This window comes from Nerophis ophidion, linkage group LG04, assembly GCF_033978795.1.
Source record: "Nerophis ophidion isolate RoL-2023_Sa linkage group LG04, RoL_Noph_v1.0, whole genome shotgun sequence".
NCBI classification, from domain to species: domain Eukaryota; kingdom Metazoa; phylum Chordata; class Actinopteri; order Syngnathiformes; family Syngnathidae; genus Nerophis; species Nerophis ophidion.
Window position 1 is genome coordinate 2,964,779 of NC_084614.1, and position 72,089 is coordinate 3,036,867.

General features: G+C 44.7%; 2 protein-coding genes across 2 annotated transcripts; both read left to right on the top strand.

The window, feature by feature from the left end:
* The first annotated feature begins 21,944 nt into the window (after positions 1-21,944).
* LOC133550740 (mesocentin-like) lies at positions 21,945-32,033 on the top strand. The gene is made up of 3 exons (XM_061896744.1): positions 21,945-22,058; positions 23,017-23,090; positions 23,170-32,033. Exons 2-3 carry the CDS (start codon positions 23,027-23,029, stop codon positions 31,410-31,412), a joined length of 8,307 nt encoding a protein of 2,768 aa, XP_061752728.1. The 5' UTR covers positions 21,945-22,058; positions 23,017-23,026; the 3' UTR covers positions 31,413-32,033.
* Positions 32,034-59,102: 27,069 nt separating this feature from the next.
* On the top strand, positions 59,103-64,558 carry LOC133550741 (uncharacterized). The gene is made up of 3 exons (XM_061896745.1): positions 59,103-59,262; positions 62,630-62,709; positions 62,815-64,558. Exons 2-3 carry the CDS (start codon positions 62,673-62,675, stop codon positions 64,215-64,217), a joined length of 1,440 nt encoding a protein of 479 aa, XP_061752729.1. The 5' UTR covers positions 59,103-59,262; positions 62,630-62,672; the 3' UTR covers positions 64,218-64,558.
* Positions 64,559-72,089: the final 7,531 nt, after the last annotated feature.

A 72,089-nucleotide genomic window follows, 5' to 3' on the forward strand; every position in this document is an offset into this window, starting at 1 on the left:
CACCTTCCCTTTATTTCGAAAATCCTCGAAAAAATTGTTGCAGGGCAGCTAAATGAACACTTAGCGTCTAACAATCTATGTGAAACCTTTCAATCCGGTTTCAGGGCAAATCACTCCACGGAGACAGCCCTCGCAAAAATGACTAATGATCTATTGCTAACGATGGACTCTGATGCGTCATCTATGTTGCTGCTCCTCGATCTTAGCGCTGCTTTCGATACCGTCGATCATATTTTATTAGAGCGTATCAAAACACGAATTGGTATGTCAGACTTAGCCCTGTCTTGGTTTAACTCTTATCTTACTGATAGGATGCAGTGTGTCTCCCATAACAATGTGACCTCGGACTATGTTAAGGTAACGTGTGGAGTTCCCCAGGGTTCGTTCCTTGGCCCTGTACTCTTCAGCATCTACATGCTGCCGCTAGGTGACATCATACGCAAATACGGTATTAGCTTTCACTGTTATGCTGATGACACCCAACTCTACATGCCCCTAAAGCTGACCAACACGCCGGAGTGTAGTCAGTTGGAGGCGTGTCTTAATGAAATTAAACAATGGATGTCCGCTAACTTTTTGCAACTTAATGCCAAAAAAACGGAAATGCTGATTATCGGTCCTGCTAGACACCGACCTCTGTTTAATGATACAACTTTAACATTTGACAACCAAATAATAAAACAAGGTGACTCTGTGAAGAATCTGGGTATCATCCTCGACCCAACTCTCTCCTTTGAGGCACACATTAAAAGCGTTACTAAAACGGCCTTCTTTCATCTCCGTAATATCGCTAAAATTCGCTCCATTCTGTCCACTAAAGACGCTGAGATCATTATCCATGCGTTTGTTACGTCTCGTCTCGATTACTGTAACGTATTATTTTGGGGTCTCCCCATGTCTAGCATTAAATGATTACAGTTGGTACAAAATGCGGCTGCTAGACTTTTGACAAGAACAAGAAAGTTTGATCATATTACGCCTGTACTGTATATACCTTTATATACATATATACATACATATATACCTATACTGTATATACCTTTATATACATATATACATACATATATACCTATACTGTATATACCTTTATATACATATATACATACATATATACCTATACTGTATATACCTTTATATACATATATACATACATATATACCTATACTGTATTTACCTTTATATACATATATACATACATATATACCTATACTGGCTCACCTGCACTGGCTTCCTGTGCACTTAAGATGTGACTTTAAGGTTTTACTACTTACGTATAAAATACTACACGGTCTAGCTCCATCTTATCTTGCCGATTGTATTGTACCATATGTCCCGGCAAGAAATCTGCGTTCAAAAGACTCCGGCTTATTAGTGATTCCTAGAGCTCAAAAAAAGTCTGCGGGCTATAGAGCGTTTTCCGTTCGGGCTCCAGTACTCTGGAATGCCCTCCCGGTAACAGTTCGAGATGCTACCTCAGTAGAAGCATTTAAGTCTCATCTTAAAACTCATCTGTATACTCTAGCCTTTAAATAGACCTCCTTTTTAGACCAGTTGATCTGCCGCTTCTTTTCTTTCTCCTATGTCCCCCCCCTCCCTTGTGGAGGGGGTCCGGTCCGATGACCATGGATGAAGTACTGACTGTCCAGAGTCGAGACCCAGGATGGACCGCTCGTCGGGACCCAGGATGGACCGCTCGCCTGTATCGGTTGGGGACATCTCTACGCTGCTGATCCGCTTGAGATGGTTTCCTGTGGATGGGACTCTCACTGCTGTCTTGGAGCCACTATGGATTGAACTTTCACAGTATCATGTTAGACCCGCTCGACATCCATTGCTTTCGGTCCCCTAGAGGGGGGGGGGGGGGTTGCCCACATCTGAGGTCCTCTCCAAGGTTTCTCATAGTCAGCATTGTCACTGGCATCCCACTGGATGTGAATTCTCCCTGCCCACTGGGTGTGAGTTTTCCTTGCCGTTTTGTGGGTTCTTCCGAGGATGTTGTAGTCGTAATGATTTGTGCAGTCCTTTGAGACATTTGTGATTTGGGGCTATATAAATAAACATTCATTGATTGATTGATATATACATGATGTAAGTATATATGTAGTATCTAGTAACATTTATAATAACATGTAACATATACATGATGTAAGTATATAAATGTAGTATCTAGTAACATTCATAATAACATGTAACATATACATGATGTAAGTATATAAATGTAGTATCTAGTAACATTCTTAATAACATGTAATATATACATGATGTAAGTGTATATGTCATGTAGTAACATTCATAATAACATGTAATATATAGTTACTGACAATGGTTTTCTGAAGTGTTCCAGAGCCCATGTGGTGATATCCTTTACACGCATATGCGGCTTTCTCATGCAGGACCGCCTGAGTGATCCAAGGCCCGTAATATCCTTGCTTTACGTGCATGATATTCCTCATCCGTCTCAGTCTTTTTTGCCACTCGTGCCAGCTTTTGTTGCAGCACGTTGCAGGCCTCAAAGTCCAAATGAGCAAATATTTGCAAAAAGTGACAAAGTCTCCCAGTGTGAACATGGACTATCCTCAATACAGAGTCACTGGGGCAACATTCCCAACGGGTTCTTGTGGACTAAGTAAGTGTTCTGATGTTATCATCCATCCATCCATTTTCTACCGCTTATTCCCTTTTCGGGGTCGCGGGGGGCGCTGGCGCCTATCTCAGCTACAATCGGGCGGAAGGCAGGGTACACCCTGGACAAGTCGCCACCTCATCGCAGGGCCAACACAGATAGACAGACAACATTCACACTCACATTCACACACTAGGGCCAATTTAGTGTTGCCAATCAACCTATCCCCAGGTGCATGTCTTTGGAAGTGGGAGGAAGCCGGAGTACCCGGAGGGAACCCACGCATTCACGGGGAGAACATGCAAACTCCACACAGAAAGATCCCGAGCCTGGATTTGAACCCAGGACTGCAGGAACTTCGTATTGTGAGGCAGACGCACTAACCCCTCTGCCACCGTGAAGCCCCTGATGTTATCAATGCAATAAAAAACAATAATAAACCACTGCATAGGAGAAAGTTTGTTTTCAAACAGTCGCAACCTTTCAGTGGTTTGCAGTCCCTGTGTTGCTTTACTCACTTGACAACATTCCTTCTGTTGTTTCAAGTGTGAAAAGTATGTTTTTTTTCTGCCTGCAAGCAGTTGTCAGTCAGAGGCTCATTAAGTCATTAAGTCATTAACGAGCACACCTAAGACCTGCAAAAATGTCATGTTTTGTCTCACAGTTCTTTGGGTGCAGGGCGTGGTCGCATGGCCACATGCAGCCAGGGCTCATCATCAGCAGGTCTGATTGGATGTGGCAATTATCTACAAACCCCGTTTCCATATGAGTTGGGAAATGGTGTTAGATGTAAATATAAACAGAATACAATGATTTACAAATCATTTCTAACCCATATTCAGTTGAATATGCTACAAAGACAACATATTTCATGTTCAAACTCATTAACTTTGTTTTTTTTTTTTGCAAAAAATAATTAACTTGGAATTTCATGGCTGCAACATGTGCCAAAGTAGTTGGGAAAGGGCATGTTCACCACTGTGTTACATCACCTTTTCTTTTAACAACACTCAATAAACGTTTGGGAACTGAGGAAACTGATTGTTGAAGCTTTGAAAGTGGAATTCTTTCCCATTCTTGTTTTATGTAGAGCTTCAGTCCTTCAACAGTCCGGGGTCTCCGCTGTCCTATTTTACGCTTCACAACACATTTTCCATGGGAGACAGGTCTGGACTGCAGGCGGGCCAGGAAAGTACCCGCACTCTTTTACTACGAAGCCACGCTGTTGTAATATGTGGCTTGGCATTGTCTCGCTGAAATAAGCAGGGGCGTCCATGATAACGTTGCTTGGATGACAACATATGTTGTTCCAAAACCTGTATGTTCCTGTGGTGCCTTCACAGATGAAGTGAAGTGAATTTTATTTATATAGCGCTTTACTCTAGTGACTCAAAGCGCTTTACATAGTGAAACCCAATATCTAAGTTACATTTAAACCAGTGTGGGTGGCACTGGGAGCAGGTGGGTAAAGTGTATTGCCCAAGGACACAACGGCAGTGACTAGGATGGCGGAAGCGGGAATCGAACCTGCAACCCTCAAGTTGCTGGCACGGCCACTCTACCAACCGAGCTATGTAAGTTACCCATGCCTTGGGCACTAATGCACCCCCATACCATCACACATGCTGGCTTTTACACTTTGCGTCGATAACAGTCTGGATGGTTCGCTTCCCCTTCCACATGTCGAATATTTCCAAAAACAATTTGAAATGTGGACCCAACAGACCACAGAACACTTTTCCACTTTGCATCAGTCCATCTTAGATGATCTCGGGCCCAGAGAAGCCGACGGCGTTTCTGGATGTTGTTGATAAATGGCTTTCGCTTTGCATATTAGAGCTTTAACTTGCACTTACAGATGTAGCGACCAACTGTATTTAGTGACAGTTGTTTTCTGAAGTGTTCCTTGAGCCTATGTGGTGATATCCTTTAGAGATTGATGTCGGTTTAGGGATGGAAAGTCACGGTCATTCAATGTTGGTTTCCGGCCATGCCGCTTACGTGGAGTGATTTCTCCAGATTCTCTGAACCTTTTGATGATATTATGGAGCGTAGATGTTGAAATCCCTAAATTTCTTGCAATGTCACTTTGAGAAAGGTTGTTCTTAAACTGTTTGACTATTTGCTCACACAGTTGTGGACAAAGGGGTGTACCTCGCCCCATCCTTTCTTGTGAAAGACTGAGCATTTTTTGGGAAGCTGTTTTTATACCCAATCATGGCACGCACCTGTTCCCAATTAGCCTGCACACCTGTGGGATGTTCTAAATAAGTGTTTGATGAGCATTCCTCAACTTTATCAGTATTTATTGCCACTTTTCCCAACTTCTTTGTCACGTGTTGCTGGCATTAGTTTGAACATCAGATATGTTGTCTTTGTAGCATATTCAACTAAATATGGCTTGAAAAGGATTTGCAAATCATTGTATTCTGTTTATATTTACATCTAACACCATTTCCCAACTCATATGGAAACGGGGTTTGTAAGTTGAAAAGTGTTTGCAAAAAATTTACACAACCTGACAAGCTCACTGCTTTAGGCTTTTGTAGCTCCACAGGATAAATTAAGCGAGAAAGTGGATCATTTCTGCCATGTCACATAAATCAGGTGCGTCTGAGGAGTGTCACATCCGTAACAGAATACTATGACCAATCAAAACTCTGGAAATACAGGGATTTTCTTTTTTTTCTTCATTCTTCTTCGGCGCAGACTCAGGTCTCAGGACTCCAGGAATGAAGCAAGGCCAGCAGAAGACACCACGTTGTACTATACTGAAAAAAGGATCCGGCTTTGTATTTTTGCTTGTTTGGTATTGACTTGGTATCGAAGTAGAGACACTTTTGACGACTCTAGACACAACTATTTCGGGAACCTGACTATTTTTATTCACAACAATGAGAAAGTTCTGGTTTGGAAACTTTTGAATTCATCTCAGTGGTGGGAGAGACCGGGCTAGGAATGGGCAGTCAGGGTACAGCGGTGAGGCCGAGCCAAACAATATAAGGGTTTCATTAAAATGATGTCGGGCAGCATGGTGGAAGAGGGGTTAGTGCGTCTGCCTCACAATGCGAAGGTCCTGAGTAGTCTTGGGTTCAATCCAAGGCTCGGGATCTTTCTGTGTGGAGTTTGCATGTCCTCCCCGTGACTGCGTGGGTTCCCTCCGAGTACTATGACTACCTCCCACTTCCAAAGACATGCACCTGGGGATAGGCCCCTCCCACCTCCAAAGACAAGCACCTGGGAATAGGTTGATTGGCAACACTAAATGGTCCCTAGTGTGTGAATGGTGTCTGTCTATCTGTGTTGGCCCTGCGATGAGGTGGCGACTTGTCTAGGGTGTACACCGCCTACCGCCGGATTGTAGCTGAGATAGGCTCCAGCGCCCCCCGTGACTCCGAAGGGAATAAGCGATAGAAAATGGATGGATGGATGAACTGATGTCTAAACATTTTCTCAAGCCAAAATCACAAAATTGAACGTATTGTCAGGCTAAGTGTTGCTCGGGTGAAAAAGTATCCTAGGATGCGAAGGCAGTGGAGGGGAGACTCCCGACCAAAAAGGATCCTAAGATGCGAAGGCAGTAGAGGGGAGACTCTCCCGACCAAAAAGGATCTTAAGATGCAAAAACAGTAGAGGGGAGACTCTCCCGACTTAAAAGGATCCTAAAATGCAAAGGCAGTAGAGGGGAGACTCCTGACCAAAAAGGATCCTAAGATGTGAAGGCAGTAGAGGGGAGACTCCCGACCAAAAAGGATCCTAAGATGCGAATGCAGTAGAGGGGAGACTCTCCCGACCAAAAAGGATCTTAAGATGCAAAGGCAGTAGAGGGGAGACTCTCCCGACTTAAAAGGATCCTAAAATGCAAAGGCAGTAGAGGGGAGACTCCCGACCAAAAAGGATCCTAAGATGCGAATGCAGTAGAGGGGAGACTCTCCCGACCAAAAACGATCTTAAGATGCAAAGGCAGTAGAGGGGAGACTCTCCCGACCAAAAAGGATCTTAAGATGCAAAGGCAGTAGAGGGGAGACTCTCCCGACTTAAAAGGATCCTAAAATGCAAAGGCAGTAGAGGGGAGACTCCTGACAGAAAAGGATCCTAAGATTTGAAGGCAGTAGAGGGGAGACTCTCCCGACCAAAAAGGATCCTAAGATGCGAATGCAGTAGAGGGGAGACTCTCCCGACCAAAAAGGATCCTAAGATGCAAAGGCAGTAGAAGGGAGACTCTCCCGAACAAAAACGTTCTTAAGATGCGAAGGCAGTAGAGGGGAGACTCTCCCGACCAAAAAGGATCCTAAGATGCGAGGGCAGTAGAGGGGAGACTCCCGACCAAAAAGGATCTTAAGATGAAAAAACAGTAGAGGGGAGACTCCATCCATTTTCTACCGCTTATTCCCTTTCGGGGTCGCGGGGGGCGCTGGCGCCTATCTCAGCTACAATCGGGCAGAAGGCAGGGTACACCCTGGACAAGTCGCCACCTCATCGCAGGGCCAACACAGATAGACAGACAACATTCACACTCACATTCACACACTAGGGCCAATTTAGTGTTGCCAATCAACTTATCCCCAGGTGCATGTCTTTGGAGGTGGGAGGAAGCCGGAGTACCCGGAGGGAACCCACGCATTCACGGGGAGAACATGCAAACTCCACACGACTCCCGACCAAAAAGGATCCTAAGATGCGAAGGCAGTAGAGGGGAGACTCCCGACCAAAAAGGATCTTAAGATGAAAAAACAGTAGAGGGGAGACTCTCCCGACCAAAAAGGATCCTAAGATGCGAGGGCAGTAGAGGGGAGACTCTCCCGACCAAAAACGATCTTAAGATACAAAGGCAGTAGAGGTGAGACTCTCCCGACCAAAAAGGATACTAAGATGCGAAGACAGAAGAGGGGAGACTCTCCCGACCAAAAAGGAACCTAAGCTGCGAGGGCAGTAGGGGGAGACTCTCCCGACCAAAAAGGATCCTAAGATGCGAAGGCAGTAGAGGGGAGACTCTGCCGACCTACCTCGTCACATCTGACCTTGTCTTGTGTTTATCATTTTCTGTATTTGTTTCCTTTCCAACGCTCTTATTTCTCTTGCACTTCCTGCCTGGCTCCACCACCCCTCTGGCCTGAATGCTGAGTCCCCCACCCCTGTCCCTGGTTGCCAATGAGCCTTCTTTATGTGCCAGCCCTGCTCTTCAGATCAGGCTGCAGGGTTGTGTGTGTGAACTGTTATTTGTTTCATGCTTTATGTGCCAGCCCTGCTCTTCAGATCAGGCTGCAGGGTTGTGTGTGTGAACTGTTATTTGTTTCATGCTTTTCATGCTTCACTAATGCTTCCTGGTGACGCTAATTAAATACATTCTTACTTGCACGTCTACCACAAACAGTCCTGTTATCAGGGACGGATGCCAGGCTGGTACAAACAAAAGATACGATGCAACAAAAGGACATAGAACACGTCATAAAAACAGTCCAAACAAAAAAGGTAAGTCAACAGCACTGGAGGGAATGCAGTCTCTCTTTGTGCTCTTGCACGCCATATTCTCCCAGTCCACCAGATGGCGCCTGGATCTTTTGGGTTACAGGGAAACAGTCACTGGTACTCATACGAATAGGGGTCTTTTTGGATCTACCAGAACATGTGGATCTTATGGGCAGGGAAAAGACAGACTTGTTGGGACACTTGGTGTATTATAATGGTGAAATACTTGTTGGGGGTATATGTGGACCCTTTGGGGCATGTGATGGTGTCAGGGATCTTTGGGGAGTATCTAAGGCAGGTATGCCTGGTAAAAAGTATAAATGTTGTGTGGTTAAAAAAAAAATAAGTGGTTAACAAGTACTTGGGACGTCTTGGGGGCAATGAGGGACCTATTTGGACACGTGGTGCTCTATAAATGTCTATGGTGAGGTTAGGGTCCTTTAGGGATGCCGGGAACATTCGGGGGTACTGTGGCACTCGTACGGATATGGTTCATTACGGATCTACTAAAACATACGGATCTCATGGGTGGGTGAAAAAGGGGGCTTTTGGGACATGTGATGTATTATGATAGTGTAGGGTTCAGGTAAGGTTAGGGACCTTTTGATGTGCTTATGGACCCGTTGGGACATGTGGGGGTGGGGTTACAGGGCATTTGGGAAGTCTGGAATTTTTGGGACAAGGGACAAATTGGGACCTTTTAGGGACAACAATGTCTGGTTACACCTCCTTTTGGCACAGAATTCAGTAAACACATTCAATTCCCGTCTTAAAACCCATTTGTATATGCTAGTCTTTAAATTGACCCCGTTTTAGACCTGTTGATCTGCCTTCTCTCTTTGCTGCTCTGCCCCGCTCTCCTGCATGGAGAGGTTTTCAGGTGGCCGTGGATGACGAGCTAGCTGTTCCAAGTTGGGACCCGGGGTGACCACTCCTTTTGCATTAATCGTTGACGTCTCTGCTGACTTGTCTCCATTCAAGATGATCCCCCTGCTGGCCTCCCAATAGACTTTACTTTTACATTATAAAGGCAGTACTTGGGGTAGACCCCTTCTAATGAATCTGTTGGTAATGCCTTGTTGCCCCGAATTGAGGATCCCCTATTGGCCCCACTATGGACTGGACTCTCACATTATTAACCGTATCCATTCGACATCTATTGCAACAGTCACCCAATGGAGGGTTCATGTTGTACCCTTTGGGTTGAGTTTTTTCTTGCCCTGATGTGTGCAGCCCTTTGATCCATCCATCCATCCATCCATCCATCCATTCATCGCTTGTCCCTTTTGGGGTACTAGGGGGGTGCTGGAGCCTATCTCAGCTGCATTGGGGCGGAAGGCGGGGTGAACCCTGAACAAGTCGCCACCACATTGCAGGGCCAATACAGAAAGACAGACAAAATTCACACCCATTTAGTGTTGCCATCAACCTATCCCCAGGTGCATGTCTTTGGCGGTGGGAGGAAGCCGGAGTACCCGGAGAGAACCCACGCAATCACGGGGAGAACATGCAAACTCCACACAGAAAGACCCCGAGCCAGGCGATTGAACCCAGGACCTTAGCATTATGCCAGGATGTTATTGTGTTACCATTCATTCAGTGTAAACACAATCCACTGGAATGTGAGTCAGTGTCATAGACATAACTCGTCATTTCCACATTGATGGTGGAAAACTACCACTTGTGTCCGCTCGTCAGTTGCTAGAAAAGCTTTTTGGAAAAGTATACCTCTTCTTGTCATTTTCAACTGCTTGCTTGAAAGTTAAACAGGTGAGTCACATGTGCATGGAAGTTTTCAAGTTCTGTGGTTATTAGCCCTGCCACAAAACATATAAAATAAAAATAGAATACACAAACAGCTACTGCTAAGTTTGGATCCACACTACGACAGGTGAAGTAAAGACACAACAACTCCTCAAATCGGAATCAGAAGTCTCCAAAGTGCATCAAAATCCGATTATTTGCCCAAGGCATTCGTGTCAAACTCAATGCTCGGAGGCCATATTTGGCCAGCCATATCCTTTTAATAATGTATGTCAATACAGTACTTGGGCTTCACGGTGGCAGAGGGGTTAGTGCGTCTGCCTCACAATACGAAGTTCCTGCAGTCCTGGGTTCAAATCCAGGCTCAGAATCTTTCTGTGTGGAGTTTGCATGTTCTCCCCATGAATGCGTGGGTTCCCTCCGGGTACTCCGGCTTCCTCCCACCTCCAAAGACATGCACCTGGGGATAGGCCCCTCCCACCTCCAAAGACATGCACCTGGGGATAGGCCCCTCCCACCTCCAAAGACATGCACCTGGGGATAGGCCCCTCCCACCTCCAAAGACATGCACCTGGGGATAGGCCCCTCCCACCTCCAAAGACATGCACCTAGGGATAGGCCCCTCCCACCTCCAAAGACATGCACCTGGGGATAGGCCCCTCCCACTTCCTAAGACATGCACCTAGGGATAGGCCCCTCCCACCTCCAAAGACATGCACCTGGGGATAGGCCCCTCCCACCTCCAAAGACATGCACCTGGGGATAGGCCCCTCCCACCTCCAAAGACATGCACCTGGGGATAGGCCCCTCCCACCTCCAAAGACATGCACCTGGAGATAGGCCCCTCCCACTTCCAAAGACATGCACCTGGGGATAGGCCCCTCCCACCTCCAAAGACATGCACCTGGGGATAGGCCCCTCCCACCTCCAAAGACATGCACCTGGCGATAGGCCCCTCCCACCTCCAAAGACATGCACCTGGGGATAGGCCCCTCCCACTTCCAAAGACATGCACCTGGGGATAGGCCCCTCCCACCTCCAAAGACATGCACCTGGGGATAGGCCCCTCCCACCTCCAAAGACATGCACCTGGGGATAGGCCCCTCCCACCTCCAAAGACATGCACCTGGGGATAGGCCCCTCCCACCTCCAAAGACATGCACCTGGAGATAGGCCCCTCCCACCTCCAAAGACATGTTGATAGGTTGATTGGCAACACTAAATGGTCCCTAGTGTGTGAATGTTGTCTGTCTATCTGCGTTGGCCCTGCGATGAGGTGGCGACTTGTCCAGGGTGTACCCTGCCTTCCGCCCGATTGTAGCTGAGATAGGCGCCAGCGCCCCCCGCGACCCCGAAAGGGAATAAGCGGTAGGAAATGGATGGAATACAGTACTTCATTTGTTCTTGCTATATATATTCATTCTTTCAATAATCCTCCATTGTGGCACATAAACTACATTTCTAGGAATGGGGGACGAAGCTAAACATGTTATACACAGAAGAAGAGCAAGCGAGTAAATAACCTCGCCGCTAAACTAGCTGGAAAGAAGCCAAGAATTGCGTGCTTGGTAAACTTGACAAATTGTAGATTGAACCACCTCTCAGCAGAAATAAAGCAGATAAACAGGCAATTCACAAGTAGATTAACAAGAGTCTGGAGAAAGGATTAATTGATGGTTCAATCCATAAAATGGTAGTATCAGTGTGGTTGATATTTGTGTTTTTTCCCAAATCATTTTTGTTTTTGCTGTTGTGAAAAAAACTTAGGGAATAACTCCTTGAACACAGGAAAAAAACAATGACTTTAATGTGTAGATGATAATAGTTTTGTATTTTGTGTTGCTCAAACACATGTATGTAATACAAATTATAAGGGGCTTCTTTTGAATATTGTGTTGATACTCTTACATTGTTAATAGTACTCAGCACAAATAAATGTTAATACATGTAATCTCTATTGGTTGATTTCATTAAGGCAGTGGTTCTCAACCTTTTTTTTGTCATCCCCTACTTTGGACAGGGGGGAGTTTTCAAGTCCCACCTGCCCCCATCGCCCCAACAGAACGCTAATGCCAAGCGTAACATTTTCAAATTTATTGAGCATCAAGTAACATCAAGTTGTATCTATTCAAACTCAATAACATAAAATAACATCAAGTTCAATAATAAATAAAACAAGTGTTATAACTTGCACCATGTATCAAGTTCAATAGTAAATCAAATAAAGTGTTATAACTTGCATCAAGTTCAATAATAAATCAAATAAAAGTGTTATAACTTGCATCAAGTTCAATAATAAATCAAATAAAAGTGTTATAACTTGCATCAAGTTCAATAATAAATCAAATAAAAATGCAACTTTGCAATCTTTGCACAAACAAAAAAGGAGGAGCTATGCATTTGGCAAGACAGGGCAAGTGAACATGAGTTTTTTACAGTACTCCAGCATTACTGGCTGCAATGAGCCTGTTTTGCACTGCACAGCTTTTCAAATCGGGGTTGCATGCTTGACACTGCCACTCTTAAGTCATGCTCAATGTTCAGCTGAGACCTGTAATTCGTTTTGAGTGAAGCAACAGCTGAAAAGCCTATCTCACACAGATGCCAGATTTTTGTTTCTCTGCAGGCGCTGGCTCTGGCTCGACGACCTTTGAGGTGCGAGTCACAATTGTATCCATTTTGTGTAATTGTGGTCCACACATTAGCCTGCTACCCATCCGCACGGAAGTTTGTTCCGCTTAACCCCGCCTCCATTAGTTACTGTTGCTATGTCTGTCAAACTTTCGCTCCTACCTAGAAATTTAAAGCATACAGGAAAAATAAGTAATTTACATTTATTTCTATTGCAAATTTCACAGGCAGAGTCACAAAGTGATTTACAGTGTGTATAAAAAAATGAAAGCATAGTAAAAAAATAAATCTAAGAATATAATAAAAATAAAACAATTTAAGTGAAATTTCCTCCAGTTCCTCGCGCCCCACCTGTCATGTCTCTATTCTCCACCAATGGAGCGCGCCCCACACTTTGAAAAACGCTGCATTAAGGGATGATATTGGAATTGGCCGCATAAACCCCTGCTGGAAAACGTTTTTTTCAAAAGTATAGTGAATCTTTTGTGAAAATGTACTCCTGTTGAAAGAACCATTTACTCTAGAACAGGGGTGCCCACACTTTTTCTGCAGGCGAGCTACTTTTCAATGGACCAACTCGAGGGGATCTACCTCATTTATATATATCATTTATATTTATTTATTTATGAAAGAGACATTTTTGTAAACAAGTTAAATGTGTTTAATGATAATACAAGCATGTGTAACACATATAGATGTCTTTCTTTCACCAAGACAAGAATATAAGTTGGTGTATTACCTGATTCTGATGACTTGCATTGATTGGAATCAGACAGTAATGATGATAACGCCCACATTTTCAAATGGAGGAGAAAAAAAGTTGTCCTTTCTGTACAATACCACATGAAAGTGGTTGTTTTTTGGCATCTAATTCATCCAGCTTCCATACACTTTACAAGAAAAACATTGGCGGCAAATTCCGTAGCTTGCTTGATTGACATTCACGGCACCCGAGGGTCTTGTGAGATGACGCTGGCTGCTGCCAGTTCATTATTAGGAAAAAATGACAGAGAGGAAGGCGAGAAACACTTTTTATTTCAACAGACTTTCGCGCCGTCCCTTCCGTCAAAACTCTAAAGGGCGACTGCACATTTCCTATCTTCACAATAAAAGCCCTGCTTCATGCTGCCTGCGCTAACAAAATAAGAGTCTCAGAAAGCTGGCGTGCACAAGTGATGTGCACGCCAGCTTTCTGAGGGATCGCTTGTGCACGCCAGTTTTCCGAGACTCTGTATTTAGTTAGCGCAGGCAGCATGAAGCAGGGCTTTTATTGTGAAGATGTGAAATGTGCAGTCGGCCTTTAGAGTTTTGACGGAAGGTACGGCGCGAGAGTCTGTTGAAATAAAAAGTGTTTCTCGCCTTCCTCTCGGTCATATTTTCATAATAATGATCTTGCAGCAGCCAGCGTCATCTCACAAGACCCTCCGGTACCGTGAATGTCATTTAAGTGACGTCTTGGTGAAGATTGATTATCACTAATTTTTAGGTCTATTTTTTTTAAAAGCCTGGCTCGAGATGGACTGACACACCCCCCGCGGTCGACTGGTAGCTCGCGATCGACGTAATGGGCACCCCTGCTCTAGAACAATTAGATTCGAGTTCAAAAGATGTATTTTAATTTACTGTTTAAGAATATCCCTGTGAGAAATTCATAGTCATTTTTTGACCCTGCCTCTTAAAAAAGTCTGGTTTGAGAATCATTGGGAACCGGAAACGAAACGAGGAACCGTAATTGTCCAAACTGAACCCTGACAAATCTATCCTAAAGGGGTATAGGTGGAGAAGGAGGTCCACTTGTCTCCAAGCGAAGTGAGTGGACCGTCACTGATACATTTTGCAATATTCATAGAGTTAAAAGTGAAGTGCTGGACAGAGCTCTTAAGGTGGAAAAACCATCACAGTGTCCTCAGGAGACAGAGTGTGTAGTAGTTTAGTGCAAACACATAAAGTACATATGAACCTTCCTTCTATGTCCGTTTGTCTCACCCTTTGTTCATCCGACAGTCCTTCATCCTTCTGACAACTGTTCTGTTGTGCGGGTGGCTGTCCCCGCTTCGAGCTGTCCCCTCAATTAGCGCTATCATCGCATTTCATCCTGCCGAGTAATAACCTTACACGCCTATTGTGGCCTGATGCAATTCTGTGCTGATTAATTGAAGTCTCCTCAGAGAATCCCAAGAATGGTGTAAATCTTTGTCCTTCTCCCTCGCTGACAGGAGAGCCATTATTTTGTTTTATAGATGGCTGTCACTAGCTTTCCTCCAGTCCGCCAGAAGGCCCGGCGTTGTTCTGGAGGGTTTGATTGTCCTGCCGTTATTGGTGGGTGTTGCTGACAGGCAGAGCAAAGGCCACCCTGGGATCGGTGGAGATGGGAGCTGAGTGATGGCTGAACTGTATTCCAATGAAAGGACCTCAGGAAGATTGGCTTGTTAGACAAAGATTGACAGGCTCGCAACCAACCTGACTCGTTGTTCTACAAATCGGTGGGAAATACGGAAAACTTGATAGGATGCAAGGCTTGAAGAGTTGCACCCTTTGGACACCTCAACTTCACCTACTAGGCTAGCCTAGCATGTTGCTGCTAAAATGTTATGCTAACGTTGCTAAAGTTTCTGTCTTGTTATTAGGGATGATTACCATTTGAATCGATACGTACCAATTCATCTAGAGATCGATACTACTAACCAATGTTAACTATTTTTGCTACCTTTTTGTGTGTTCAAATGTGAAATAACAAAAAAAAAAGAACATTTTCTGAATTAAACATTTAACACTTGACTGTGCTGTCCAGTTGATATCTTGTTTTCCTACCCCTTGTGTGTATCATTTGCAAGTACTGTGTTGTACCGTATTACATGGTAGACTTTGTAATTACAGTTGTTTATATTCTATAGTGTTGAGTTAGCCATTAAGTTCAATGTGCCAGTTTATTCTTTTGTTGATCCCAACAACGTGTTTTAACATTTTGGAAAAACTATTGTATCTATTACACACTGGCTTTTTGATTGTAACGTGCATCTTAGTTGTAGTTTTGATGACCAAATTCGGACGTGTTGAAATTGCCATATAAACTTGCTAATGCTAATCTTTTGCATCTCTCTAGAAAATCTAAAGTAAATTAGCATCAAGCTAGAACATTTTAAAAACTGGAGCGTTACTGAACCATTGTGAGCCTTTTTCTTGCTGTGTTAGTCTGGAAAATTGGAAGATCATCGAGAGACAAAGTCCACTCTCAGTGCTTGTTTTGTTTCTGGTTGGGCTTCAGTCGCTGTAAAATTTTGCCTCCGGACGTGACGTCACGCCACGTACAACAAATGAATCAGAATATGGCACCATCTCATGCACTAACCCCCGTCGCACCATCCTTCATCCTTTTGAGACATTTGTGTTTGATTTTTTCCCATATTTACTCGGTAACCCTGGTACCCCCAAAAGACCATGGACACATATGGCCGCATTTAAAGTGAATCCTACCCATGAAGGTCCAATGGTACTCCTAAAAGGTCCAGAACTGACATGGCCGCAATTTGACCAGATGCTAGCCACAAAGGACTCCCAGTGCCCCAGTCCGACAACTGCCCCATTGTGGTCAAGGGATGGGCGGGACCTTCAACCATCAACCTATCCCCAGGTGGATGTCTTTGGCGGTGGGAGGAAGCCGGAGTACCCGGAGAGAACCCACGCAATCACGGGGAGAACATGCAAACCCCACACAGAAACACCCCGAGCGAGGCGATTGAACCCAGGAACTTAGCATTATGAGGCTCATGCACTAACCCCCGTCGCACCATCCTTCATCCTTTTGAGACATTTGTGTTTGATTTTTTCCCATATTTACTCGGTAACCCTGGTACCCCCAAAAGACCATGGACACATATGACCGCATTTAAAGTGAATCCTACCCATGAAGGTCCAATGGTACTCCTAAAAGGTCCAGAACTGACATGGCCGCAATTTGACCAGATGCTAGCCACAAAGGACTCCCAGTGCCCCAGTCCGACAACTGCCCCATTGTGGTCAAGGGATGGGCGGGACCTTCAACCATCAACCTATCCCCAGGTGCATGTCTTTGGCGGTGGGAGGAAGCCGGAGTACCCGGAGAGAACCCACGCAATCACGGGGAGAACATGCAAACCCCACACAGAAAGACCCCGAGCCAGGCGATTGAACCCAGGACCTTAGCATTATGAGGCTCATGCACTAACCTCTGCCGCACCATCCTTCATCCTTTTGAGACATTTGTGTTTGATTTTTTCCCATATAACCCTGGTACCCCCAAAAGACCATGGACACATATGGCCGCATTTAAAGTGAATCCTACCCATGAAGGTCCAATGGTACTCCTAAAAGGTCCAGAACTGACATGGCCGCAATTTGACCAGATGCTACCCACAAAGGACTCTCAGTGCCCCAGTCCGACAACTGCCCCATTGTGGTCAAGGGATGGGCGGGACCTTCAACCATCAACCTATCCCCAGGTGCATGTCTTTGGCGGTGGGAGGAAGCCGGAGTACCCGGAGAGAACCCACGCAATCACGGGGAGAACATGCAAACCCCACACAGAAACACCCCGAGCGAGGCGATTGAACCCAGGACCTTAGCATTATGAAGCTCATGCACTAACCCCCGTCGCACCATCCTTCATCCTTTTGAGACATTTGTGTTTGATTTTTTCCCATATAACCCTGGTACCCCCAAAAGACCATGGACACATATGGCCGCATTTAAAGTGAATCCTACCCATGAAGGTCCAATGGTACTCCTAAAAGGTCCAGAACTGACATGGCCGCAATTTGACCAGATGCTAGCCACAAAGGACTCCCAGTGCCCCAGTCCCACAACTGCCCCATTGTGGTCAAGGGATGGGCGGGACCTTCAACCATCAACCTATCCCCAGGTGCATGTCTTTGGCGGTGGGAGGAAGCCGGAGTACCCGGAGAGAACCCACGCAATCACGGGGAGAACATGCAAACTCCACACAGAAAGACCCCGAGCCAGGCGATTGAACCCAGGACCTTAGCATTATGAAGCTCATGCACTAACCCCCGTCGCACCATCCTTCATCCTTTTGAGACATTTGTGTTTGATTTTTTCCCATATAACCCTGGTAACCCCAAAAGACCATGGACACATATGGCCCCATTTAAAGTGAATCCTACCCATGAAGATCCAATGGTACTCCTAAAAGGTCCAGAACTGACATGGCCGCAATTTGACCAGATGCTAGCCACAAAGGACTCCCAGTGCCCCAGTCCGACAACTGCCCCATTGTGGTCAAGGGATGGGCGGGACCTTCAACCATCAACCTATCCCCAGGTGCATGTCTTTGGCGGTGGGAGGAAGCCGGAGTACCCGGAGAGAACCCACGCAATCACGGGGAGAACATGCAAACCCCACACAGAAACACCCCGAGCGAGGCGATTGAACCCAGGACCTTAGCATTATGAAGCTCATGCACTAACCCCCGTCGCACCATCCTTCATCCTTTTGAGACATTTGTGTTTGATTTTTTTCCCATATAACCCTGGTACCCCCAAAAGACCATGGACACATATGGCCGCATTTAAAGTGAATCCTACCCATGAAGGTCCAATGGTACTCCTAAAAGGTCCAGAACTGACATGGCCGCAATTTGACCAGATGCTAGCCACAAAGGACTCCCAGTGCTACAGTCCGACAACTGCCCCATTGTGGTCAAGGGATGGGCGGGACCTTCAACCATCAACCTATCCCCAGGTGCATGTCTTTGGCGGTGGGAGGAAGCCGGAGTACCCGGAGAGAACCCACGCAATCACGGGGAGAACATGCAAACCCCACACAGAAACACCCCGAGCCAGGCGATTGAACCCAGGACCTTAGCATTATGAAGCTCATGCACTAACCTCTGCCGCACCATCCTTCATCCTTTTGAGACATTTGTGTTTGATTTTTTCCCATATAACCCTGGTACCCCCAAAAGACCATGGACACATATGGCCGCATTTAAAGTGAATCCTACCCATGAAGGTCCAATGGTACTCCTAAAAGGTCCAGAACTGACATGGCCGCAATTTGACCAGATGCTAGCCACAAAGGACTCCCAGTGCCCCAGTCCGACAACTGCCCCATTGTGGTCAAGGGATGGGCGGGACCTTCAACCATCAACCTATCCCCAGGTGCATGTCTTTGGCGGTGGGAGGAAGCCGGAGTACCCGGAGAGAACCCACGCAATCACGGGGAGAACATGCAAAGTCCACACAGAAACACCCCGAGCCAGGCGATTGAACCCAGGACCTTAGCATTATGAGGCTCATGCACTAACCCCCGTCGCACCATCCTTCATCCTTTTGAGACATTTGTGTTTGATTTTTTCCCATATAACCCTGGTACCCCAAAAAGACCATGGACACATATGGCCGCATTTAAAGTGAATCCTACCCATGAAAGTCCAATGGTACTCCTAAAAGGTCCAGAACTGACATGGCCGCAATTTGACCAGATGCTAGCCACAAAGGACTCCCAGTGCCCCAGTCCGACAACTGCCCCATTGTGGTCAAGGGATGGGCGGGACCTTCAACCATCAACCTATCCCCAGGTGCATGTCTTTGGCGGTGGGAGGAAGCCGGAGTACCCGGAGAGAACCCACGCAATCACGGGGAGAACATGCAAAGTCCACACAGAAACACCCCGAGCCAGGCGATTGAACCCAGGACCTTAGCATTATGAGGCTCATGCACTAACCCCCGTCGCACCATCCTTCATCCTTTTGAGACATTTGTGTTTGATTTTTTCCCATATAACCCTGGTACCCCCAAAAGACCATGGACACATATGGCCGCATTTAAAGTGAATCCTACCCATGAAGGTCCAATGGTACTCCTAAAAGGTCCAGAACTGAAATGGCCGCAATTTGACCAGATGCTACCCACAAAGGACTCCCAGTGCCCCAGTCCCACAACTGCCCCATTGTGGTCAAGGGATGGGCGGGACCTTTTTGACTAAAAAAAGGGGTCAACAGGTGCCCAAAGGACTCCCAGTGCCCCAGTCCGACAACTGCCCTGTTGTGGTAAAGGGACGGGCGGGACCTTTTTGACTAAAAAAGGGGTCAACAGGTGCCCAAAGAGGTTGTGGTGTGGCCCATGTTGGAAGTTACCCCCAAAAAACGGGAATAGCCCCGTTCCCTGAGGCTGAACAGTCTTCCGTGAAGGACACAGACAATGACATTGTAACCAAAGACTTGGTACAGGACAACAAAAAGGGCAAAGTGGTGACAACTCCAACCGGTAGAATAACTCGATGCCAAGCAACTGGAGCCGAAGTGGTTAAACTCGTAACTCCGCCTCCCTCCAGGTGATAGGTAGGGAACACAAACAACAACAGACACAGTAAACATGACGAAAGGGAACAGAATGTACAAAGGAGGAACAACCAGGATCAAGACCGAATGTGTCACACAATGCCACACCGTCACACATTCAGGACCGATTAGCGCCAAACCCTGGTCGCCAAGTTCTTGTCCTGAGTGGACTGAATGAGTACACCGCAAATATTTGCTTTCATTTTTGAACGGGTGTTTTTACCCGCAGAACAATCATACCGAGAGGCGCTGTAGTACTCTTAGTCACCACAGTTGGATTTGGGGGCGCACCTGAGCTGCCGTGTGCTTGTTGCTACCATTTCATGGAAGTAAACAAAACAAAAACATTACAGCAAATGACTATTTCACATTAAAACCACTAATTACCACACCCAATTACGCACACACACACACGCACACACACACACACACACGTTTTTGAGGCGTTAATGGCAATGACTAATTAATGTGTTCATCTGACGCATTCGTTCACTGCACATTCAAACTAGGATGGTGCTCATATATATTTATTAATCATGATAATAATCAATGCTCCTAATGGTACTAAAGAGTACAATAGTATTATTAGAGTAAATACATTGAATAATAATACAAATAAAATAAAATAATAATAATAAATACATTGGTGTGGTAAAATACATTTGATCATGATAATAATAATTAAAACAGAACATTCATTATAAAGTACACATTGATAGTGGTAATATACATGTATTAATATAACAGTAATAATAAAGATAATAATAAACACCAATGGCGGTAAGATACATGTAATATTATTAATATAATTAATAATAATAACAATAATAATAGTAATAATAATAATATTAAACATGTTGATGGTGGTAAGATACATTTAATATAAATAATAACAACAGTAATGAGGGTCAAACCTATTGATGATGGGAAGAAAAAATTGATAACAGTATTTATAATAATAATAGAACAATAAATACATTGATGGTGACAATCTACATGTAACAATAATAATAATAATAATAAAATACATGTTGAAGATGGTATTATATATTTGTACACATAACTGTGTCCCCCCCACCACCAAAGTACATGTTTCTACTCACACATCCACCCTCACCCTGGTTACATCCCTGCTTTTACTGCTTAGAAGGGTACTGGACTGTACTCTGGACTGTACCCTGTACTGTACTCTGGACTGTACCCTGTACTGTACTCTGGACTGTGCTCTGGACTGTACTCTGCACTGTACTCTGGACTGTACTCTGGACTGTACTCTGTACTGTACTCTGGACTGTACTCTGGACTGTACTCTGGACTGTACCCTGGACTGTACTCTGGACTGGACTCTGGACTGTACTCTACTCTGTACTGTAATCTGGACTGTACTCTGGACTGTACTCTGGACTGTTCTCTGGACTGTACTCTGTACTGTACTCTGGACTGTACCCTGTACTCTACTCTGTACTGTAATCTGGACTGTACTCTGTACTCTACTCTGTACTGTAATCTGGACTGTTCTCTGGACTGTACCCTGTACTGTACTCTGTACTGTACTCTGATGTACATTCAGCTCACAGACACCCCCACCCGGCTCAGAAGACCACCACCTTATTGACTCCACGAGCACCTTTGGTTCCGCTTGGACACTTCCAGGAGGTCTGGTCTCTGTGTGGACTCAGTCCAGACACCTTTCCGTGACCCCGCCCTCACCGAGGGGGTCTGAAGGCGGCCGGAACCGCCTGGTGTGACCCGACCTCTGGCAGGCTTGTTGTGTGTTGGACTGTTGCCACGGCAACCTCTCCGAGACATAACCAGACTTGGCATCCCGCAGAAATAAAATGAGAAGTCCCCCAGAAAAGTCAAATAAAACTTCAGTCAAACATGGAAGTAAAACTAAATCTCAGGGGAATATTCATTTTCATCATAAAAACTGGATGAGTTTTTTAAGGTTCCTTGTGTTCCGGACTTCAAGGGCCTCGCCTAATTAGCAACAATAGCCAAGTCCTGAAGAAGGTGTCATCCACCCTGAACAAAGAGACAGAAAGTACGGTAATTAAGTTGGTTGCCAACGTCTCCTAATGAGGGCGGGACTTGTCTCGGTGTTCTGGAGGCAGGCGGCGTATAAATGTGAGACTGGCACAGAGACCAGCACATCAAGACTGGTACGGAGACCAGCACATCAAGAGTCAAGTACAGCTCCAGTCCAGAACCGAAGAACAGACTTCATTGAGCGGGGTGAGTCCTTTCTTCATCTTACCATGATCACTTGAACATATAGGGTGTCCTTGGGGGTGTTCTCGGACTCGGTCTCCTGGAGGTTTGTAGAAAGACCTTCAGGTGTTTTGGGACGTTTTGAACCACGGACATCTTTGACTTCGTTCTGCCTCAGTCTAACTGTACAGTCCCAATCTGTAATGGTTCTCTAGCTGTAGCTGAGTCATAGAGGACAAACTGGTGATCCACGGCTTTGGTGCGGAGATGTCCATGGTCTTGACACCATCTTCTGAATTGTTTCCAAAGAGACTTTTTGGACCATGGAAATCTTAGTTCTGCTTTAGTCTAGGTATACAGTCCCAATCCGTAATGGTTCTCTAGCTGTAGCTGAGTCCTATAGGACACACTAGGGATCCATGGTACGGAGATGTCCATGGTCTTGACACCATCTTCTGAATTGTTTCTAAAGAGACTTTTTGGACCATGGGAATCTTAGTTCTGCTTTAGTCTAGCTATGCAGTCCCAATCTGTAATGGTTCTCTAGCTGTAGCTGAGTCCTAGAGGACAAACTAGGGATCCATGGTACGGAGATGTCCATGGTCTTGACACCATCTTCTGAATTGTTTCTAAAGAGACTTTTTGGACCATGGAAATCTTAGTTCTGCTTTAGTCTAGCTATGCAGTCCCAATCTGTAATGGTTCTGTAGCAGTAGTTGAGTCCAAGGAACACACTAGGGATCCATGGTACGGAGATGTCCATGGTCTTGACACTATCTTCTGAATTGTTTCTAAAGAGACTTTTTGGACCATGGAAATTGTGGTTCTGCCTCAGTCTAACTGTACAGTCCCACTCTGTAATGGTTCTGTAGCAGTAGTTAAGTCCTAGAGGACAAACTAGTGATCCGTGGCTTTGGTCCGGCGATGTCCATGGTCTTGACACCGTCTTTGGAATTTCCATTCAATTGTCACTGCTTTACAGGAAAAACTTCATGTGGGACATCACAGGACACAAAACCATGATCAAGACCTTCATACTTCTGATTCTGTTAGCCGGTAAGTCCTCCAAGTCTTCAACAAGTCCACCTAGTCCACCAAGTACACGCTGACATGTGACCACGCCCCCTCCACACAGGAAGCAGCGGTCTGCCTTCAAAGAGACACTTTGACCACGGCGCGGAACATTCCGGAAGAACCGCGAAGGAACACGAAGGAAGCGAAAGTCTGGTTCAACGTCTGAGGGATTATTTACATTCTTACCTTCACACTTACTACAGCCATCACCATGGAGACCATGGTTACTATGGCGATGGAAGCCATGACGACGACAAAGTGGTTGGACAAGATACACCAGTAAATGATGACGATGCTTCTGGTGATATCACCGATGGACAAGATACACCAGTAAATGATGACGATGCTTCTGGTGATATCACTGATGGACAAGATACACCAGTAAATGATGATGATGCTTCTGGCGATATCACCAATGGACAAGATACACCAGTAAATGATGATGATACTTCTGGTGGTATCACCGATGAACCAGATACAACAGATAATGATATAGTTGTATCTGTTTCTGACGATATCTCCGATGGACAAGATACACCAGTAAATGATGGTGATGCTTCAGGCGATATCACTGACGGGCAAGATACATCAGTTAATGATGACGATGCTTCTGGTGATATCACCAATGGACAAGATACACCAGTAAATGATGATGATACTTCTGGTGGTATCACCGATGAACAAGATACAACAGATAATGATATATTTTTACCTGTTTCTGCTGATATCTACGATGGACAAGATACACCAGTAAATGATGATGATGCTTCAGGCGATATCACTGACGGGCAAGATACACCAGTAAATGATGATGATGCTTCTGGTGATATCACTGATGGACAAGATACACCAGTAAATGATGATGATACTTCTGGTGGTATCACCGATGAACCAGATACAACAGATAATGATATATTTTTACCTGTTTCTGCTGATATCTACGATGGACAAGATACACCAGTAAATGATGATGATGCTTCAGGCGATATCACTGACGGGCAAGATACACCAGTAAATGATGATGATGCTTCTGGTGATATCACTGATGGACAAGATACACCAGTAAATGATGATGATACTTCTGGTGGTATCACCGATGAACCAGATACAACAGATAATGATATAGTTGTACCTGTTTCTGCTGATATCTACGATGGACAAGATACACCAGTAAATGATGATGATGCTTCAGGCGATATCACTGACGGGCAAGATACACCAGTAAATGATGATGATGCTTCTGGTGATATCACTGATGGACAAGATACACCAGTAAATGATGATGATGCTTCTGGCGATATCACCGATGGACAAGATACACCAGTAAATGATGATGATACTTCTGGTGGTATCACCGATGAACCAGATACAACAGATAATGATATATTTGTACCTGTTTCTGCTGATATCTACGATGGACAAGATACACCAGTAAATGATGATGATGCTTCAGGCGATATCACTGACGGGCAAGATACACCAGTAAATGATGATGATGCTTCTGGTGATATCACTGATGGACAAGATACACCAGTAAATGATGATGATACTTCTGGTGGTATCACCGATGAACCAGATACAACAGATAATGATATAGTTGTATCTGTTTCTGACGATATCTCCGATGGACAAGATACACCAGTAAATGATGGTGATGCTTCAGGCGATATCACTGACGGGCAAGATACATCAGTTAATGATGACGATGCTTCTGGTGATATCACCAATGGACAAGATACACCAGTAAATGATGATGATACTTCTGGTGGTATCACCGATGAACCAGATACAACAGATAATGATATATTTTTACCTGTTTCTGCTGATATCTACGATGGACAAGATACACCAGTAAATGATGATGATGCTTCAGGCGATATCACTGACGGGCAAGATACACCAGTAAATGATGATGATGCTTCTGGTGATATCACTGATGGACAAGATACACCAGTAAATGATGATGATGCTTCTGGCGATATCACCGATGGACAAGATACACCAGTAAATGATGATGATACTTCTGGTGGTATCACCGATGAACCAGATACAACAGATAATGATATAGTTGTATCTGTTTCTGACGATATCTCCGATGGACAAGATACACCAGTAAATGATGGTGATGCTTCAGGCGATATCACTGACGGGCAAGATACACCAGTAAATGATGATGATGCTTCTGGTGATATCACTGATGGACAAGATACACCAGTAAATGATGATGATGCTTCTGGCGATATCACCGATGGACAAGATACACCAGTAAATGATGATGATACTTCTGGTGGTATCACCGATGAACCAGATACAACAGATAATGATATAGTTGTATCTGTTTCTGACGATATCTCCGATGGACAAGATACACCAGTAAATGATGGTGATGCTTCAGGCGATATCACTGACGGGCAAGATACATCAGTTAATGATGACGATGCTTCTGGTGATATCACCAATGGACAAGATACACCAGTAAATGATGATGATACTTCTGGTGGTATCACCGATGAACCAGATACAACAGATAATGATATATTTTTACCTGTTTCTGCTGATATCTACGATGGACAAGATACACCAGTAAATGATGATGATGCTTCAGGCGATATCACTGACGGGCAAGATACACCAGTAAATGATGATGATGCTTCTGGTGATATCACTGATGGACAAGATACACCAGTAAATGATGATGATACTTCTGGTAGTATCACCAATGAACCAGATACAACAGATAATGATATATTTTTACCTGTTTCTGCTGATATCTACGATGGACAAGATACACCAGTAAATGATGATGATGCTTCAGGCGATATCACTGACGGGCAAGATACATCAGTTAATGATGACGATGCTTCTGGTGATATCACAAATGGACAAGATACACCAGTAAATGATGATGATACTTCTGGTGGTATCACCGATGAACAAGATACAACAGATAATGATATATTTGTATCTGTTTCTGACGATATCACCGATGGACAAGATACACCAGTTAATGATGATGATGCTTCTGGTGATATCACCGATGAACAAGATACACCAGTTAACGATGATGATGTTTCTGACGATATCACCGATGAACAAGATACATCAGTTAATGATGATGATGCTTCTGGCGATATCACCGATGGACAAGATACACCAGTTAATGATGATGATGCTTCTGGTGATATCACCGATGAACAAGATACACCAGTTAACGATGATGATGTTTCTGACGATATTACCGATGAACAAGATACATCAGTTAATGATGATGATGTTTCTGACGATATCACCGATGAACAAAATACATCAGTTAATGATGACGATGCTTCTGACGATATCACCGATGGACAAGATACATCAGTTAATGATGACGATGCTTCTGACGATACCACAGATGAACAAGATACATCAGTTAATGATGATGATGTTTCTGACGATATCACCGATGGACAAGATACATCAGTTAATGATGATGATGCTTCTGGCGATACCACCGATGAACAAGATACACCAGTAAATGATGATGATGCTTCTGGTGATATCACCAATGAACAAGATACACCAGTTAATGATGACGATGCTTCTGACGATACCACAGATGAACAAGATACATCAGTTAATGATGACGATGCTTCTGGTGATACCACCGATGAACAAAATACATCAGTTAATGATGACGATGCTTCTGACGATACCACAGATGAACAAGATACACCAGTTAATGATGATGATGTTTCTGACGATATCACCGATGGACAAGATACATCAGTTAATGATGACGATGCTTCTGGTGATACCACCGATGAACAAGATACACCAGTTAACGATGAGGATGCTTCTGGTGATACCACCGATGGACAAGATACACCAGTTAACGATGATGATGTTTCTGACGATATCACCGATGAACAAGATACACCAGTTAATGATGATGATGTTTCTGACGATATCACCGATGGACAAGATACATCAGTTAATGATGACGATGCTTCTGGTGATACCACCGATGAACAAGATACACCAGTTAACGATAACGATGCTTCTGACGATATCACCGATGAACAAGATACACCAGTTAATGATGATGATGTTTCTGACGATATCACCGATGGACAAGATACATCAGTTAATGATGATGATGCTTCTGGCGATACCACCGATGAACAAGATACACCAGTTAATGATGATGATGTTTCTGACGATATCACCGATGGACAAGATACACCAGTTAATGATGATGATGTTTCTGACGATATCACCGATGGACAAGATACATCAGTTAATGATGACGATGCTTCTGGCGATACCACCGATGGACAAGATACACCAGTTAATGATGAGGATGTTTCTGACGATACCACAGATGGACAAGATACACCAGTTAATGATGAGGATGTTTCTGACGATACCACAGATGAACAAGATACATCAGTTAATGATGACGATGCTTCTGGTGATACCACCGATGAACAAAATACATCAGTTAATGATGACGATGCTTCTGACGATATCACCGATGGACAAGATACATCAGTTAATGATGACGATGCTTCTGACGATACCACAGATGAACAAGATACACCAGTTAATGATGATGATGTTTCTGACGATATCACCGATGGACAAGATACATCAGTTAATGATGACGATGCTTCTGGTGATACCACCGATGAACAAGATACACCAGTAAATGATGATGATGCTTCTGGTGATATCACCAATGAACAAGATACACCAGTTAATGATGACGATGCTTCTGACGATACCACAGATGAACAAGATACATCAGTTAATGATGATGATGCTTCTGGCGATACCACCGATGAACAAGATACACCAGTAAATGATGATGATGCTTCTGGTGATATCACCAATGAACAAGATACACCAGTTAATGATGACGATGCTTCTGACGATACCACAGATGAACAAGATACACCAGTTAATGATGATGATGTTTCTGACGATATCACCGATGGACAAGATACATCAGTTAATGATGACGATGCTTCTGGTGATACCACCGATGAACAAGATACACCAGTTAACGATGAGGATGCTTCTGGTGATACCACCGATGGACAAGATACACCAGTTAACGATGATGATGTTTCTGACGATATCACCGATGAACAAGATACACCAGTTAATGATGATGATGTTTCTGACGATATCACCGATGAACAAGATACATCAGTTAATGACGACGATGCTTCTGGTGATACCACCGATGAACAAGATACACCAGTTAACGATAACGATGCTTCTGACGATATCACCGATGAACAAGATACACCAGTTAATGATGATGATGTTTCTGACGATATCACCGATGGACAAGATACATCAGTTAATGATGATGATGCTTCTGGCGATACCACCGATGAACAAGATACACCAGTTAATGATGATGATGTTTCTGACGATATCACCGATGGACAAGATACACCAGTTAATGATGATGATGTTTCTGACGATATCACCGATGGACAAGATACATCAGTTAATGATGACGATGCTTCTGGCGATACCACCGATGGACAAGATACACCAGTTAATGATGACGATGCTTCTGACGATACCACAGATGAACAAGATACACCAGTTAATGATGACGATGCTTCTGGTGATATCACCGATGGACAAGATACACCAGTTAATGATGACGATGCTTCTGACGATATCACCGATGAACAAGATACATCAGTTAATGATGACGATGCTTCTGGTGATATCACCGATGGACAAGATACACCAGTTAATGATGACGATGTTTCTGACGATATCCCAGATGAACAAGATACACCAGTTAATGATGATGATGCTTCTGGCGATACCACCGATGGACAAGATACACCAGTTAATGATGATGATGTTACTGACGATATCACCGATGGACAAGATACACCAGTTAATGATGAGGATGCTTCTGGTGATATCACCGATGGACAAGATACATCAGTTAACGATGAGGATGTTTCTGACGATATCACCGATGGACAAGATACATCAGTTAATGATGACGATGCTTCTGGTGATACCACAGATGAACAAGATACACCAGTTAACGATGAGGATGCTTCTGACGATATCACCGATGAACAAGATACATCAGTGAATGATGATGATGCTTCTGGCGATACCACCGATGAACAAGATACACCAGTTAATGATGACGATGCTTCTGACGATACCACAGATGAACAAGATACACCAGTTAATGATGATGATGTTTCTGACGATATCACCGATGGACTAGATACATCAGTTAATGATGACGATGCTTCTGGTGATACCACCGATGGACAAGATACACCAGTTAATGATGATGATGCTTCTGACGATACCACAGATGAACAAGATACATCAGTTAATGATGATGATGCTTCTGGCGATACCACCGATGGACAAGATACACCAGTTAATGATGAGGATGTTTCTGACGATATCACCGATGAACAAGATACATCAGTTAATGATGATGATGTTTCTGACGATACCACCGATGGACAAGATACATCAGTTAATGATGATGATGTTTCTGACGATATCACCGATGGACAAGATACATCAGTTAATGATGAGGATGCTTCTGGTGATACCACCGATGAACAAGATACACCAGTTAATGATGACGATGCTTCCGACGATACCACAGATGAACAAGATACATCAGTTAATGATGATGAGGCTTCTGGCGATACCACCGATGGACAAGATACATCAGTTAATGATGATGATGCTTCTGGCGATACCACCGATGGACAAGATACACCAGTTAATGATGATGATGTTTCTGACGATATCACCGATGGACAAGATACATCAGTTAATGATGATGATGCTTCTGGCGATACCACCGATGAACAAGATACACCAGTTAATGATGACGATGCTTCTGACGATACCACCGATGAACAAGATACACCAGTTAATGATGACGATGCTTCTGACGATATCACCGATGGACAAGATACATCAGTTAATGATGATGATGCTTCTGGCGATACCACAGATGAACAAGATACACCAGTTAATGATGATGATGTTTCTGACGATATCACCGATGAACAAGATACACCAGTTAATGATGACGATGCTTCTGACGATACCACAGATGAACAAGATACACCAGTTAATGATGATGATGTTTCTGACGATATCACCGATGGACAAGATACACCAGTTAATGATGATGATGTTTCTGACGATATCACCGATGGACAAGATACATCAGTTAATGATGATGATGCTTCTGACGATATCACTGATGGACAAGATACATCAGTTAATGACGACGATGCTTCTGGCGATACCACAGATGAACAAGATACACCAGTTAATGATGATGATGTTTCTGACGATATCACCGATGAACAAGATACATCAGTTAATGATGATGATGCTTCTGGCGATACCACCGATGAACAAGATACATCAGTTAATGATGATGATGTTTCTGACGATATCACCGATGGACAAGATACACCAGTTAATGATGACGATGCTTCTGGTGATACCACCGATGAACAAGATACACCAGTTAATGATGACGATGCTTCTGACGATATCACTGATGGACAAGATACATCAGTTAATGATGATGATGCTTCTGGCGATACCACAGATGAACAAGATACACCAGTTAATGATGATGATGTTTCTGACGATATCACCGATGAACAAGATACATCAGTTAATGATGATGATGCTTCTGGCGATACCACCGATGAACAAGATACATCAGTTAATGATGATGATGTTTCTGACGATATCACCGATGGACAAGATACACCAGTTAATGATGACGATGCTTCTGGTGATACCACCGATGAACAAGATACACCAGTTAATGATGACGATGCTTCTGACGATATCACTGATGGACAAGATACATCAGTTAATGACGACGATGCTTCTGGTGATACCACCGATGAACAAGATACACCAGTTAATGATGACGATGCTTCTGACGATATCACCGATGGACAAGATACATCAGTTAATGATGACGATGCTTCTGGTGATACCACCGATGGACAAGATACACAAATCGATTGCCCAAATAAAGAAAACATACATTTTGCTGTTCAAGTCGATGGCAGCAAACTAATAGTCAAGTTACCTCCAGATAGCAATAATAGTCCTCCTATCGTTAAGATCAAAGGCAGCAAAGTTATCATTCAGTTGCCGACCGCTAGTCAAGGTATCAGCCACCAGGTGATAGGTAGTCATGGTTTCAGCTACGATATGAGCGGTGATCAAGGTAACATGCACGACAACCACGATATGACGGATCAATAAGGCAACAACCACGATATGACCGATCAATAAGGCAACAACCACGATATGACGGATCAATAAGGCAACAACCACGATATGACCGATCAATAAGGCAACAACCACGATATGACCGATCAATAAGGCAACAACCACGATATGACCGATCAATAAGGCAACAACCACGATATGACCGATCAATAAGGCAACAACCACGATATGACCGATCAATAAGGCAGCAACCACGATATGACGGGTCAATAAGGCAACAACCACAACCTGTGCACTTTAAAAGTTCGACACCATGTACCTCAAAGACCTTGTCCACCTCCACTCCCCCACCCGTCCCCTCGCTCCTCTGCACCCGCCCCAAAAGGACCAAGTTCTGGACCTGGGGCGACGGCCTTTTGCCTTCCTTCTGCAACTATCAAGACAAATGCCAAAACTCACCTTTTAATTATTTTGTGTTGTTTTTTTATTCCATGCCGAGTTGTTTTCCGTTTTTGACGTGAATGACTGATATTCCTGCACGCATTGCTTTTTTGCTTTCTATTACGGAGTGTATCTTAATAAAATGGGTTGATGTTATTTATATCACTATATTTATGGCTATTTAAATAAAAGTTTATGATTGCCATTGCAGAATTGTGTGATTTTTGTTTCAACCTTTTTAACCAGAAATTCATCACCATTTTTAGGCACCAGAATGTCCCTTTGGGACAGAGGACCCTATTGTATTTCTAAAGTTTTATTATTATTATACCGCCGACTGTCTGAGCTGTAATTTGACCCCCTCAACATGCTTCAAAACTCACCAGATTTTACACACACATCAGGACTGGCAAAAATAGCAATCAAATAAAAAAACAAAACCCAAAACTCAAAATTGCACTATAGCGCCCCTAGGAAAAAACACAGACAAAACTGCTTGTAACTTCCGTTAGGAATGTCATAGAGACATGAAACAAAAACCTCTATGTAGGTCTGACTTAGACCTACATTTCATGCACTTACATCCTTCAGCAAAAATTAACAGGAAGTTGGCAAAAACCTCTTCAAAACAAACGTTTCCTAAAAAAATGTTATTCTTGCCTCTTTGAGCTGTAATTTCACCCCCTTAAAATGCTTCAAAACTCACCAAACTGGACACACACATCAAAACTGGCACAAATTGCGATCTAATAAAAAACAAACAAACCCCAAAACTCAAAATTGCGCTCTAGCGCCCCCTAGGAATAAAACACTGACAAAACTGCTCCTAGGAAGAAAACACAGACAAAACTGCTTGTATCTCCAGGTAGGAATGTTGTAGAGACATGAAACAAAAACTTCTATGTAGGTCTCACTTAGACCTATATTTCATTCATTTACATCCTTCAGCAAAAATCAACAGGAAGTTGGCAATTCCCCTTTCAAAACAAAAGTTTTGTAAAAAACCATCACCTTTTTTCAAACATTATCTCCTCTGAGCGCGTTTGTTGTGTCGGCTTCAAGCTCGCACACCAGAGAGATTGAACCCCTTCTGATTAAAAGTTGCAGAAAGAGTTTTTTCTAGCTGCTCCGGTTTTGATTTTACGAGCCTTCAAAGAACTACTGCGCTGCTGACGTCTCAAGATGGCCGCTTAAAAGCAGGAAGCACCAGCGTGACCACACAATGCAGAGAAGGTAGGTAATGTGCGGGTAAAGATATGTTGACTGGGTGAAAGAAGGAGGCACAAGTTTGACTCCAGGATACAGAGAAGGTAGGTAATGTGCAGGTAAAGATATGTTGACTGGGTGAAAGAAGGAGGCACCAGTTTGACTCCAGGATGCAGAGAATGTAGGTAATGTGCAGGTAAAGATATGTTGACTGGGTGAAAGAAGGAGGCTCCAGTTTGACTCCAGGATACAGAGAAGGTAGGTAATGTGCAGGTAAAGATATGTTGTCTGGGTGATGGCAGGAAGCACCAGCATGTATGGGTGACAGAACGAAGCACCAGTGTGACCCCAGGATACAGAGAAGGTAGGTAATGTGCAGGTAAAGATATGTTGAATGGGTAAAGGCAGGAAACACCAGCAAAAGTCGGTCCCGTCCATCGCTGCTTGCAGCTTTAATTTTGTATATATTTTTTGCAGTTTACTCTAATATATACTACCGTATCATTTGTTATTTTTTACTTTTAGTGAAGTAATGTCAACGCATTGAAAAAAATTAAATGTAGTTTGTTGCATTAACTGCTTTAGCACGACGGAATAAAAGCTCAGCGGAGAAGAAGAGTGGTGATCGGATAGAAAATAATGTCAAGACACCTCTTGTGTAACCAATCACACATCCGGGGGGAGTACAAAAAATATCCAGTCAAAGGCTGCACTCCAGGGAGGGGGTCACCTCATAGCCATAGCACACATAAACATGTTACATAGAATCAACAAAACTTGCAACAGAGGGGAAGGGAGTGGGAGCTACGGTGGGTTGGCTGCAGCTGTGTCAATTTACTTGGCTGAGATTGAACTACTAATTAGTTTTAGCTAAGGTAAGCGTACGTTATTAAATTATTAAGCTAGCACTCCAAGTTTAGTCGCACGCCATTTGCATTTCAGCGTTCTACATGATAGTTTAAGAGCTCTGGTTTCTCCTGTAAACCAGGGGCTCTTTTTAGCTTTAGCGGTGCTATACTATCAATGGTTCCGCACAGGGCGTCTTGAAAGTTCTTAGTGAGGTTGTGGATAGAGCCCACATAATTTGGGAATGGCGCCAATACCGAAGGAAGTAGGTAGCATGAATGTTGCGGCTGCTAAAGCAATGGTTATTATTAGCTTGTTGACAATGAGTCAGAACTTTGAATTCTATAAGGTAGTGATCGGACATTACTTTAGTGTAACGGGAGGGTCGTAACTTTGGACCCAAGGAACCCAAGGGTTCATGGATAACATAGCTATCAACTATAGCAATCCACGCCAGACTGACCTCGGTAGCTAATGAGGTTTTGGGAGACGATCTGATGTTTAAAAAGTCCACATCGTAGGTAGTGGGCTGTTTTGAGTCATTTTTGTTCATGGTATCCGTAGTACTAAATTCAATGACATTACGTCTATTTCGCGTAATCTGTCTAGAGATTATTCGCTCGGTGCCGCGATAGAATTACCCGCTTTGTAATTTGCCACCTCAGTAGAATGCATGTTCACCTCTGGTAGAGAAAAAACTTCATGTGAGTTATGTATTCTGTGACTGGTTAGTTCTCGCTTAACTGACTCCTCCCCCCTGTTGACAGGCACTGCAGTGGCCTGTGTCCGAGCTTGCTTTAGTGTGCTTAGTTAAGTGTGACTCAAACAGTGATCTATGTTCCCAGGACGAGTAACCTATGCTAAAAGCCTCAGCACGCCCCGTTTTTTTTCCCAGAAGGAGGGCCAATTATCACTGAACATTTGTCCCTGTTCTCGACAAAAACAAGCCAGCCCCTTTTTGAGCGAGATTAATCTGCTATGTCCATGTTGAAGAATTTTTAACGTAATTATTGGAGAAGACAAGATGAAATCAATCGATTCCATCTGCTATATCTCTCATCCTAGCATCTGCTCAAAAATGACGGCTTCCAGAAACTCTGGGTGAGGAGTTGACTAGGGACTAGGGAAGGTAGTTTGCATTGGGTCATATAAGTCATTGCTGCAAAACATTGTAAAATTTTCTCAAACACATTACAAACATCGGGTCTAATCAGCTCTGTTATTTTCCGTTTTTTTTCGACTGTTTTCCGTACCTTGGAGACATCATGCCTCGTCGGTGTGTTGTCGGAGGGTGTAACAACACGATCAGGAACGGATTCAAGTTGACTTACGTGGAGTGTGCTTCGATTAGCACGGCATGCTAATCGATCCTACCATGCTATTTAGGCTAGCTGTATGTACATTTGTAGCTTTATTTGCATTCAGCCTTCCTCTCCACCCACATTTGATGCCAAACAAACACTTACCAATCGACAGATTTAAGATGCTCCAGTGTCACAAGATGCAAAAGTCCCGATCGTTTGGTCTGCACATTTTACCGGCGATGCTAAGGCAGAGATGTATGGACATCCTGCGACACTCAATCCAAGGCGAACAGACATGGCCGGATAGCGTCAATAGCTTCAGTTTTTTCTTCAATTTCGTACATTTGTAGCTATATTTGCATTCAGCCCTTCTCTCCACCCACATTTAATGCCAAACAAACACTTACCAATCGACGGATTTAAGATGCTCCAGTGTCACAAGATGCAAAAGTCCCGATCGTTTGGTCTGCACATTTTACCGGCGATACCAAGGCAGACATGGCACAGAGATGTGTGACGACACTCAATCCAAGGCGAACAGACATGGCCGAATAGCGTCAATAGCTATTCGCTCAATAGCTTCAGTTTCTTCTCCAATTTCGTACATTTGTAGCTATATTTGCATTCAGCCTTTCTCTCCACCCACATTTAATGCCAAACAAACACTTACCAATCGACAGATTTAAGATGCTCCAGTGTCACAAGATGCAAAAGTCCCGATCGTTTGGTCTGCACATTTTACCGGCGATGCTAAGGCAGAGATGTATGGACATCCTGCGACACTCAATCCAAGGCGAACAGACATGGCCGAATAGCGTCAATAGCTATTCGCTCAATAGCTTCAGTTTCTTCTCCAATTTCGTACATTTGTAGCTATATTTGCATTCAGCCTTTCTCTCCGCCCACATTTAATGCCAAACAAACACTTCCCAATCGACGGATTTATGATGCTCCAGTGTCACAGGATGTAAAAGTCCCGATCGTTTGGTCCGCACATTTTACCGGCGATGCTAAGGCAGACATGGCACAGAGATGTATGACGACACTCAATCCAAGGCGAACAGACATGGCCGAATAGCGTCAATAGCTATTCGCTCAATAGCTTCAGTTTCTTCTCCAATTTCGTACATTTGTAGCTATATTTGCATTCAGCCTTTCTCTCCGCCCACATTTAATGCCAAACAAACACTTCCCAATCGACGGATTTATGATGCTCCAGTGTCACAGGATGTAAAAGTCCCGATCGTTTGGTCCGCACATTTTACCGGCGATGCTAAGGCAGACATGGCACAGAGATGTGTGACGACACTCAATCCAAGGCGAACAGACATGGCCGAATAGCGTCAATAGCTATTCGCTCAATAGCTTCAGTTTCTTCTCCAATTTCGTACATTTGTAGCTATATTTGCATTCAGCCTTTCTCTCCACCCACATTTAATGCCAAACAAACACTTGCCAATCGACGGATTTAAGTTCTTCCGGGGAGCACGGTGGGCCGGGCTCTGGGGTTCCAGTCGCTGGCTGGCCTGGCTGCGTGGGGCCGGTGGTCCCTTGTTCCCTGGGTGCCACACCTGCTGTTTGTGTGTCGGGCTCTCTGGATGGTTGGGGCTGTACTCTAGCTCCCACGCACACTGGGAGTCAAATATAATGTGCATACAACTACACAGCGACAGATGAGACAGGTGATTAGATAAGCAGGCCCAGGTGGGCCTTCTACGCACCTGTCGCTGATCTCGCAGCCGGTCCTGGCACACCCCGCTTCACTGCAGGTCCGCAGACCACACCCCCCTCCACAATATGTATGTCGCTCTGTAAAAAGGCAGCAGCCGGGGAGGAAATTTTGGAAGCTTCTTCCCTCCGGGTTCCTCGCACTGTCATAAGAGCCTGGATCAGGTTCACAATATAGGTTTATTTTGCGATAAAGTCTCTCAGGTGCTTTTTCAGCAATTGTCTTTTTTGTCACCAGCTCGCTCTCGCTCTTGCTCCAACTCCCACTCCTCTCTCCTCCCCGGCTGCTGCCTTTTAACAGAACGACAGGTGATTAGATAAGCAGGCCCAGTTGGGACATCTGCGCGCCTGTCGCTCATCTCGCAGCCGGTCCTGGCACACCCCGCCTCGCTGCAGGTCCGCAGGCCACACCCCCCTCCACAATATGTATGTCACTCTTTCAAAAGGCAGCAGCCGGGGAGGAAATTTTGGAAGCTTCTTCCCTCCGGGTTCCTCGGACCACCAAGCACTGTCATAAGAGCCTGGATCAGGTTCACAATATAGGTTTATTTTGCGATAAAGTCTCTCAGGTGCGTTTTTCAGCAAATGTCTTTTTTTGTCACCAGCTCGCTCTCGCTCTTGCTCCAACTGCTGCCTTTTAACAGAGCGACAGGTGATCAGATAAGCAGGCCCAGGTGGGCCATCTACGCACCTGTCGCTCATCTCGCAGCTGGTCCTGGCACACCCCGCTTCGCTGCAGGTCCACAGGCCACGCCCCCCCTCCACAATATGTATGTCACTCTTTCAAAAGGCAGCAGCCGGGGAGGAAATTTTGGAAGCTTCTTCCCTCCGGGTTCCTCGGACCACCAAGCACTGTCATAAGAGCCTGGATCAGGTTCACAATATAGGTTTATTTTGCGATAAAGTCTCTCAGGTGCGTTTTTCAGCAAATGTCTTTTTTTGTCACCAGCTCGCTCTCGCTCTTGCTCCAACTCCCACTCCTCTCTCCTCCCCGGCTGCTGCCTTTTAACAGAGCGACAGGTGATCAGATAAGCAGGCCCAGGTGGGCCATCTACGCACCTGTCGCTCATCTCGCAGCTGGTCCTGGCACACCCCGCTTCGCTGCAGGTCCACAGGCCACGCCCCCCCTCCACACATATACACATACATGTACATATACAAACTATTATTATTTATTTGAGTAACTGCTTCTTTGATATCACTTTCACCATCATGTTCGTACATATCCTATTTGCGGATGTTGTTCTATTGTTGTTGTTGCTGTCTGTCTGTCTTATCCCCCTCTAAAAAGAAATAATAAAAATAGAGTGATGTGGGTTATGTTGAAATGAGATGAGAAGAGTTGTGGCCACGAGGAGGCAATGTTGCTCTAAGAGGAACCATGACTGCAGACCAGGCGTGGCGTGTGCTTGGCGTCCTTGCTAAACAGGACGGACCGCCTCCTACGTGCACACGCATCCTCCGCTGTTGCCATTTTTAATATAAATTAAAGCTGCAAGCAGCGATGGATGGGACCGACTTTTGCTGGTGTTTCCTGCCTTTACCCATTCAACATATCTTTACCTGCACATTACCTACCTTCCCTGCATCCTGGGGTCACACTGGTGCTTCTTTCTTTCACCCATACATGCTGGTGTTTCCTGCCTTTACCCATTCAACATATCTTTACCTGCACATTACCTACCTTCCCTGCATCCTGGGGTCACACTGGTGCTTCTTTCTTTCACCCATACATGCTGGTGTTTCCTGCCTTTACCCATTCAACATATCTTTACCTGCACATTAGCTACCTTCCCTGCATCCTGGGGTCACACTGGTGCTTCTTTCTTTCACCCATACATGCTGGTGTTTCCTGCCTTTACCCATTCAACATATCTTTACCTGCACATTACCTACCCTCCCTGCATCCTGGGGTCACACTGGTGCTTCTTTCTATAACTGTTACACGCTTGTGCTTCCTGCCATCACCCAGACAACATATCTTTACCTGCACATTATCTACCTTCTCTGTATCCTGGAGTCAAACTGGTGCCTCCTTCTTTCACCCAGCCAACATGTCTTTACCCGCACATTACCTACCTTCTCTGCACTGTGTGGTCACGCTGGTGCTTCCTGCTTTTAAGCAGCCATCTTGAGACCGCAGCAGTGCGCAACTTTTAATCAGAAGGGTTCAATCTCTTTCCTGTGCGAGTTTGAAGCCGACACAACAAACGCGCTCAGAGGAGATAATGTTTGAAAAAAGGTGACAGGTTTTTACAAAACTTTTGTTTTGAAGGCGTAATTGCCAACGTCCTGTTGATTTTTGCTGAAGGATGACAATTAATGAAATGTAGGTCTAAGTGAGACCTACATAGAGGTTTTTGTTTCATGTGTCTACGACATTCCTAACGGAAGTTACAAGCAGTTTTGTCTGTGTTTTCTTCCTAGGGGGTGCTAGAGCACAGTTTTGAGTTTAGGGTTTTTTTTTTTTTATTAGATCGCAATTTTTACCAGTCCTGATGTGTGTGTCCGGTTTGGTGAGTTTCAAATGTTTTAAGGGGGTCAAATTACAGCTCAAAGAGGCAGAAATTACATTTTTAGGAAACTTTTGTTTTGAAAGGGTAATTACCAACTTCCTGTTGATGTTTGCTGAAGGATGTCAATTAATGAAATGTAGGTCTAAGTGAGACCTACATAGAGGTTTTTGTTTCATGTCTCTACGACATTCTTACCGGAAGTTACAAGCAGTTTTGTCTGTGTTTTCTTTCTAGGGGGCGCTAGTGCGCAGTTTTGAGTTTAGGGGTTAGTTTTTTTTATTAGATCGCAATTTTTACCAGTCCTGAAGTGTGTGTCCAGTTTGGTGAGTTTCGAAGCATTTTAAGGGGGTCAAATTACAGCTCAAAGAGGCAGAAATTACATTTTTAGGAAACTTTTGTTATCGTAACCCTGAAACAGGCTTTCATGTCGGTGCTTGGTGGTCTGAAGAAACCCCCAGGAGGGCAAGCCCTAAAAAAAACAATAATAAATAAATCATGCAATTTCTTGAACAAGTGCGGTAGAAAAAGGATGGATGGATTCAAATGCATGAGCATGTTTAATATTTTGAACGTTATTTTTAACACTTTGATTACAAGTGGAATTAGTCATTATTTATTGTGATCTTGTGCTTTTGGTCATAACCCAAAGATCATGACCATAGGTGAGGAGGGAAAGTAGATCTTGTACCTGTGATCTTGTCCTTTTGGTCATAACCCAAAGCTCATGACCATAGGTGAGGATGGGAACATAGATCTTGTACCTGTGATCTTGTCCTTTAGATCATAACCCAAAGCTCATGACCATAGGTGAGGATGGCGATGTAGATCTTGTGCCTGTGATCTTGTTCTTTTGGTCATAACCCAAAGATCCTGACCATAAGTGAGGATGTAACAAAGATCTTGTACTTGTGATCTTGTCCTTTTGGTCATAACCCAAAGATCATGACCATGAGTGAGGACGGAACATAGATCTTGTATGTTTGATCTTGTCCTTTCGGTCATAACCCAAAGATCTTGACCATAAGTGAGGATGTAACGAAGATCTTGCACCTGTGATCTTGTCCTTTAGATCATAACCCAAAGATCATGACCATAGGTGAGGAGGGAAAGTAGATCTTGTACCTGTGATCTTGTCCTTTTGGTCACAACCCAAAGATCATGACCATAGGTGAGGATGGGAACGTAGAACTTGTACCTGTGATCTTGTCCTTTTGGTCATAACCCAAAGATCATGACCATAAGTGAGGATGTAACGAAGATCTTGTACTTGTGATCTTGTCCTTTTGGTCATAACTCAAAGCTCTTGACCATAAGTGAGGATGTAACGAAGATCTTGCACCTGTGATCTTGTCCTTTTGGTCATAATCCAAAGATCATGACTATAAGTAAGGACGGAACATAGATCTTGTACCTGTGATCTTGCCCTTTCGGCCATAATCCAAAAATCATGACCATAGGTGAGGATAGGAACATAGATCTTGTACCTGTGATCTTGTCCTTTAGATCATTACCCAAGATCATGACCATAAGTAAGGACGGAACATAGATCTTGTACCTGTGATCTTGTCCTTTCGGCCATAACCCAAAGATCATGACCATAGGTGAGGATAGGAACATAGATCTTGTACCTGTGATCTTGTCCTTTCGGCCATAATCCAAAAATCATGACCATAGGTGAGGACGGAACATAGATCTTGTACCTGTGATCTTGTCCTTTAGATCATTACCCAAGATCATGACCATAAGTAAGGACGGAACATAGATCTTGTACCTGTGATCTTGTCCTTTCGGCCATAACCCAAAGCTCATGACCATAGGTGAGGATGGGAACATAGATCTTGTACCTGTGATCTTGTCCTTTAGATCATTACCCAAAGATCAATACCATCACTGAAGCCTGTCGATCTCACGATCCACTCTTCCCTCACTCGTGAACAGGACTCTGAGGTCCTTGAACTCCTCCACATGGGGCAAGATCTCATCCCCAACCCAGCAATGGCACTTCTGTACAACTTCCGGTTTTTACTTCTTTAGTTATTGCTATTTGATTGGTAAATGGTCAGTGAAAGAGCTAATTATTAAGCTGCTGTTTGTTTTGTTACTGAAGTCACTTGTACTGTCAACCAGGCACAGACTGTACTTCTTGTCTATAAAGTCAACAATCTTTTTTTGTTTCTTCGGATTTAGGAAATCTGTGTCAAAGTCCCCGCATACAAAAGTACATTTTTGATTATGATCCGTGCGAGTTGTGAGGCAGGTATCTGACATTGTGAACAGTTCATTGGACTTATTGCATCTCAGGTCTGGGTGATACTGACTATTAAAGCTAATTGGTGTGGAAAAAATGATTGTTCTGTGTTCCTATCATTATCGTGTTCAAAGCCGTCTATTGTCTTTGTCACAAAGTGTTAAGTACAAATTATTTTGTCATTGCTCACTCTGGAGGCTGTTTCCGAGCAGGACCAGTTGGGGGAGTTCTCAGGCAGAGATTGTTTGCCGTACGGGGACAAGAAATAAGGAAAGAAAAAGGTAGGGAGCGGGTGTTATTGACTTGAATGTTAGCACCAACGACTTGCTGGCCATCCATCTTCTTCCCCTTATCTGAGCTAGGGTCGCCATGGAAGCCCAGACTTTCCTCTCCACAGCCACTTCGTCCAGCTCTTCCCAGGAAATCCCGAGGCGTTCCCAGGCCAGCCGGGAGTCATAGTCTTTTCAACGTGTCCTGGGTCTTCCCCGTGGCCTAAACACCTCCCTAGGGAGGCGTTCGGGTGGCATCCTGACCAGATGCCCGAACCACCTCATCTGGCTCCTCTCCATGTGGAGGAGCAGTGGCTTTACTTTGACTTCCTCCCGGACGGCAGAGCTTCTCACCCTATCGCTAAGGGAGAGACCCGCCACCCGGCGGAGGAAACTCATTTCGGCGTCTTGTACCCGTGATCTTGTCCTTTCGGTCACAACCCAAAGCTCATGACCATAGGTGAGGATGGGAACGTAGATCAACCGGTAAATGGAGAGCTTTGCCTTCCGGCTCAGCTCCTTCTTCACCACAACGGATGCATACAGCGTCCGCATTACTGAAGACGCCGCACCGATCCGCCTGTCCATCTCACGATCCACTCTTCCCTCACTCGTGAACAAGACTCTGAGGTACTTGAAGTCCTCCACTTGGGGCAGGGTCTCCTCCCCAACCCGGAAATGGCACTCCACCCTTTTCCAGGTGAGAACCATGGACTCGGACTTGGAGGTGCTGATTCCCATCCCGGTGTCTTCACACTCAGCTGCGAACCGATCCAGTGAGAACGGAAAATCCTGGTCAGATGAAGCCATCAGGACCACATCATCTGCAAAAAGCCGAGACCTAATCCTGCGGTCACCGAACCGGAACCCCTCAACAACCTGACTGCGCCTAGAAATTCTGTCCATTATGAACAGAGTCGGTGACAAAGGACAGCCTTGGCGGAGTCCAACTCTCACTGGAAACGTGTCCGACTTACTGCCGGCAATCCAGACCAAGCTCTGGTACTGATCCTACAGGGAGCGGACCGCCACATAAAGTTAGGCTGTACTATGTCTGTAAAAAGAAAGTCAATTCTAGTACAGATTGAAATGATCAATGAAAGTAAAGAAATTTTGACTACCAGTGCCTTGGTGCCTTGGATCCGACTGTTCAAGGACAGGAGTCGATTAAAGGGATCAACGCGGGGCGAAGTAACAGGCAAGGGGCCACTGACTTACCACATAGAGACCCCGTATACACCACTCACCAGGTCTTTGTTTTACCAGTCTAAACCAGTGGTCCCCAAACTACAGATACGGCCCGCCAGCGTCCAAAAATCGGCCCGCAGGTAGTCCCGAGTAATACAATGTTTAGTTGTTTTTATTTTATTTTTAGCAATAGCAATTTGGAAAGTTACGTTAGCTGTCATTGGGTGTCTATTCTATCAAAGGGATCCCCAAAATAAGTCCCGAGGGCCAGATACGCCCCGCCAGTGTCCAGAATCCGGCCCGCGGGTAGTCCCAATTAAAAACAAAAAAAAAGAGTATTTATTTTTATTTTTCAAGACTTATGCAGATCCCAAATACCGGAAGGTAAGAACAGTTTCTTTGGCATAATATTGCAAAACAAAACACCAGTTAATATGTCTGCTAATAGGTGCCATTTTGCGGTCCTTATACACACAACATAGTAATATTTTTATGTTTAATGCGCCGACAATCCCTCAAGCGGTGAGGCCTCATAGTTTACCAAAGTCGTACTAAAACATTTTTTGCAGATTTTTGAGCGCCTCGTGTAATTTTCTATATTACCAAGGGAACACTTAATGTTTTGGTGTTGTTTACTTCAGTCATATTGCAGTCTACACATATCTCTCATGTGTGACTGCCATCTACTGGTCCCACTTATCATTAAACCATGTGCCAAATAAAGTGGCTTCGAGGCCGGTAAGCACAACCAGAATCATGCCGTACATTAGGCACAGCGGGTTATAAGGGGCGCTGTCGACTTTTGAGAAAATGAAAGGATTATAAGTGCGCCTAATAGTGCGAAAAATACGGTACATTTAATATATTTTCACGTAAAAAAACTAACAAATTTTTAAAGTGTTGCAACTTTTATTAGGGACCGAATATCCCTTTGGGACAGAGGAACTAATTGTATTTCTAATGTTTTATTATTATTATACCGCCGCCTCTTTGAGCTGTAATTTGACCCCCTTAACATGCTTCAAAATTTAACACACACATCAAGACTGGCAAAAACTGCGATCTTATCAAAAATCCAAACCCAAAAATCAAAATTTGGCTATAGCGCCCCCTGGGAAAAAACACAGAAAAAACTGCTTGTAACTTCCGTTAGGAATGTTGTGGAGACATGAAACAAAAACCTCTATGTAGGTCTTATTTAGACCTACATTTCATACACACATTTTTCAGCAAAAATCAACAGAAAGTTGGCAAAACCCCCTTCAAAAGAAAAGTTTCCTAAAAGAAATGTCCTTTTTGCCTCTTTGAGGCGAAATTTGACCCCCTTAAAAGGCTTCAAAACTCACCAAACTGGACACACACATCAGGACTGGTGAAAATTGCGATCTAATAAAAAAAATATATAAATTGCGCTCTAACGCCCCCTCGGAATAAAACACAAACAAAACTGCTCTTAGGGAGAAAACAGACAAAACTGCTTGTAACTTCCGGTAGGAATGTTGTAGAGACATGAAAAAAAAACCTCTTTGTAGGTCTCACTTAGACCTACGTTTAATTTTCTGAAATCCTTCGGGTAAAAATCAACAGGAAGTTGGCATTTACCCCTTTAAAACAAAAGTTTTGTAAAAACCCGTCACCTTTTTTCAAACATTATCTCCTCTGAGCGCGTTTGTTGTGTCGGCTTCAAACTCGCACAGGAAAGAGATTGAACCCTTTTGATTAAAAGTTGCGCAAAGAGTTTTTCTAACTGCTTCGGTTTTGATTTTACCAGCCTTCGCTGATGCTGCTGCGCTGCTTGTAACTTCTGGTAGGAATGTTGTAGAGACATGAAACTAAAACCTCTATGTAGGTCTCACTTAGACCTACATTTAATTTGTTTGCATCCTTCGGGTAAAAATCAACAGGATGTTGGCAATTACCCCTTCAAAACAAAAGTTTTGTAAAAACCCGTCACCTTTTTTCAAACATTATCTCCTCTGAGCGCGTTTGTTGTGTCGGCTTCAAACTCGCACAGGAAAGAAATTGAACCCTTTTGATTAAAAGTTGCGCAAAGAGTTTTTCTAACTGCTTCGGTTTTGATTTTACGAGCCTCCGCTGATGCTGCTGCGCTGCTTGTAACTTCCGGTAGGAATGTTGTAGAGACATGAAACAAAAACCTTTATGTAGGTCTCACTTAGACCTACATTTAATTTTGTTTACATCCTTCGGGTAAAAATCAACAGGAAGTTGGCAATTACCCCTTCAAAACAAAAGTTTTGTAAAAACCCGCCACCTTTTTTCAAACATTATCTCCTCTGAGTGCGTTTGTTGTGTCGGCTTCAAACTCGCATAGGAAAGAGATTGAACCCTTTTGATTAAAAGTTGCGCAAAGAGTTTTTCTAACTGCTTCGGTTTTGATTTTACGAGCCTTCGCTGATGCTGCTGCGCTGCTGCCATCTCGAGATGGCCGCCTAAAAGCAGGAAGCACCAGCGTGACCACACAATGCAGAGATGGTAGGTAATGTGCGGGTAAAGATATGTTGACTGGGTGAAAGAAGGAGGCTCCAGTTTTACCCCAGGATACAAAGAAGGTAGGTAATGTGCTGGTAAAGATATGTTGAATGGGTGATGGCAGGAAGCACCAGCATCTATGGGTGAAAGAAAGAAGCACAAATGTGACCCCAGGATGCAGGGAAGGTAGGTAATGTGCAGGTAAAGATATGTTGAATGGGTAAAGACAGGAAACAGCAACAAAAGTGGGTCCCGTCCATCACTGCTTGCAGTTTTAATTTGATCTTGCAGTAGTAGCCCCTTTGTTTCCACTTCATGGAAGTGCACATGCGAGTGACGTCATTTAGGGCCTGTGAACGTTTACACAGGAGTCTGACAAAAAACACATTTGACTTGCCGTGTAAATAGTCAGCTGGAAAAAAAATCGGCTCCAACAATAATCTGATTCGGGCCACTTTTTGCCCGCTGCGCAAACATAGTCTTAAACCTGTTTCTCTCGCCTGTGGCGGATCAGACTTCGCCGGAGCACTGCCTTTGTTTTTGTTACTGGAGGATGTTACTAATTTCCTGTGTTGCTTGGCAACTGTTTCTGTTGAGTAATTAATTACTGTAATTGGGACGGGGAGGTGAATTGCTTTTGCTTCTGTGCCTGTCTTTGCACGTCACCACCTGTCTCCTGCATCTTCAGGAAACAACCACTGCAGAGATGCGCTTTCCTGACACGATAGGTTTGGAGGAAGGTTGATCATATACATGACTCTGGCTCCTCGGTGGGTTTGAAGAAGCGGGCATTTCTGAAGTCAAAACCTGGCTTGAGAACAGCAAGAGCCAACCTGTCCCAGGGACATCAGACATGGACAGAGCTTATGGGAAGGTATTCAAGGCCATCACAGGTCCGGTGGCCTGGGAGGAAGTGCTGGCTGTCCAGAGTCGGGCCCCAGGGTGGACGCCTCACCTGTGCATCAGTTGGGGACATCTCTGTGCTGCTGACCCGTCTCCGCTCGGGATGGTCCCGTGCTGGCCCCACTATGGACTGGACTCTCAACCTATTATGTTGGATCCACTATGGACTGGACTCTCCCACTATTATGTTAGATCCACTATGGACTGGACTCTCACTATTATGTTAGATCCACTATGGACTGGACTCTCACACTATTATGTTAGATCCACTATGGACTGGACTCACACTATTATGTTAGATCCACTATGGACTGGACTCTCACACTATTATGTTAGATCCACTATGGACTGGACTTCCACACTATTATGTTAGATCCACTATGGACTGGACTCTCACACTATCATGTTAAATCCACTATGGACTGGACTCTCACACTATTAACTAGATCCACTATGGACTGGACTTTCACAATATTATGTTAGATCCACTATGGACTGAACTCTCACACTAATAACTAGATCCACTATGGACTGGACTCTCACACTATTATGTTAGATCCACTATGGACTGGACTCCCCCACTATTATGTTGGATCCACTATGGACTGAACTCTCACACTATCATGTTAAATCCACTATGGACTGGACTCTTGCACTTTTATGTTAAATCCACTATGGACTGTACTTTCACACTATTATGTTAGATCCACTATGGACTGTACTCTCACTATTATGTTAGATCCACTATGGACTGGACTCTCACACTATTATGTTAGATCCACTATGGACTGGACTCTCGCACTTTTATGTTGGATCCACTATGGACTGGACTCTCACTATTATGTTAGATCCACTATGGACTGGACTCTCACACTATTAACTAGACCCACTATGGACTGTACTTTCACACTATTATGTTAGATCCACTATGGACTGGACTCTCACATTATTATGTTAGATCCACTATGGACTGGACTCTCACTATTATGTTAGATCCACTATGGACTGGACTCTCACACTATTATGTTAGATCCACTATGGACTGGACTCTCGCACTTTTATGTTAAATCCACTATGGACTGGACTCTCACACTATTATGTTAGATCCACACAACGTCCATTGCATCGGGTGCTGTGGGGGGCGGGGATAGAGAAGGAGGATAGAGATGCACTTACTTTTACACCCGTTGGGAGTGCATTCCACATTGATGTGGCATAAAAGGAGAGTGACTTAAGACCTTTGTTAGATCGGAATCTGGGTTTGACGTGTTTTGTGGAGCTCCCCCTGGTGTTGTGGTTATGGCGGTCATTTACATTAAGGAAGTAGTTTGACATGTACTTGGGTATCAGGGAGGTATAGCGGATTTTATAGACCAGGCTCAGTGCAAGTTGTTTGACTCTGTCCTCCACCCTGAGCCAGCCCACTTTGGAGAAGTGGGTAGGAGTGAGGTTTGATCTGGAGTGGAGGTCTAGAAGTAACCTGACTAACTTGTTCTGGGATATTTGGTGTCTAGATTTGAGGGTTTTAAAGGTGCTGGGGTTCCAGGAGGTGCAAGCGTAACCGAAAAAGGGTTGAATGAGAATTCCCCGCTAGAATCTTCAAGGTGCTTTTGTTGACCAGAGAGGCGATTCTGTAGAGAAATCTCGTTCTTTGGTTGACCTTTCAGAAAGCATAAGAACAAGTATGTACATTTGATTATTTACATTTGATTATTTACAATCCGGGGAGGTGGGATGTGGAGGGGGGAGGGTGTTATTTTAGGGTGTTGTTTTAGGGGGGTAGAGAGGCACTTTCTTTTATACCTGTTGGGAGTGCATTCCACATTGATGTGGCATAAAAGGAGATTGACTTAAGACCTTTGTTAGATCGGAATCTGGGTTTGACGTGTTTTGTGGAGTTCCCCCTGGTGTTGTGGTTATGGCGGCCATTTAAGGAAGTAGTTTGACATGTACTTCGGTATCAGGGAGGTATAGCGGATTTTATAGACCAGGCTCAGTGCAAGTTGTTTGACTCTGTCCTCCACCCTGAGCCAGCCCACTTTGGAGAAGTGGGTAGGAGTGAGGTTTGATCTGGGGTGGAGGTCTAGAAGTAAGCTAAACAGTTTGTCCTGGAATGTTTGGAGTCTAGATTTTAGGGTTTTGGAGGTGCTGGGGTACCAGGAGGTGCAAGCGTAACCGAAGAAGGGTTGAACGAGAGTTCCCGCTAGAATCTTCAAGGTGCTTTTGTTGACCAGAGAGGAGATTCTGTAGAGAAATCTCGTTCTTTGGTTGACCTTTCAGAAAGCATAAGAACAAGCATGTACATTTGATTATTTACAATCCGGGGAGGTGGGATGTGGAGGAAAGAGGGTGCTAGTTTAGGGTTAAAGTTGTCTGGAGGTGTTCTTTCACTCAGGTGTGATCTGGGGTGGAAGTCTACAAGTAACCTGACTAGCTTGTCCTGGGATTTTTGGAGTCTAGATTTGAGGGTGTTGGAGGTGCTGGGGAACCGAGGATGCCGTTGTGGCTTGTTCAGCCCTTTGAGACACTTGTGATTTAGGGCTTTATAAAAAAAAAACATTGACCTCAGACTACAAGCCCGCAACACAGAACTGCAAAAGCAACATCTCTCAACTCAACAACCTGAACATTTTCTTTGCACGCTTCGATGTGGGCACACAGAAAACCCCCATCCCCTAACCGCGACCTCACCCCGTGTCCATTAGCGTGAAGGGGACACTCTCCACCATCAATACCCGGAAAACAACCGGCCCAGACAACAACCCCGGTAGTTGTGTTGAAGGACTTTGCGGAGGAACCGAAGGAGGTCTTCACAGACATCTTTAACACCTCCTTGAAGCAAGCCATCAAGTTTTAAAAGCCCCCACCATCACACCCGTGCCAAAGACATCACCCCCATCCTGCTATCATGACTACCATCTTGTGGCACTGACTCCCACCATCACGAAGAGCTTCGTCCTGTGGTTAGTTGCTGTTCTGCTCCTATGTTTAGACGAAAGATGGAATTTAGCCACTGTCTACAATCTTGCGTACTGCACTTGTGTGTTCAGCTAGGAGGCACAGCCTTTCCAACATGTCCTGGGTCTAGACCAGGGTGCACGAGGAACCTTGATGGTGTTGACATTCGCTGGTCCCTACCACACACACACAGATCACATTCTATCACGGTGATGACATTGTTATGAAGAAGTAGTGGAATTCTTGTCCCCACGGTAATAAGTCGGCTTTGACAGACTTTCCCCACTGAGGAACCCGTTCTAATGATCATCTCTGGACACCCAGAACGTTGGCTGGAATGCTGAAGCGTTACTGTTCCCTCTGGGGTAAATTATACCGTGTACCGTTTTCTTATATGATTGTGAACTAGCATGTATTGGTATTTGCTAACAGATTCTTTTAGGGGATTATTCTATTCACGAAATATCCCTTTAGAAAGCTTGGGTTGAAGATGTCCATCACAGTTCATCAAGACAGTGGTGGCTCTTGTCCCCAGGACAATTGGAGTCCAAAAGGAATGCTGGCTTGGATTTTAGGAGTGATTATAAACCCATTAGCAACATCTGGAAGGAGCCCCCCAGGTAGGAGTAGAAGTCAGGTGTCGGGAGGTCACCCGACTCAAACTGAGCTGAGGAATAAGGTCAGGAAATAGATTGACTGGCCAAACAACAAACTTACGTTTGTCCGGACTGGCCGCCTCCAAAGGCTAGAGTTACGAAGACTGGGGGTCTTTGTCGAGAGATCATCAAGAGAGTAATTAGGCCCATACTCTTTCTCCTGGAAGCTGCAGTTCCAGTTTGAGGCTGGCTGAAACAAATAAAGCTTTGTTTTCGGCGATTCCTCGTTGGCGTCTTCTTGGCTCATCCCCCATCACACAGTCACTCTGTCCTGGGAGAGTGACACGATCCACAAATATACAACAGCTCCTTAAAACATGCCCGTGCGAACAGGGCTTGATAAAAGTAACCTAATACTAAACCTAAACCTTTTCATAAAAGTCCATCTTTTCCATTAATTATTCCATTTTCTAACGCTTGTCGCCATTTACCATTTCATTTATAAATTAAAGCTGCAAGCAGCGATGGACGGGACCGACTTTTGCTGGTGTTTCCTGCCTTTACCCATTCAACATATCTTTACCTGCACATTACCTACCTTCCCTGCATCCTGGGGTCACACTGGTGCTTCTTTCTGTCACCCATACATGCTGGTGCTTCCTGCCATCACCCAGACAACATATCTTTACCTGCACGTTACCTACCTTCTCTGTATCCTGGAGTCAAACTGGTGCCTCCTTCTTTCACCCAGTCAACATATCTTTACCCGCACAGTACCTACCTTCTCTGCGATGTGTGGTCACGCTGGTGCTTCCTGCTTTTAGGCGGCCATCTTGAGACAGCAGCAGCGCAGCAGCATCAGCGCAGAAGTTCTTTGAATGCTCGTAAAATCAAAACCGTAGGGTTTTTCAGATCATTACTGGGCGATGCAAATTGAAAGTGTTGATTTTTAGGTTGGTCTCTCCAAAGCTTTGGAATAAATTGCAAAATACCTATTCTGTTCTGGGCTATCATTTAAAACCAGCTCATGCGTCATCAAAAGAACTTGGGATTGACCAGCAACTTACATTCCCTCGGAGGAACATCTGGTCCAAAACGCAACAATCTACAGATGTATGCGGATGACACGGTCGTATATACAACTGGTAAGACCAGTACTGTAGTTGCTGAGAAGTTAAATGGTAAATTAGACAAAATAGCAGCTTGGCTGGCATCATCCTGTTCAACCCTAAACACTAAAAAGACAAACTCTGTCTGCTTCGCCATAAAAAAGCTACCTGAAACAAACAAGAATATAAAAATGAATGAGGACCTCATTGAACAAGTACCTAAAGTAAAATATTTGGGTGTAATCATAGACTACTGCAACTCACCTCTTGTTGGGATCCCCAGCAAGAACATCCAGAAGCTGTAGTACTTACAAAATAGTGCTGCTAGGAACCTGATGAGAGTGCGGAAATACGACCACACCAGTTCTCAAATCCCTTCACTGGCTTCCTGTTCCACTCAGGATTGAATACAAAGTCTCTTTACTTACTCACCAGTGCCTCCGTGGAAATGCCCTCTCTCTACCTCAAAGAACTGCTCACCCTCAAATCCTCCGCTCCGGACAGGTTAACCTCCTCTAACCTCTGAGGACAAAGATCCGAACAATGGGAGACCGGTCCTTCTGCTTCGCTGCTCCCAGTCTGTGGAACCCTCTCCCTGACCCCCTGAGGGCACCACAGACTGTGGATGCTTTTAAAAAAAAAAAAAAAAAACTTTTTTTATGTATATGCGTGCTCAATGTAAATTGCTTTTACATATAAAATCTATTATAATTATATTTTCCAGACTATCAGCTGAATTTCAAAAGTCACATTAAGAAAATGTGTAAAACCCTGAAGGCTAGGCTGTTTTAAGATGACAAGAAACTGCTTAACTCTCAGCTGTGCTTTTACCTCGAAGAATTCAATGGTTCTTTCACACATCTCCTATGGCTTAACTACGTGGTCCCAGGCACACCAGTCCTCAATCAAGACCACTGAGTGTCTCGATACCCGCGCCTTGAAAGTCCGAGACAAGAAGAGTGTACCATATCATCATTGCCAAATTCTAACTACATACGCTATTTGAGGTTTGACCAATTTCATGTTGTTGCACACAGTCAAACTGGTTTTAAATGCTTAAATAACTCTAATTACAAGACAGCAAATTGGTAGCAGATCTACCACCCAAGCAAAGTCAAAAGGCAACTGTTGAGTTCCATTCCGTAGGACGTCTTTTTGCCCATCCTGCCCTTTCAATCAAAGGATCACAACTATGGAACTCTCGACCTGACACTTTGAAAAGTATACCTGCATTTGTCACTTTCGAAAAACAAACACAATTGTGGCTAGTTGAGCAACAATCGTGTTCCCATGTTTAGTTTTTACTAATTTTCACTAATTGGTTGTTATCTAGATTGCCTTTTGTCGGTGTTATTATTGGTCTGTATTATTACTAGTATCATTATCATTGACTCCTCCTCAAAATTGTGCCCCAAAGGAAGAAAACACAGATAAAACTGTCTGTAACTTCCAGTAGGAATGTCGTGGAAACATGAAACAAAAACCACTACGTAGGTCTCAGTTAAACCTATATTTCATCCACTGAGACCCCCCGGCTAAAATCAACCGGAAGTTTGCTATTCCCACTACAAAACAAAAGTTGGCTAAAAAAATTCTCTTTTTTTTTCTAACATTATCTCCTCTGAGGCCGTTTGTAGTTTCGGCTTCAAATAAACACAGAAGATAGATTGAACCCTTCTGATTAAAAGTTAAAGAAAAAATTAATTACTACCCCGGTTTGGATTTTATGAGCCCACAAAGAACCATTGCGCTGCTGCTGTTGTCACAAAATGGTGGCTTTCTGCTCAGACAAAACTGTAGGACTGTCGTACACACAGGAAACAAAAACCTCAATGTAGGTCTCACTGAGACCTATATTTAATACACTGACCGCCCCAACTAAAACCAACAGGAAGTTTGCTATTCCCACTTCAATACAAAAGCTGCATTCCTTTCACAATGCATTACAGTCTCAAAATAGGGGCACCAAGGCATCCTTATAAAAATGCCCAAGCCACTGTACAACTGTTATACATATGTAAACAACATTTTCTCTGTGTAATAATCCATCCATCCATCTTCTACCGCTTATCCAGGCTTGGGTCGCGGGGGAAGCAGCCAAAGCGGTCCCATCCATCGCTGCTTGCAGCTTTAATTCATTTTATTTTCCTATTTCAATGTTAGAGCTCTGTTGTTGTTTTTGTTGTAAATTGGCCATACATTGAATGACTGTTTCAGATTTCTATGTTTCTGGATCGGTCCATATTTCAAATAAACCTGAACAAAATGAAACTTCCACCAGTGTGTCATGAGATATTAGGCAAGTTCACCTAATCGGTCCCAAAAAATATTTTTTGCAAATAGAGAGCGTTTTCCGTTCGGGCTCCAGTACTCTGGAATGCCCTCCCGGTAACAGTTCGAGATGCTACCTCAGTAGAAGCATTTAAGTCTCACCTTAAAACTCATCTGTATACCCTAGCCTTTAAATAGACCTCCTTTTTAGACCAGTTGATCTGCCGCTTCTTTTCTTTCTCCTATGTCCCCCCCTCCCTTGTGGAGGGGGTCCGGTCCGATGACCATGGATGAAGTACTGGCTGTCCAGAGCCGAGACCCAGGATGGACTGCTCGCCGGGACCCAGGATGGACCGCTCGCCTGTGTATCGGTTGGGGACATCTCTACGCTGCTGATCCGCCTCCGCTTGAGATGGTTTCCTGTGGACGGGACTCTCGCTGCTGTCTTGGATCCGCTTTGAACTGAACTCTCGCGGCTGTGTTGGAGCCACTATGGATTGAACTTTCACAGTATCATGTTAGACCCGCTCGACATCCATTGCTTTCGGTCCCCTAGAGGGGGGGGGGTTTCCCACATCTGAGGTCCTCTCCAAGGTTTCTCATAGTCAGCATTGTCACTGGCGTCCCACTGGATGTGAATTCTCCCTGCCCACTGGGTGTGAGTTTTCCTTGCCCTTTTGTGGGTTCTTCCGAGGATGTTGTAGTCGTAATGATTTGTGCAGTCCTTTGAGACATTTGTGATTTGGGGCTATATAAATAAACATTGATTGATTGAAATCCATAACTATAATCTGCAAATAATGTGCCTAGAAATTTCTAGAGGCAGTCAAGACGTTGAAGGGGATCCGGTTTGGTGGCTGCAGGATTAGATCTCTGCTTTTTTACAGATGACGTGGTCCTGATGGTTTCAACTGGCCAGGATCTTCAGCTCTCACTGGATCGGTTCGCAGCTGAGCGTGAAGACACCGGGATGGGAATCAGCACCTCCAAGTCCGAGTCCATGGTTCTCGCCTGGAAAAGGGTGGAGTGCCATTTCTGGGTTGGGGAGGAGACCCTGCCCCAAGTGGAGGACTTCAAGTACCTCAGAGTCTTGTTCACGAGTGAGATCGGGAGATGGACAGGTGTGGCGTCTTCAGTAATGCGGACGCTGTATGGATCCGTTGTGGTGAAGAAGGAGCTGAGCCGGAAGGCAAAGCTCTCAATTTACCGGTTGATCTACGTTCCCATCCCCACTTATGGTCATGAGCTTTGGGTTATGACCGAAAGGACAAGATCACGGGTACAAGACACCGAAATGAGTGTCCTCCCCCGGGTGGTGCGGCTCTCCCTTAGAGATAAGGTGAGAAGCTCTGCCGTCCGGGAGGAAGTCAAAGTAAAGCCGCTGCTCCTCCACATGGAGAGGAGCCAGATGAGGTGGTTCGGGCATCTGGTCAGGATGCCACCCGAACGCCTCCCTAGGGAGGTGTTTAGGCCACGGGGAAGACCCAGGACACGTTGAGAAGACTATGACTCCCGGCTGGCCTGGGAACGCCTCGGGATTTCCTGGGAAGAGCTGGACGAAGTGGCTGTGGAGAGGAAAGTCTGGGATTCCATGGCGACCCTAGCTCAGATAAGGGGAAGAAGATGGATGGCCAGCAAGTTGCTGAAAAGCCATGTAACACACTGATTAAAAAAAAGCCTTTTTTGCAATGTGTTGCTGCCATTAAATTCTAAGTTTAACTTCACAGCTTCTGGCTTTTGTAAGTGAACCGGGCGTTTCATGGAAACTTCCATGGTTGCAAGTCAAACAATGTACGTCAAACAAACAAATGGAGACACCCTGGAAATGCACAACTCATTACCCTAACAAAAAACCCATTGATGGAAATGCTGCCTGACAACATAGTCATAGTCCAATTAAACCACTTACATGTCTGAGAAATAGCAGCAGTAATTAAGTAATTGGACTTAAATATGTTAAACCACCTGAGTGTTCACCTCATCAAACTACTGGACTGGACTTAGAAGTCCAGTCCAGTGGTGGTGGTCCTCACTTCTTGATGAGATTAGCCGGGAGTCTCACATAAACGATAGACGCGAGCAAGCAAGCCCGAAACTTTGCGGTTTCATCGAGACTATAGATGTTTTAGTATGACTTTGGTAAGCTATGAAGCCCAAACCGCTAGATGGATTGTTGGAGTATTACAGTTACCATTGTCAGACGTACTGGCTTCAACGTACGGTGTTGTTAAGGCGTGTCTATAAGGACCGCAAACTAGCACCTAATAGCAGACATGATCCGGCATTTTGTTTTGCAATTTTATGCAAAACCGACTTCTCTTACTTGTTGGTTCCTGCGAATGTGGATTTGGGATCTGCATAAATAAAACAGAGCATCTTGAAAGCATCTGTAAAACATAATCAATGCAACATTTTGACCAAAGAAGCCCCGTTACATGTGATCTAGACCACAGGGAATTGTTTTATATTTAGAAAAAATTGCGCCTTGTAATTTGTTGCACCTTTTGTGTAAATATAGACCTGAATAGAGCCACACGTCTGTCGTTGAGATAGTCCGTGAATAGAGGTATCTAGGCACAATTTTAGACAATAAAGTGACCTTTGATGCCAACACTGACCGTATTTGTAAGAAGGCCAATCAGAGGGTGTTTTTCTTGAGGAAACTGAGGGGTTTTCAGGTTTCTGGTAAAGCCAAATTCATGGGAAATACATCCATCCATCATCAACCGCTTGGGGACAGCAGCAGCAGAGACCCCCAGACTTCCCTCTCCAGAGCAACATTCGCAACTTCCCCCTGGGGGATCATAAAGCGTTCCCAGGCCAGAGAGGTGATGTAATCCCCCCATCTGGTCCTTGGGTTGCCCTCGGGTCTCCACCCAGTGGGACGTTCAAGGAGGACCTCCCTAGGGAGACCCTCGTGAGGCACCCGCACGAGATGCTCGAACCACATAAGCTGGCTCCTTTCCAAGCGAAGGAGCAGCGGTTCGACTCCGAGTCTCTCTCGGGTGACCCTATCTGTACGGGGCCGATTTTTTATACTCAAACTAAAATAAAACATAAATTGTCGACTTTGGTCAAACAAACATGCTGCAAGGACATCCATCCATCCATCTTAAACTGCTTATCAGGAATGGGATCGTGTGGACAAGAGCTCCAGCTGGGGGATCCCGAAGCGTTCCCAGGCCAGAGAGGTGATGTAATCCCCCCATCTGGTCCTTGGGTTGCCCTCGGGTTTCCTCCCAGTGGGACGTTCAAGGAGGACCTCCCTAGGGAGACGCTCGTCAGGCACCCGCACGAGATGCCCGAACCACATAAGCTGGCTCCTTTCCAAGCGAAGGAGCAGCGGCTCGACTCCGAGTCTCTCTCAGGTGACCGACCTTCTGACCCTATCTGTACGGGGCCTATTTTTTATACTCAAACTAAAATAAAACATAAATTGTCGAATTTGGTCAAACAAACATCCATCCATCCATCTTAAACTGCTTATCAGGAATGGGATCGCGGGGACAAGAGCTCCAGCTGGGGGATCCCAAAGCGTTCCCAGGCCAGAGAGGAGATTTAATCCCCCCATCGGATCTCTTGCCAGTGGGACGTGCAACGAGGACCTACCTAGGGAGACGCTCGTGAGGCATCCGCACATGATGCCCGAACCACATAAGCTGGCTCCTTTCCAAGCGAAGGAGCAGCGGCTCTTTTCCGGGTCTTTCTCAGGTGACTGAACTTCTCACCCTCCGGGCAGATGTGCGCCGCTGGTGTGCGGCCTGCCCGGACTGCCAGCTGGTCAATCCGGCGGCCAACCCCAGGGCACCTTTGCGGCCATTGCCACTCATGGAGGTCCCGTTTGAGCGGATTGGCATGGACCTCGTCCGACCATTTTACCAGAGCACACGGGGATATCGTTTTGCGCTGCTCCTAGTGGATTACGCAACTCGTTATCCCAAAGCAGTGCCAGTATTCTCCAACTCTGCAAAGAGTTTAGCGCAAGCGCTGTTTCAGGTCGTCTCCCGAGTTGGAATCCCGAAAGAGATTCTGACTGAACAGGGCACATCCTTTATGTCACGGACGATAAAGGAGCTGTACGGATTTTTGGGGATCAAATCCATTCGGCTGGACCGAGTTGCTGGTGAGCAGGTGCATGAGACTAAAGGAGGGAAAAACAGAGACACGCCCGACTGAAAAGTCAGAGAGACGTTTTGCTGTAAAGCAAACCATACTGCCGTATGAAAATAAAAGACTTGTCAAACCTGATTGCCGGGCTTACAGGGGAACTATGTGCTATGTAAATAAATAAACTGAACTGAACTGAAACTGAACTGGGCAGCACGGTGTAAGAAGGGTTAGTGCATCTGCCTCAAAATACGAAGGTCCTGGATTCGATCCTGCACTAAGGATCGTTCTGTGTGGAGTTTGCATGTTCACCCCGTGACTGCGTGGGTTCCCTCCGAGTACTCCGGCTTCCTCCCACCTCCAAAGACATGCACCTGGGGATAGGTTGATTGGCAACACTAAATGGTCCCTAGTGTGTGAATGCGAGTGTGAAGTTTGTCAATCTGTGTTGGTCCTGTGATGAGGTGGCGACTTTTCCAGGGTGTACCCCACAGCTTAGATAGGCTCGAGCCTAGGGTCGAGCGGTAGAAAATGAATGGATGGATGGATGAACTCAATGTGGGACAGTATAGAATAGAATGGACTTTATTGTCATTATATTTGCATATAACAAGATTAAAGACTCCAATTTAAGGTGCGGTAGTCGGAACAAATATGGGTTGAAATAGATAACACAAAAAAACTAACAGTTGAAATAAACAGACTACTATCCAATAAAAATAATAAGCAATCCTGTACAATATACAAAACACTATAGAAATACAATATACTGTACAGTACAATATACAGAACAAGATACAATTAGATGGATTAGATTAGCCAGTACTTTATTTATTCCGTCAGGAGAGTTCCTTCAGGAAAATTCTAATTTTCAGCACAATCCCATTCAAGATCAGACAAACATTACAGGGAGACAGAACAGGATCGCTGACGGGTCTGCCGGCTTCCAGCGCCCCTTACAAAAAAGATGAGATACAGGTAAACAATGGGGGGGTGGGGGCAAGTCTTAGCCTGGGCCCTGGAGAAGGGGTGCAGACTGAGGCCAAGGGAAAAAAAACAAATCAAGAGTACTGAAGTAATAAATAACAATCAGTGTCGGACGTATTGCATTTGAAGGGTACTATAGCACAGTAGGGTATTAGGGCATGAAAGGAAATTTTACAGTTTTTTTTGTTATCAGTGACTGAGGGTTCCCTCCGGGTACTCCAGCTTCCTCCCACCTCCAAAGACATGCACCTGGGGATAGGTTGATTGTTTACCTGTATCTCATCTTTTTTGTAAGGGGCGCTGGAAGCCGGCAGACCCGTCAGCGATCCAATTCTGTCTCCCTGTAATGTTTGTCTGATCTTGAATGGGATTGTGCTGAAAATTTTAATTTTCCTTAAGGAACTCTCCTGACGGAATAATTTAATTTTAAAGACAATATTTACCTTTAATGAAATCGTTCAGGTGTGTCGCAAACTGTTCATTACCCACACAATCATATCCACAGGTTTGTAATCCCCGATAAGCAAAACTAAAGATTTCCCATTCAGTTGTCAGTCACCATCATAAATCATACCAAACCTGTTCTGCTCAAACCACTCGATGAAGGGGACAGATTGAGATGCCCGGCTCTTTATAAAGGCAGGGACGGAGACAAGGACACAAAGAGTCGAGGAAAGCTCCAGTCCAAACCCTACCGGCAGACCTTGTTCAGTGCGGTGAGTCATTTCTTTGTCTTGGATTCCAGGATAAAGAGGGTTGTTGAAAAATGTGGTGTGTGTTGTGCATGCCCAGAGGACCATGGTACTCTCGGACATTAGCCTTGTCCATCAAAGGATTAGTTACTCTCGGTTTCTGGAGCCTTTAGTTCAGGTAGTTTCTACAGGTCAGACCAGAGACGTATTGATTCTGACGGAGATAGATATCTACATAAATTCATATTCAAGAGTTGTTTCTTTTCTCCATTGTCATATTTGAAAACAGCTAGTAGTGTGCATGTGTTAACCTTGAAGCTGTAGGAATGAGAAGACTAGCCGTAATTTAATCAGTCAATGATTATTTATATAACCCTAAATCACTAGTGTCTCAAAGGGCTGCACAAATCACAACACAAACCACTACCACATCCTCGGTAGGTCCCACATAGGGGCAAGGAAGGACCATGGAGAGGACCACATATATGGGCAATCCCCCCCTCCCCCCCAGGGGACCGAAAGCAATGGATGCCGAGCGGGTCTAACATGATACTGTGAAAGTTCAATCCATAGTGGATCCAACACAGCCGCGAGAGTCAAGTCCAAAGCGGATCCAACACAGCAGCGAGAGTCCTGTCCACAGTGGAGCCAGCAGGAAACCATCCCAAGCGGAGGCGGATCAGCAGCGCAGAGATGTCCTCAGTCGATACACAGGGTCCCGACTCTCGACAGCCAGAACTTCATCCATGGACAATCGGACCGGACCCCCTCCACAAGGGGGAGTGGGACATAGGAGAAAAAGAAAAGAAACGGCAGATCAACTGGTCTAAAAAGGGGGTCTATTTAAAGGCTGGAGTATACAAATGAGTTTTAAGGTGAGACCTAAATGCTTCTACTGAGGTGGCATCTCGAACTGTTACTGGGAGGGCATTCCAGAGTACTGGAGCCCGAACGGAAAATGCTTTATAGCCCGTAGACTTTTTTGGGGCTGTGAGAACTCCCTTCTTATCTCTCCCTGTCCGGCAGAAGAACCGATATGGGGATTCGCTCTGAAGGGGGTTGGTTTCATTTAAAATCAGCTTATGTGTCATCTAAAGAACTTGGGGTTGACCGTCAATTTAAATTCCCTCGGAGGAACATCTGGTCCAAAAGCAACGATTCCTTGACTAGGTTCTACAGAAAAAGTAAGGCTTTGTCCACAGGGTCCAGCAGTCAAAAATTTGTGGTAAATGATAAACACATGTGGGTTAGCGTGAGCCTGTTAGCAGTAGCATAGGGTCACTAGGCTTGAGGCTAATAACACAAACGACGTGTCACCGATTACTTTCCCAGCTTGTAACAAAGATAATAGTAGTGTTGTAACGATACCAATATTTTCCGGTACTAAAATCATTTCCGTACTTTTCTAAATAAAGGGTACCACAAAAAAATTGCATTATTGGCTAAATCGTAACAAAAAAATGTTAGCATACATGAAACATTTATGTCTTATTGCAGTTAAGGCCTTGAATAAAATAGTGAACATACCAGACAACTTGTCTTTTAGTAGTAAGTTAGTTACCTACGCAGTGGCCTAGTGGTTGGAGTGTCCGCCCTGAGATGGGTAGGTTGTGGGTTCAAACCCCGGCCGAGTCATACCAAAGACTATAAAAATGGGAGCCATTGCCGCCCTGCTAGGCACTCAGCATCAAGGGTTGGAATTGGGGGTTAAATCACCAGAAATGATTCCCGGCCGCGGCATCGCTGCTGCCCACTGCTCCCCTCACCTTCCAGGGGGTGAACAAGGGGATGGGTCAAATTTCACCACACCTAGTATGTGTGTGACAATCATTGGTACTTTAACTTTGACTTTTAACTTGTATCGACTCGATACGCTCCTGTACTTGGTATCATTAGGTGTAGATCCACCCATGGCGTTTGTTTCCATTTTGACTCTGGTGAGCTATTGTATCTTCCTACGGAGACAAGGAGTAGTGATTTAGAAGTAGCTAAAACACTGAATGGACGTCAGATCCATCCATCCATTTTCCTACCACTTGTCCCTTTTTGGGGACGCCGGGTGCCGCTGGAGCCTATCTCAGCTGCATTCGACCGGAAGACGGCGTACACCCTGTACAAGTCGCCACCTCGTCACAGGGCCAACACAGATGGACAGACAACATTCACACCTTTGGGCCCATTTAGTGTTGCCAATCAACCTATCCCCAGGTGCATGTCTTTGGGGGTGGGAGGGGCCTATCCCCAGGTGCATGTCTTTGGAGGTGGGAGGAAGCCAGAGTACCCGGAGTAGAACCCACGCAGTCACGGGGAGAACATGCAAACTCCACACAGAAAGATCCTGCGCCCATGATTGAACTCAGGACTACTCAGTACCTTTGTATTGTGAGGCAAATGCACTAACCCCTCTTCCACCGTGCTGCCCGGATGTCAGATATTCCTGCAAAATGTAACGATGGCTATCGTATTCCAATAAAACTTTCAGAAAGGCCCCGACTGTGTTCAATCAGTCAGCGTTCATAAGGAACCTTGTTCAGCTTTCGGTTTCTAGAATTTCCAGAGGGGTGAGCTGTAGTTGAGTCCTTGGGGACTACAGAGTTTCAGGGACACACAATAGTGAACCGTGGCTCTGGTAAAGAGTGGAGTGCCATCTCCGGGTTGGGGGGGAGACCCTGCCCCAAGTGGAGGAGTTCAAGTACCTAGGAGTCTTGTTCACGAGTGAGGGAAGAGTGGATGGTGAGATCGACAGGCGGATCGGTGCGGCGTCTTCAGTAATGCGGACGCTGTGGTGAAGAGGGAGCTGAGCCGGAAGGCAAAGCTCTCAATTTACCGGTCGACCTACGTTCCCATCCTCACCTATGGTCATGAGCTTTGGGTTATGATCGAAAGGACAAGATCACGGGTACAAGCGGCCCAAATGAGTTTCCTCCGCCGTGTGGCGGGTCTCTCCCTTAGAGATAGGGTGAGAAGCTCTGTCATCCGGGAGGAACTCAAAGTAAAGCCACTACTCCTCCACATGGAGAGGAGCCAGATGAGGTGGTTAGGGCATCTGGTCAGGATGCCACGTCCAACCAGTAGGAGGCCACGGGAAGACCCAGAGCACGTTGGGAAGACTATGCCTCCTGGCGGGCCTGGGAACGCCTCAGGATCCCCCGGGAAGAGCTGGACCAAGTGGCTGGGGAGAGGGAAGTCTGGGCTTCCCTGCTTAGGCTGCTGCCCCCCGCGACCCCACCTCGGATAAGCGGAAAAAGATGGATGGGTAGATGGATGGTCTCTGGTAGAGCAACATGGTTTAGATAGAGGTGTCCATGGTCTTCCTGAGCACTGAACATCTTCTGATGGACACCACCTACCTTCTGTCAAGCATTCAGTCTTGTGTTTCACTGTCTTACAGGACGTACTTCTTCTCGGTCATCGCAGGACACACAAAAACAACCATGATCAAGATTTTCCTCCTTCTGCTTCTGCTTGTCGGTAAGTCCTCCGGCGCTAAAGCGGACATGACGTACAGAACTGTACACACTGTACTGCGATACTTGAAGTACACCGGAAGTATGTGACGGCATTCCAATCCAACAGGAACAAAAAGTAAATTTACTGACGATCTCGTTGATGTCGGCGGTGATGTCAGCGGTGATGTCGGCGAGGATGTCGGCGAGGATGTCGGCGGTGATGACAACGGTGATGTCGGCGGTGATGACAACGGTGATGTCGGCGGTGATGTCGGCGGTGACGTCGGCGGCGACGACAGGGGTGACGACGGGGGTGACGACGGGGGTGACGACGGGGGTGATGTCGGCCATGATGTCGGCGAGGATGTCGGCGGTGATGTCGGTGGTGATGACAACGGTGATGTCGGCGGTGATGACAACGGTGATGTCGGCGGTGATGTCGGCGGTGATGTCGGCGGTGATGTCGGCGGTGACGTCGGCGGCGACGACAGGGGTGACGACGGGGGTGACGACGGGGGTGACGACGGGGGTGACGACGGGGGTGACGACGGGGGTGATGTCGGCCATGATGTCGGCGAGGATGTCGGCGGTGATGTTGGCGATGTTGTCGGCGGTGACGTCGGCGGTGACGACAGGGGTTACGACAGGGGTGACGACATGGGTGACGCCGGGGGTGATGACGGGGGTGATGACGACGGTGATGTCGACGGTGATGTCGGCGGTGATGTCGGTGGTGATGTCGGCGGTGACGTCGGCGGTGATGAGGGGGGTGACGACCGGGGTGACGACGGGGGTGACGACCTGGGTGATGACAGGAGTGAAAACGGGAGTGACAACAGGGGTGACGACAGGGGTGACGACGGGGGTGACGACGGGGGTGACGACGGGGGTGATGACGGCGTTGATGTCGGCCATGATGTCGGCGAGGATGTCGGCGGTGATGTTGGCGATGTTGTCGGCGGTGACGTCGACGGTGACGACAGGGGTGACGACATGGGTGACGCCGGAGGTGATGACGGGGGTGATGACGACGGTGATGTCGACGGTGATGTCGGCGGTGATGTCGGTGGTGATGTCGGCGGTGACGTCGGCGGTGACGTCGGCGGTGATGACGGGGGTGATGACGACGGTGATGTCGACGGTGATGTCGGCGGTGATGTCGGCGGCGACGACAGGGGTGACGACGGGGGTGACGACGGGGGTGATGACAGCGGTGATGTCGGCGAGGATGTCGGCGGTGATGTTGGCGATGTTGTCGGCGGTGACGTCGGCGGTGACGTCAGGGGTGACGACCTGGGTGATGACAGGAGTGACAACAGGGGTGACGACAGGGGTGACGACGGGGGTGACGACCGGGGTGATGACAGGAGTGAAAACGGAAGTAATCCAGCACCCGCCATCGATATTTTGTTGGACGAAGGCGTTGAAGTTTGCATTGGGCTTCGCAATCCCGTAGAATATGACAACCGCCACATTACCTTCAAGGTTGTTGACGGCGTGGTCAAATTGAAGGTGTCCACCGCCCATTAAGCCGCTAAACTCTTAACAATTTAGAAAGCGCTCAGCTGTTTATCGTAATTAGAAGTGCAGCGATATCAGTTTGACATTTACTTCTGAGATCATGTTCCTGTTCTACCGTTCTCACTGTCACTCTGTTAACGACCTCAGGGGGCGGGTGTTGTTGGGAAGTGCTGACCTATGGTGATGTTTGGCAGTATTCACACACTTTAGTCATTGTTGAAAAGTCTGGGTTGGTGTTTCCTTCTTTGGAGAATTACATCTGATAGAAGATCAGAAGGACTTTGTGCTGTCTGTCACTCTCTGTAAGCTTCTTCTGGCATCCATCAATCAATAAAAATGACCTAATCAAACTTGCCATTCTTTACTTTTACTCCCACTATTAAACACTAAAACATTGACATTTTATTTGAAAACAACAACATTTAACATCGAAGCATCTGCGTTTAATTTTGAAATATTTACATTAATCAATAAAACATCTACATTTCACTCAATGAATCAATGTTTATTCAAATAGCCCTAAACTAGGAGTGTCTCAAAGGGCTGCCCAAGCCACCACGACATCCTCGGTTCAGATCCAACATCAGGGCGAGGAAAACCTCAACCTAGTGGGATGACAATGAGAAACCTTGGAGAGGACCACAGATGTGGGTGAGCCCTCTAGTACAACCAGTGCAATGGACGTCGAGTGGGTCTAGCATAATACTGTGAGTGTCCAGTCCATAGTGGATCTAACATAATAGTGAGAGTCCAGTCCATAGTGGATCTAACATAATAGTGAGAGTCCAGTCCATAGTGGATCTAACATAATAGTGAGAGTCCAGTCCATAGTGGATCTAACATAATAGTGAGAGTCCAGTCCATAGTGGATCTAACATAATAGTGAGAGTCCAGTCCATAGTGGATCTAACATAATAGTGAGAGTCCAGTCCATAGTGGATCTAACATAATAGTGAGAGTCCAGTCCATAGTGGATCTAACATAATAGTGAGAGTCCAGTCCATAGTGGATCTAACATAATAGTGAGAGTCCAGTCCATAGTGGATCTAACATAATAGTGAGAGTCCAGTCCATAGTGGATCCAACATAATAGTGTGAAATTCCAGTCCATAGTGGATCTAACATAAAAGTGAGAGTCCAGTCCATAGTGGATCGAACATAATAGTGAGAGTCCAGTCCATAGTGGATCTAACATAATAGTGAGAGTCCAGTCCATAGTGGATCTAACATAATAGTGAGAGTCCAGTCCATAGTGGATCTAACATAATAGTGAGAGTCCAGTCCATAGTGGATCTAACATAATAGTGAGAGTCCAGTCCATAGTGGATCCAACATAATAGTGTGAAATTCCAGTCCATAGTGGATCTAACATAAAAGTGAGAGTCCAGTCCATAGTGGATCGAACATAATAGTGTGAATCCAGTCCATAGTGGATCGAACATAATAGTGAGAGTCCAGTCCGTAGTGGATCTAACATAATAGTGAGAGTCCAGTCCATAGTGGATCTAACATAATAGTGTGAGAGTCCAGTCCATAGTGGATCTAACATAATAGTGTGAGAGTCCAGTCCATAGTGGATCTAACATAATAGTGAGATTCCAGTCCGTAGTGGATCTAACATAATAGTGAGAGTCCAGTCCGTAGTGGATCCAACATAATAGTGAGAGTCCAGTCCGTAGTGGATCTAACATAATAGTGTGAAAGTCCAGTCCATAGTGGATCTAACATAATAGTGTGAATCCAGTCCATAGTGGATCCAACATAATAGTGAGAGTCCAGTCCATAGTGGATCGAACATAATAGTGAGAGTCCAGTCCGTAGTGGATCCAACATAATAGTGTGAAAGTCCAGTCCATAGTGGATCTAACATAATAGTGTGAAAGTCCAGTCCATAGTGGATCTAACATAATAGTGAGAGTCCTGTCCATAGTGGATCGAACATAATAGTGAGAGTCCAGTCCATAGTGGATCTAACATAATAGTGAGAGTCCAGTCCATAGTGGATCTAACATAATAGTGAGAGTCCAGTCCATAGTGGATCTAACATAATAGTGAGATTCCAGTCCGTAGTGGATCTAACATAATAGTGAGAGTCCAGTCCGTAGTGGATCCAACATAATAGTGAGAGTCCAGTCCATAGTGGATCTAACATAATAGTGAGAGTCCAGTCCATAGTGGATCTAACATAATAGTGTGAAAGTCCAGTCCATAGTGGATTTAACATAATAGTGTGAAAGTCCAGTCCATAGTGGATCTAACATAATAGTGAGAGTCCAGTCCATAGTGGATCGAACATAATAGTGAGAGTCCAGTCTGTAGTGGATCTAACATAATAGTGAGAGTCCAGTCCATAGTGGATCTAACATAATAGTGAGAGTCCAGTCCATAGTGGATCTAACATAATAGTGAGATTCCAGTCCGTAGTGGATCTAACATAATAGTGAGAGTCCAGTCCATAGTGGATCCAACATAATAGTGAGAGTCCAGTCCGTAGTGGATCCAACATAATAGTGAGAGTCCAGTCCATAGTGGATCTAACATAATAGTGAGAGTCCAGTCCATAGTGGATCTAACATAATAGTGAGAGTCCAGTCCATAGAGAATCTAACATAATAGTGAGAGTCCAGTCCGTAGTGGATCTAACATAATAGTGTGAGAGTCCAGTCCATAGTGGATCTAACATAATAGTGTGAAAGTCCAGTCCATAGTGGATCTAACATAATAGTGAGAGTCCAGTCCATAGTGGATCTAACATAATAGTGTGAGAGTCCAGTCCATAGTGGATCTAACATAATAGTGACAGTCCAGTCCATAGTGGATCTAACATAATAGTGAGAGTCCAGTCCATAGTGGATCTAACATAATAAAGAGTGTCCAGTCCATAGTGGGTCTAACATAATAGTGAGAGTCCAGTCCATAGTGGATCTAACATAATAGTGAGAGTCCAGTCCATAGTGGATCTAACATAATAGTGTGAGAGTCCAGTCCAAAGTTGATCTAACATAATAGTGAGAGTCCAGTCCATAGTGGATCTAACATAATAGTGAGAGTCCAGTCCATAGTGGATTAAACATAATACTGAGAGTCCAGTCCTTAGTGGATCTAACATAATAGTGAGAGTCCAGTCCGTAGTGGAGCCAACATAATAGTGAGAGTCCAGTCCATAGTGGATCTAACATAATAGTGTGAAAGTCCAGTCCATAGTGGATCTAACATAATAGTGTGAAAGTCCAGTCCATAGTGGATCTAACATAATAGTGTGAATCCAGTCCATAGTGGATCTAACATAATAGTGAGAGTCCAGTCCATAGTGGATCGAACATAATAGTGAGAGTCCAGTCCGTAGTGGATCCAACATAATAGTGTGAAAGTCCAGTCCATAGTGGATCTAACATAATAGTGTGAAAGTCCAGTCCATAGTGGATCTAACATAATAGTGTGAAAGTCCAGTCCATAGTGGATCCAACATAATAGTGTGAATCCAGTCCATAGTGGATCTAACATAATAGTGAGAGTCCAGTCCATAGTGGATCGAACATAATAGTGAGAGTCCAGTCCGTAGTGGATCCAACATAATAGTGTGAAAGTCCAGTCCATAGTGGATCTAACATAATAGTGTGAAAGTCCAGTCCATAGTGGATCTAACATAATAGTGAGAGTCCAGTCCATAGTGGATCTAATATAATAGTGAGAGTCCAGTCCATAGTGGATCTAACATAATAGTGAGAGTCCAGTCCATAGTGGATCTAACATAATAGTGAGATTCCAGTCCATAGTGGATCTAACATAATAGTGAGAGTCCAGTCCGTAGTGGATCCAACATAATAGTGAGAGTCCAGTCCATAGTGGATCCAACATAATAGTGAGATTCCAGTCCATAGTGGATCTAACATAATAGTGAGAGTCCAGTCCGTAGTGGATCCAACATAATAGTGAGAGTCCAGTCCGTAGTGGATCCAACATAATAGTGAGAGTCCAGTCCATAGTGGATCTAACATAATAGTGTGAAAGTCCAGTCCATAGTGGATCTAACATAATAGTGTGAAAGTCCAGTCCATAGTGGATCTAACATAATAGTGTGAATCCAGTCCATAGTGGATCTAACATAATAGTGAGAGTCCAGTCCATAGTGGATCGAACATAATAGTGAGAGTCCAGTCCGTAGTGGATCCAACATAATAGTGTGAAAGTCCAGTCCATAGTGGATCTAACATAATAGTGTGAAAGTCCAGTCCATAGTGGATCTAACATAATAGTGAGAGTCCAGTCCATAGTGGATCTAACATAATAGTGAGAGTCCAGTCCATAGTGGATCTAACATAATAGTGAGAGTCCAGTCCATAGTGGATCTAACATAATAGTGAGATTCCAGTCCATAGTGGATCTAACATAATAGTGAGAGTCCAGTCCGTAGTGGATCCAACATAATAGTGAGAGTCCAGTCCATAGTGGATCTAACATAATAGTGTGAAAGTCCAGTCCATAGTGGATTTAACATAATAGTGTGAAAGTCCAGTCCATAGTGGATCTAACATAATAGTGAGAGTCCAGTCCATAGTGGATCGAACATAATAGTGAGAGTCCAGTCTGTAGTGGATCTAACATAATAGTGAGAGTCCAGTCCATAGTGGATCTAACATAATAGTGAGAGTCCAGTCCATAGTGGATCTAACATAATAGTGAGATTCCAGTCCGTAGTGGATCTAACATAATAGTGAGAGTCCAGTGCATAGTGGATCCAACATAATAGTGAGAGTCCAGTCCGTAGTGGATCCAACATAATAGTGAGAGTCCAGTCCATAGTGGATCTAACATAATAGTGAGAGTCCAGTCCATAGTGGATCTAACATAATAGTGAGAGTCCAGTCCATAGAGAATCTAACATAATAGTGAGAGTCCAGTCCGTAGTGGATCTAACATAATAGTGTGAGAGTCCAGTCCATAGTGGATCTAACATAATAGTGTGAAAGTCCAGTCCATAGTGGATCTAACAAAATAGTGAGAGTCCAGTCCATAGTGGATCTAACATAATAGTGTGAGAGTCCAGTCCATAGTGGATCTAACATAATAGTGACAGTCCAGTCCATAGTGGATCTAACATAATAGTGAGAGTCCAGTCCATAGTGGATCCAACATAATAAAGAGTGTCCAGTCCATAGTGGGTCTAACATAATAGTGAGAGTCCAGTCCATAGTGGATCTAACATAATAGTGAGAGTCCAGTCCATAGTGGATCTAACATAATAGTGTGAGAGTCCAGTCCAAAGTTGATCTAACATAATAGTGAGAGTCCAGTCCATAGTGGATCTAACATAATAGTGAGAGTCCAGTCCATAGTTGATCTAACATAATAGTGAGAGTCCAGTCCATAGTGGATTAAACATAATAGTGAGAGTCCAGTCCTTAGTGGATCTAACATAATAGAGAGAGCCCAGTCCATAGTGGGTCTAACATAATAGCGAGAGTCCAGTCCATAGTGCATCTAACATAATAGAGAGAGCCCAGTCCATAGTGGGTCTAACATAATAGTGAGAGTCCAGTCCTTAGTGGATCTAACATAATAGTGAGAGTCCAGTCCATAGTGGATCTAACATAATAGCGAGAGTCCAGTCCATAGTGGATCTAACATAATAGAGAGAGCCCAGTCCATAGTGGGTCTAACATAATGGCGAGAGTCCAGTCCATGGTGGATCTAGCATAATAGAGAGAGTCCAGTCCATAGTGGATCTTACATAATAGCTAGAGTCCATTCCTCGGTAGATCTAACATAATAGTGAGAGTCCAGTCCATAATGGGGCCAGCAGGAGACCATCCCGAGCGGAGACAGGTCAGCAGCGCAGAGATGTCCCCAACCGATGCACAGGCGAGCACTCCACCCCGGGTCCCGACCCTGGACAGCCAGCACTTTATCCGTGGCCACCGAACCTGTGCCCCCCTTGCCCTCGTGGAAGGGGGGCACAGGTTCAGGTTCAGAGCAGAAAATAAAATAAACGGCAGATCAACTGGTCGAAAATGGCGGTTCTATCTAAAGACTAGGGTATTCAAATTAGTTTTAAGATGGGACTTAAATGCTTTTACTGAGGTAGCATCTTGAACTGTTATCGGGAGGGCAAGACAAGAGTGTTACGACCGGGTCTCATGGTGATGCGGGGGTCATTGTCCCAAGATGCAGACGGACTTGGGACACAGTGTGCAGGTAGGAAATGATTTGTGTTTAGAACCAAAGACTATACTGGTAGTTTTAGTCGTATATAAAACCAGTCCATTGCTATTCACCCATTCAAGCACTGCATTCAAGTCCTTGGAAAAGACAAGAGTGTTACGACCGGGTCTCATGGTGATGCGGGGGTCATCGTCCCAAGATGCAGACGGACTCCGGACACAGCGTGCAGGTAGGAGATGATTTATTGGGACAAATCATACAGGGGAAAACAAAGGTGTTCTCACCAAGGAAGCTAAGGCGGGAGCTAGCATACACAAACAGAAATCTGTCAACTGTCACTTTAGCATCTTCGTTTTCTACCTGTCAACTGTCAGTTCAGCATCTTTGTTTTCTACCTGTCAACTGTCAGTTTAGCATCTTTGTTTTCTACCCATCAACTGTCGGTTCAGCATCTTTGTTTTCTACCTGTCAACTGTCAGTTTAGCATCTTTGTTTTCTACCTGTCAACTGTCGGTTTAGCATCTTTGTTTTATACCTGTCAACCGTCAGTTTAGCATCTTTGTTTTCTACCTGTCAACTGTCAGTTCAGCATCTTTGTTTTCTACCTGTCAACTGCCAGTTCAGCATCTTTGTTTTCTACCTGTCAACTGTTTGTTTAGCATCTTTGTTTTCTACCTGTAAACTTTCAGTTCAGCATCTTTGTTTTCTACCTGTCAACTGTCAGTTCAGCATCTTTGTTTTCTACCTGTCAACTGTCAGTTTAGCATCTTTGTTTTCTACCCGTCAACTGTCGGTTCAGCATCTTTGTTTTCTAACTGTCAGTTTAGCATCTTTGTTTTCTACCTGTCAACTGTCAGTTTAGCATCTTTGTTTTCTACCTGTCAACTGTCAGTTCAGCATCTTTGTTTTCTACCTGTCAACTGCCAGTTCAGCATCTTTGTTTTCTACCTGTCAACTGTTTGTTTAGCATCTTTGTTTTCTACCTGTAAACTTTCAGTTCAGCATCTTTGTTTTCTACCTGTCAACTGTCAGTTCAGCATCTTTGTTTTCTACCTGTCAACTGTCAGTTTAGCATCTTTGTTTTCTACCCGTCAACTGTCGGTTCAGCATCTTTGTTTTCTAACTGTCAGTTTAGCATCTTTGTTTTCTACCTGTCAACTGTCAGTTTAGCATCTTTGTTTTCTACCTGTCAACTGTCGGTTTAGCATCTTTGTTTTATACCTGTCAACCGTCAGTTTGGCATCTTTGTTTTCTACCTGTCAACTGTCAGTTCAGCATCTTTGTTTTCTACCTGTCAACTGTCAGTTCAGCATCTTTGTTTTCTACCTGTCAACTGTCGGTTCAGCATCTTTGTTTTCTACCTGTCAACTGTCAGTTTAGCATCTTTGTTTTCTACCTGTCAACTGTCAGTTTAGCATCTTTGTTTTCTACCTGTCAACTGTCAGTTTAGCATCTTTGTTTTATACCTGTCAACCGTCAGTTTAGCATCTTTGTTTTCTACCTGTCAACTGTCAGTTCAGCATCTTTGTTTTCTACCTGTCAACTGTCAGTTCAGCATCTTTGTTTTCTACCTGTCAACTGTTTGTTTAGCATCTTTGTTTTCTACCTGTAAACTGTCAGTTCAGCATCTTTGTTTTCTACCTGTCAACTGTCAGTTCAGCATCTTTGTTTTCTACAGGTCAACTGTTAGTTTAGCATCTTTGTTTTCTACCTGTCAAC

Bases quoted from the DNA above. Each gene is read 5' to 3' on its own strand.
- LOC133550740 (XM_061896744.1), top strand. From the start codon at position 23,027: ATGTGGGACATCACAGGACACAAAACCATGATCAAGACCTTCATACTT. The intron at 23,091-23,169 runs GTAAGTCCTCCA...CCCTCCACACAG, and splicing joins ACTTCTGATTCTGTTAGCCG to GAAGCAGCGGTCTGCCTTCA.
- LOC133550741 (XM_061896745.1), top strand. From the start codon at position 62,673: ATGATCAAGATTTTCCTCCTTCTGCTTCTGCTTGTCG. The intron at 62,710-62,814 runs GTAAGTCCTCCG...CCAATCCAACAG, and splicing joins CCTTCTGCTTCTGCTTGTCG to GAACAAAAAGTAAATTTACT.